The sequence below is a fragment of the Stenella coeruleoalba genome (genome assembly GCF_951394435.1).
Source record: "Stenella coeruleoalba genome assembly, chromosome: 1".
Classification (NCBI taxonomy): Eukaryota; Metazoa; Chordata; class Mammalia; order Artiodactyla; family Delphinidae; genus Stenella; species Stenella coeruleoalba.
The window spans coordinates 125,642,301-125,714,389 of record NC_137169.1 but is presented as its reverse complement, the minus strand read 5'-3'; the positions used below and the strand labels follow the sequence as shown (position 1 = coordinate 125,714,389).

General features: G+C 46.8%; 1 protein-coding gene across 4 annotated transcripts; it reads right to left on the bottom strand.

Moving 5' to 3' along the window:
• Positions 1 to 19,100: 19,100 nt before the first annotated feature.
• On the bottom strand, positions 19,101 to 70,801 carry KIF14 (kinesin family member 14). Of its 4 annotated transcripts, none has more exons than XM_079934677.1 (30): positions 70,633 to 70,801; positions 67,017 to 68,211; positions 64,892 to 65,146; positions 64,285 to 64,372; positions 60,594 to 60,692; positions 59,547 to 59,599; positions 58,233 to 58,263; positions 57,708 to 57,815; positions 56,238 to 56,354; positions 55,394 to 55,509; positions 54,000 to 54,172; positions 52,885 to 53,032; positions 52,536 to 52,599; positions 51,756 to 51,940; positions 48,635 to 48,737; positions 47,652 to 47,812; positions 44,829 to 44,976; positions 44,308 to 44,460; positions 42,691 to 42,817; positions 40,184 to 40,277; positions 39,530 to 39,659; positions 36,550 to 36,650; positions 32,700 to 32,794; positions 29,574 to 29,798; positions 29,225 to 29,406; positions 26,517 to 26,675; positions 25,802 to 25,924; positions 22,111 to 22,185; positions 21,388 to 21,526; positions 19,101 to 21,025 (listed from the first exon to the last, which is right to left on the bottom strand). In XM_079934677.1, the coding sequence occupies exons 2-30, from the start codon at positions 68,096 to 68,098 to the stop codon at positions 20,643 to 20,645; spliced, it is 4,917 nt and encodes a 1,638-aa protein (XP_079790803.1). In that variant the 5' UTR covers positions 68,099 to 68,211; positions 70,633 to 70,801; the 3' UTR covers positions 19,101 to 20,642. The 4 variants fall into 4 exon arrangements, 3 of the variants coding, with proteins under 3 accessions (XP_079790803.1, XP_079790804.1, XP_079790805.1); XM_079934678.1 differs by having other exon boundaries at positions 67,017 to 68,208; XR_013830232.1 differs by lacking the exons at positions 19,101 to 21,025; positions 21,388 to 21,526 and having other exon boundaries at positions 22,116 to 22,185; positions 25,802 to 25,890.
• Between the last annotated feature and the right edge of the window lie 1,288 nt (positions 70,802 to 72,089).

Genomic DNA, 72,089 nt, shown 5'->3' with positions numbered 1-72,089 from the left:
TTTTTCTTACCTCTTCTCGTACAGCAAAATAAATCCCAAATTCATTGAAGAATTTAAAGTGAAAGCATTAACAAGAGCTAGAAAAATATAATAGTGACTATTTATACACTCTGAGGATAGGATAAGATTTTCTAGACATAAAATTTATGGAAAGGGAAAAATGGAATAAAATACTGATCAATTTTGACCTCATAAAATTTTAAGTGACTGTATTTCAAAGATATAATAAGCAAAATTAAAAGGCAAACCAGAAATTGAAAACTATTTGCAATACATATGACAGAAGTTTAATATACTCATAAATCTACTACACAAACTGAAATAAAAACAAACCAAAATGAAACAAATAAAAACCCACTAATGCCTTCACAGAAAAATGAGCAAAAAGTGTAAACAATTTCTTCACAAAAGAAACAATATAGGGCTTCCCTGGTGGCGCAGTGGTTGAGAGTCCGTCTGTCGATGCAGGGGACGCGGGTTCGTGCCCTGGTCCGGGAGGATCCCACATGCCGCGAAGCGGCTGGGCCCGTGAGCCATGGCCGCTGAGCCTGCGCGTCCGGAGCCTGTGCTCCGCAACGGGAGAGGCCACAACAGTGAGAGGCCCGCGTACCGAAAAGAAAAAATTTTTTTACTCCTAAAAAATGCTAACCATCATCTGAGCCTTCAGCGAGTCCTAATACTTTTGCTGATGGAGGGTCTCGCTTTGACGTTGACGGATGCTGACGAATCAGGGTGCTGGTTGCTGAAGGCTGCTCACACATCTTCTGACCCCTCACACCCTCAAGACCTACAATCTTGTCCCCACTCACCTTCCCCTCGTCCGCTCCGTCCCTGCACCGCCTCTGTGCTCTTTGTGGCTGGGGGCAGCCCCTGGCCGCCCCTCCTCCTGGAGGGAACGGTGCCTGCTTTCCCGACCTCCATGCTGCCCTGATCTCCTCTTCACCCTCTCGCCCGCCTCCCTGGGGGCCTCCACTCCCCACCCCCATCCACAGCCATGTCCACCCCTATAGGTGGGAAGAGCCCCGAGGGCAGGGATGCTGGGCCTGACACCGCAGGCACGTGGTTCAGGCTGGCTACTGGGTGCTGACGGGAGAAAAGGAAGAGGGGTCAGGAGGCGGGTGGGGAGAGAGGGAGGAGGGCAAAGAAGGAGCTGGAACAAAAAGGCAGCAGGACGCTCCAGGTTTTCTGTTTGTTTCTTTTTGTCTGTTTCAGGGTTTTTTTGGCTTTTAGGTTTTGGGGTGTTTTGTTTGTTTGTTTGTTTTTGCAGCTAAAGACAGAGGACTGATAGACTCTGACCTCCATGTTTGGATTCTCTGATGCCTAGTCTTGGTTCTTTAAAAATACAAGATGGGGCTACCCTGGTGGCGCAGTCATTGAGTCCGCCTGCCGATGCAGGGGACACGGGTTCGTGCCCCGGTCCGGGAAGATCCCATGCCGCGGAGCGGCTGGGCCCATGAGCCATGGCTGCTGGGCCTGCGCATCCGGAGCCTGTGCTCCACAGTGGGAGAGGCCACAACAGTGAGAGGCCCGTGTACCGCAAAAAAATAAATAAATAAAATAAAATAAAATAAAATAAAAATACAAGATGGACTTCCCTGGCAGTCCAGTGGTTAGGACTCAGTGCTTTCAGTGCGGTGGCCTGGGTTCAGTCCCTGGCCGGGGAACTAAGATGCCGCAAGCCACGGGGCACAGCGCCCCCCAATAAATAAATAAATAATAAATAAATAAAGTAAAAATATGAGAAAATGGGACTGGGTGAGGGGAAGCATGGAAGAGGAAGTCTTGGAGATGCAGGTACTTACAGCCAGCCGCTCTCGACCTGCTGAAGGTGCTCAGCGAGAGAGCAGACAGCACTTAGGTCAGCCTCCCTCCCAGGCAGCAGCTACCTGCCAGACACTCAGCTGGACAGGCCCCTTGTGTTTGCGGTAGAAGGAGGTCTAACCCGCTGGCTTCCTGCTCCCGTCGTCACGAAACTACGTTTGCCTCCATCCAGCTCATTCCTTTCAAGTTTTCTAATCAATTTAGTGAGATTCAAAAGCACGTATGATTCCTTCAGACGTACAAAGTGACGTATTCCACCATTATTCATTGACGATTCGTTTGTGGTAGCAAAACAACCCAAATGTCAATTAATGAGGGATTTGTTAACTAAGTTATGGCTCAAACAAGGGGATGCCGTGCAGCCGTAAAATGGAACCAGGAAGCTCTTTGTGAACTGACTTGAAGATGATTTCGAGATGATGTTCCATGAACAAAGTAGAGTGTCTCTAGAATGCGCTATTCGATTAAAAAAGAGAAAAATTTAAAAATATATGCATATGCTTATAAATGCATAAAATATCTACTGAAGGACCCATAAGAAACTGCGAATCTGGGTGGCTGGGGTACAGGATGGGAAGAAGGCTTTTTAATCAGAGGTTATTGGGCACCTTTTGGATTTCAAACCGGGTGAACGCGTTGCCTCGTCAGGAAATAAATTAGATTAAAACCTTCATTAGTGACAGTGTAAGTGGTTGTGTCCAGGGACTGTGCACAGTGATCACACAGACACAGCCCCCGCCCGCTAGGAGCCTGGGACAGAATCAACTCAGTGCCAGGAGGGGACCCCACAAAAGCCACCCTCCCCAAAAGGAGCCTCCCAGCAGGTCAGGGTGGCGTCCCCAGAGCATGTAGCCTCCGCGACCCAGAATGCTGACCTCTGCCTGCCTTGTGGTCCCTCCGGACTTCTGGGTGTTCACGTGTCGCGAATTATTGCAGGTTTATTTTCTTTCAATTACGACCTGCCCCGTTCTGATTCGTACTTGTAAAAGGAATGCGTGTAGCACGCGGTCTTCAAGCAGGAACTGGATTCGTCTCAGCAGCAGCGGTGAAGGCGGCACCTCGGGGCCGGCTCCCCGTCTGAGTTTTCCCATCTGCTGTCACCAGGCTACAAGGCGCTGAAGCTGGGAGGGTCTGCGGATTTACAGCGGCAGTTAAAGCAACATTGTTGGGGTCTTGCTTCCTTCCCACCCAGGTGCTCTCAAACGACCCTACCATCCTCAAACCTCAGGAAAAATCTAAATTAACTAGGATTTTTATTCTACTCCTGCATCAGGGGGAAAGAAGCTCGTTAGTGTGAGAAATGGTTTATTAAATGATGCATCAAAACACACTCAGCTTTTTGTTTGGGTTCTGCTGACACTTCATCCTCCGCCAACTCACCTGCTCCTGTTACATCACCAGTGAAAATTAATATTCCGGGTGATGCTGAGCCTGCGAGGCCGAAACCGCCGAAGAAAGACCTGCTTGTGTACCTCGTATGAAGACACTGAAGTCGTAGTTTAAAAAATGCTTTAATGCCAGACACAGAAGGACAAATATCACGTGACATCGCTTACATCGCTTATATCTAAAAAAAGGGCGCAAATGAACTCATTCACAAAACAGAAGTAGAGTCATCGATATAGAAAACAACCTTATGGTTACCAGGGGAGGGATAAATTGGGAGATTGGGACTGACATATACACAGGACTATACATGAAATAGATAACTAATAAGGACCTGCTGTACTGCCCAGGGAACTCTACTCAGTACTCTGTAGTGGCCCACGTGGGAAAGGAATCTAAAAAAGAGTAGATATGTATATATATAACAATCACTTTGCTGTACACCTGAAACTAACACAACATTGTAAGTCAACTATATTCCAATAACATTTTTTTAAGTAATAAAATTTAGGTGTGTTTATTACATTAAAAACTTAATAAACAGGAAAGAATTCATGAAATATAAAATATTAAATGAGAAAAGCAAGATGCAGCATGCTAAAACCTTGTGTGTGTGTCTGTGTGCGTGTACCAAAAAAATTAAAATTACTGGTGGCATAGTGGTTGAGAATCTGCCTGCCAATGCAGGGGACACAGGTTCGAGCCCTGGTCCGGGAAGATCCCACATGCCGTGGAGCAAATAAGCCCCTGCGCCACTACTGAGCCTGTGCTCGAGAGCCTGCGAGCCACAACTACTGAAGCCCACACTCCTAGAGCCCGTGCTCTGCAACAAGAGAAGCCACCGCAATGAGAAGCTCACGCTCGGCAACAACGAAGAGTAGCCCTCGCTCACCCCCAACTAGAGAAGAAGCCCGCGCGCAGCAACGAAGACCCAACGCAGCCATTAAAAAAAAAAAAATTAAAACTTTAGAGCAGTTATTATTTCTGTGCAGTAAGGACTATAGATGATATTTATTTTCTTTACTTTCTCAATTTTTCTTCCATTTTTACAAATGAGCTTTATAATATTTTCATAAGCAGATCCAAAAAATCTGAGCTTTAGAGAAATGTACTTCATTCAGCATACTCTACGAAGGCACGACATGGGGGCCATACGTTTAGCAAGACTTCCAGCAGCTCCAGAAGGGTGACTCCGAAATATTCAATTTGCTAGACCCCTGTGTCCCCTGCATCGGCAGGCAGACTCTCAACCACTGCGCCACCAGGGAAGCCCGACCTGATAATTCTTAAGTCGAATAAACTCACTGGCCCAAGATTGCTGTTGGTAGATAAGCTGATCTACCATTTGAACCTCAGCCTCATGTATTTTCAGATTGACTAGAGTTGCACCGAACCCTTTGTATCTCCACCTGAGCCCAATTTGCACTGCAGCTATGACCAGATCTTAGCTAATCAACCTAGACACCCCTACACATTACAAGTCAAAGCAAAGGAGAGATGTTTGCCCTAAACTCTCTCACTTATAGAATTTGGCTAACATTTACGGAATCCAAACATGATATAATTTTGTGCCTGGGGAATTTTGGATAGTATTGTCTCAGAAAATAAAGATGGTGGAAGTCCTTGACTGAAAAAAAAAAAAAAAAAAGCAGACACAGGCCACGTGGGCTCTGCCCCCTGCAAATTCTCACGTGCCTCCGAAGTTCAGTGTAAATACGCAGGGAACTTTGTTTTTAAAACATTCAGTAAAGGTCAGAGAGGAAGACACCTGGAGATTCTCTGACTGCCTGGGGTTACCAGCACTGCACGTGTTTCTTGCTCTGGGTCAGAGCGGGTGGAACCCCCACTTTCCAGAGCAATGTGGCACGGACTATGGAAATCCAGGGAGGATCTTAAAGAAAATTCACATCTCCTCCTGTTTCAACAGGTCTCCGTTAACTAACGAGTAGAAATGGTGAATTCGTGGCTCCTTGGGACAAGAAGAGGATGACCCTAAGCTCTCAGCTCGGGCAGGAAGTCAGATTATTTTCCTATTTATTTTATTTAAGTATAGTTGATTTACAATATCGTGGTAGTTTCAGGTGTACAGCTTCAGATTCTTTTCCATCATAGGTTATTACAAGATATTGAGTACAGTTCCCTGTGCTGTACAGTAGGTCTTTGTTGGTTATCTATTTAATATAGAGTGGTGTGTATCTGCTAATCCCAAACTCCTAATTGATCCCTCCCCTTCCCCCTTTGCCTTTGGGAACCATAAATTTGTTTTCTATGTCTGTGAGTCTGTTTCTGTTTTGTTAATAAGTTCATTTGTATTATTTTTTAATTTTTATTTATTTTTTTAATTTTATTTTTTTGTTGAAATATAGTTGATTTACAGTGTTGTGTTAATTTCTACTGCACAGAAAAGTGATTTGGTTATACATATATATGCATTCTTTTTTTTTTTTTCTTTTTTTTTTGCGGTACACGGGCCTGTCACCGCTGTGGCCTCTCCTGTTGCGGAGCACAGGCTCTGGACGCGCAGGCTCAGCGGCCATGGCTCATGGGCCCAGCCGCTCCGCGGCATGTGGGATCCTCCCGGACCGGGGCACGAACCCGCGTCACCTGCATCGACAGACGGACTCTCAACCACTGCACCACCAGGGAAGCCCTGCATTCTTTTTTTTGAATTCTTTATCACAAGATACTGAATATAGTTCCCTGTGCTATGCAGTAGGACCTTGTTGTTTATCCGTTCTCTATATACTAGTTTGCATCTGCTAACCCCAAACTCCCAGTTCTTCCCTCCCCCTCCCTCCCTCCCCCTTGTCAATCACAAGTCTGTTCTCTATGTCCGTGAGTCTGTTTCTGTTTTGTAGATGAGTTCATTTGTGTCATATTTTAGATTCCACAAATAAGTGATGTCATACGGTATTTGCCTTTGTCTGACTCGCTTCCCTTAGTACGATCATCTCTAGGTTCATTCATGTTGCTGCAAATGGTGTCATTTCATTCCTTTTTACACGCACCCCAGTGTTCACAGCAGCACTCTTCACAATAGCGAAGACACGGAAGCAACCTAAGCGCCCATCGACAGAGGAATGGATAGAGAAGATGCGGCACATACACAATGGAACATCACTCAGAAACTCTGGCTTTAGCAAGACCCCTGGCGATTCGTGCGGCCCTGCAGCTCACTAGCGCTGGTCTCTGCAAGCGGCCTCCACAGCCCCATCTCAGAGGTCCTTGCAATGAGGGTGGAGTTTGCAGAGCCAAGAGGACCACTGATTTGCCCGGGATCACACGGAAAGACGCAGAGCTGGAAGCAAAACTCAGGTTACCGACACCTTCCTTCTCTTACACCATCTTCGATGACTGATGACCCAACCTGCTTTTTCCCTTTGCCCCTGAGGGAGCCTCTGCTGGTTCACAGCCAGGTTCCGGGTCCCTGGAGCAAGCACAACAGACACTAGCGCTCAGAGAAACTTGAAAGCTTGCGGCTCTGGGAGGGGGGGGGAGCGGGGGGGGGGGCGGAGGGGGAGGGGGTCGCCATTAAGAAGCAAAAGGTTTGGGGAGGATAGAGACGGAATAGGACAAAAGTGAAGAAAAGCTTAGACTTTGGATTTTGGTATCTGCTTATTTACCCTTCTCTTCTGTGCAAAACTTGACAACTTAGAAAGCTCTCGGATTCTATCAAATAAGATAAAACAAGATTAAATCCCATCCTGGATGCCTGAGTCTTTTCACTTTAGGGCTTCCCCTAAGTTCTGACCCAAAGGCGGTCACTGATGGTGGAAATGCCAGCACTAGGTGAGGCCACTTAGAGAGAGATTTGCGGAGCCGCCCGCCTCCCGCCACAGTGATCACAGCTCCTGGGGGCACGGTCTCTCTTCAGAAGCCAGCACCAGCCCAGGAGCTGCCGTTTTTGAACTTGGGAAGCTGGAGGGGGCATTTCTTGAAGAACCACTTGAGGAGCCGTGAAGTGTCAGGGAAGAGACGGCCGGGCACTCCAGGCCTCCACCGGAAACAGCACTGGTTACCCTAAAGCTGCCTCATTAACTGGGGCCCTGCCTTTCCTCTACACAAATCTATTCTGAAGTTAGCTTTATAGACCGAAAAGCAAAGGCAAACCTCCGGAGTTCTCCGGTTCCCATTTTGCGCGCTTTCGTGTAAAGGGCTTCTTTTGTGCCAAAAATCCCTGCAAAGATCTCTTCCCCAGACCTCTTCCCCAAATGCTTCCATAAGACCGCGTGCTTACGGCTCAAGGAACATCCAGGAGCCAAGGCTCTTTGCATAAATCACTAGGAACTTTAAAGGAGACCATTCCTGCTGTGAGGATTTAGAAAATACCTAGTGAGTAAAAAACTCTATTACGTCACAGTGTGTTCATTTTCCAACAATTACTACCAGGATTATGTTTGGGGGCTGGCAGATTAAAAAGTGTCAGCCCCAATACTTCAAGTTCTTCTAAAGAGAAAGACAAGAAAACCAGTCACTGAGACGTCAGCCTCCTATCTGTCGAGTCAACTGCATAAGCGCCATTGCGCTTATTCTAAATCCTTCCGTGATGAGATGCAAAGCAAAACCAAAACAAAACAAGAAAGGCAGAAACATGAACCGTTACTGTTACAGAAACCAGCTGAACTTTCTGATAATTGCGTGTATACTTTGGAGGCAAAGAGGCTAAACTAGAAAATTCTAAGCATATGTAAAATAGGGCATGAACCTTTCGGAAGGGCTCGTGTGTTTCTGGACCAAGGTCCAAATGTATCCAGGTGTCACCAGACACATAGTAGCTTCGCTCACTGACAGCGTTTCTTGGAAATGTCACATGAACTTTAATTAGACTTGACATTTTGTATGTATTTCCCAGCAGCGTTTGCTGAGCATCAGGCCATGGGCATAAAACATATGAAAGTTCAACAACTCTTCAATGCCAAAGTAGCAATGCATTTGCAAGAGGCGTGTGGTCAAGGTTTTAGACCCGGATGGGAGTAATTCCTATAAACCTGAAAACGTCCTTATGATGATCTAAAGCAAGTGAGTGGAAAAGCATTCCTCCTAATGATGGGCTGCAGGAGGCCCAGCCCTGTTGTAGGAAAAAGATCAAGGGCCAAGGAGCACGTTTGCATCTCAGCAGACGTCAAGGGGAGGAGTTTAAGGTGTATCTTGCAACAGACAGGGTAATGGAAACTTGCCTCTGTCCTCCCAGAGCCCGGGAGGTCGTCTCGTCCCCACCAGCCGAGTGCCGGTCAGCTGGTCACCTGCCGGAGCTGGTGGAAGCCATACTCGTGCCAATCAGCTTGGGGGGCTCTGGACGCCCTGCACCCCCACGGCTCTGACCAACGGCACCTCCGGGCTGACCTGGACATAGGGAAGCCAGGCCTGGAGAGGTCAAGGCCTGCGTGTGGCCCTGGGTTCCACAGTGGCTGAGGGGGGCGCTAGAGGTCAGAAGGGACCCCCCGGCCCCCCGCAGAGCACTCCCCAACCTAAACCCTTTCCGGAGACGAGATGCGGTCCCCTTCCTGTCCCACGCTGCCCTGGCCGCCGTGCTGACTGTCTCGGACCCGAGGAAGACACTGCTCTGCCCGCAGCCCTCTCCTTCCTGGGATGATGGCTCAGGCATCAGGGGACGGTTCAGAGAGGAGACCCCCAAACTTCCAGAGCCCCACGCCGGAGGCTGACGGAGCCCAGCTGCGGTGCCGTGCGCGGGGGCGGGGCTGGGGGCCGCTCCATTCCGGAGCTGCACGCCTCTCTGCCCGGCCTGATGGCCACGCACGTCCGTCAGGTTGAGCCTCCTCGGCTGCCCACCTGCCCCCCAGAGGTTCGTTAGGGCCCTTTGGGTTATGAGTGACGGAAGCACAATTGCCTCGTGGAACTGAGAAGTCCAGAGGAGCAAACCCTGTTCAGACACAGCTGGATCTGATATCATCAGGCCTCCGCCCTTTCCTTCTCTCTCCAGCCACCCCGGACCCCTTGGGCAGGCACAGGTCACGTGACCACCCCTGTGGTCACTACAACGGGCCACCCATCCGAACCACACGGTCTAGAGCCGGGAGGAAGCAGTTCACCACACGCACCATGGATGCTGGACAGACAGGAAAACAACTAACAAGCTGTTCACTACACGACGGGGGAGGCTGAGACCGACGGCTCCCCTCCCTCGGCCACCTGACCGACCCCCATCAGACTCCGAGGGGAGAAGTCCCCCATGGATGCCAGGTCGTCAACAGATTTGCTGGGAAGGAGCTTGACGGCTATGAAACTCGTTCAGAGGTGCCGTGCGGTTTTAGATTTTTAAAACTTGAAGGGTGACAATCGTTCTTTTTTATTCTGTCCACGTTGGTTCACATCTGACGTTCCAAAGGCTCCTGACAGGTGGACGGGACCCATCATGCCTAGAAAGCGGTCACCGTTTCAACCGCAGCAAAAACAGGCAACAAGCGAATAGTGACTCCCGGGGGTGGAAGTAGCCGGGCGGCGGCTGTGTGTCACTTCCATGCAGTATTTCTTCCGAGTCCTTCTACGTGGCATCTCCACCCCCGAGGCAGGGTTGCACGGGGGCTTCCCACCGGAGCACGGGGTTCAAATCCCGGCCCTGCCCGGTGGCAGCCACGGCGCCTGTCCGCCTTCTCGTGTAGGCGGAGGTGAGGTCGATGGGATCCTCGTGAGGAGGAACGGCCGGGGTCTGCCTGGTTTAAGGGCTGTGGGCCCTCTGTGAGCAGGGCTGTCAGAGGCGGTGAGAGGCTAAGAAGAGGCCCCGTCATTTCCGTGGGCAGCGTCGCCAGGCTCTCAGGCCCCGGGTCCCCCTTCTGTCTCTCCTGGACCCGGTAGAGCGCTGCCCTCTGGGGTTTGCGACAGGAAATTCAGGCTTCTTGACATGATGGGGAAAAGAGCAGGGGCCGAAGGTCACCTGGGTACCCAGCCCCGACAGGTGATTGGTTTAGTGTGAAGGGAGCTGTGCTCTCCAGCCTGTCAGCAAGCCTGTGAATCGAGATGAAGACCCCGCCGTAGCCGAGGGCTCTGCTCTGCCCGGGGTGGTGACCCTGCGGTCTCACCGCCCTGAGCCGGGGGACCAGACGCCTCCGAGTCCACGCCCGGCCTCGGTCACGTCCCCGAGGATGGAGGCCCCGCACATGCCAAGGAGCGGCCCCGCGCTCGGGGGATGGGGGCAGAAAGAGCACAGGAGAAGGACGACTCTGCTCGCCTCCGCCGCCCCGCCCCGCAAGCGCCGGCCACCTCTGCCATGGCCACTCCCGGAGGGAACCGGAGGCCCTGCTCAGCCGAGGGGCCAGGACCCCCTCCACGCGCCCCCTCCCCCCCACCCGGTCTGCTCTGGAACGGGATTCGGAAGCATCCGAGGCTCCACGGGCTGAGGGAGTCCAGAAACTCACAGATGAGACCCTCCCCCGCCCGCGTGCCCGGTCTGCAGATCTAGCTCCTCCGCGAGCCGCAGGGCAGAGGGCTGCTCCGGGAGCTCCCCAGGGGGTGGGCCGGGCAGCCCTGGGCCCCCGCTGCCCCACGGCTCTTGGCGGGGACCCTCCCGGGAGGCAGCCACGTGGTGGAGTACCCGCAGCGGAAGCTGCCCGTGTGTGCACGTGCGCACGCGCGTGTGTGTCTGTGTGCGCATGTCCGTGTGTCTGTGTGTGTCTGCGTGTGCAGGGCAGTGGAAAGCAAGCGCTGGTGGCCGAAGCACACGTCTCCTGGTGCTGACAGCGCCCCGGCGCTGGGCACCGTGACTTTCCCACGGCCTCTCTCCGTCCTGCAAGCAGACCAAAGGGCCTCTCTCCACCCCTCGGGGCTGCGCGGGGACAGGGGGTTCTCTCCCCACGTCCCGTCTCCTTCCTTCCTTCCTTCCTTCCTTCCGTCCTTCCTTCCTTCCTTCCTCCCTCCCTCCCTCCCTCCGCAGACCCTGCCCTTCCCCTAACGGACCACACTCTTCTCTCCCGCCCCGCCTGGGCTCACCCAACGTCGAGTCCCCAGGGCCCCTCACTGCCCCAGGACTTGCTTGGCTTCGGCATGTCCTGGGGTCTCTGCTCACACATCTCCACCCCAGTGAGGCCTTCCTTAACCACCTGGCAGAGAGCACAACCCCTCTCCCACCAGGCCAGCACTTTCCAGCCCCTTTAATCGATTTGATTTTCTCCACTGCCCCGTCATTATCCGATACAATATACACAGATCTGTGATATAAAATGTATAACAAACAGCTCGCTGTTATGAAATTAGGATTCATTTTAGATTTATTCAATCACATTTTTAAAAGCTTATTGCTTTCAGTTTCTAAAATTATACATATAAATCTTATAGTCCCATTCAGCATTTAAATGTTATTAGGGTCAAAAGCTTTGGGCTAAAATCAAGTGTTATTCAGAACCATCTACAACTGTACTAGCACTGAACAGTTTCATGGTCAGTTTCAGACGATTTCACGTGCTTGAACTACATTAGAAACATTAATAGACTCCGAAGGATGTGCAATATTGGGATGTCCATTCGTATTCTCGTTCTGCGCTAAATAGAAAACCCTCAGAGGAATGGATGTTTCCTGATTTTCTTTGCATGAGCTGGCCGTATGCCATCTTGCATTTGGCCCGAGGTGCAGATTTGAGGCCTCAACCAGCAAGAGCCAGGCCCACAGCAGCATCGAGATTCCCCGCATCGGGGCCGAGGGGCGGGGCCCCAGAGGGGAGGGAGCCTCACAGGGGCGGCCCAGCCCGAGAGCCTGTCCCAGCTGCCTGAGATGACAGAGCACAGGATCCCGCCATCAGGACTGGAAGGAATGTGGATGTCATCTCAGTTGCAACAAGATACCCACTGCCTTCGAGATAAGGAGTGATTTTTAAAATCTTTCTGAAAAGATTGGCGTGAGGTTTGTTATTTCTTTTCCAGCGGGCTGTGCACGTGTGGGATCTTAGTTCCCCGACTAGGGATCAAACCTGTGCCCCCAGCCGTGGAAGCCGCGAGTCCTAACCACTGGACCGCCAGGGAGTGCCGGTGTGAGGTTCCAAAGTAAGCCCTTTCTACTTGAGAAGGGGCCGTGAGTTTCAGGGCCTGTTTGGCCACAGGCCTGACGTATCCATGGCGACGGTGGTGCCGAGGTTCCTACAGGAAAACTTCACCCGGGGTGTCATCGGGCCAATGAGGGTCCCGCGGCCCAGGTGGTACCTCCTTAGCCCAGGGCCCTCTAACTGCTTTGCTTCCCTAGAGCTCATTGAAAAGTGAGCTCTGCCCTTTTTTGGTGCAGTTGCATTAAAATATCGTGATGAAAATAAGGACCATTTACTGAAAGAACCACTGAATTAGTGGGTCTTATCTTTACCTGCACAGTAGAAAATATCTATGAAGCTTTAAAAATGTATTCTTGGATGGACTTGGAGGGCATTATGCTAAGGGAAATCAATCAGAGAAGGACAAATACTGTACGATACCACTTACATGTGGAATCTAAAAAATGCAACAAACCAGTGACTATAACAAAAAAGCAGTAGAGTCACAGATACGAGAACAAACTAGTGGTTACTAGTGGGGAGAGGGAAGGTGGGGACAATATAGGGGCAGGGGAGTAAGAGGTACAAACTACTGTGTATAAAATAAATAAGCTACAAGGATACAGTGTACAACACGGGGAATACAGCTGAAGTTTTAGAATAACTGTAAATAGAGTATAACCTTTACAACTGTGAATCACTATACTGTACACCTATAACATATAATATTGTACATCAACTATACCTCAATAAAAATTTTTTTTAAAAAACATTTATAGGGACTTCCCTGGTGGTGCAGTGGTTAAGAATCCGCCTGCCAATGCAGGGAACACGGGTTCGAGCCCTGGTCTGGGAAGATTCCCACATGCCGCAGAGCAACTAAGCCCATACGCCACAACTACTGAGCCCGTGAGCCACAACTACTGAGCCTGCGCTCTAGAGCCCGCGAGCCACAACTACTGAAGCCCGTGCGCCTGGAGTCCATGCTCCGCCACAAGAGAAGCCACTGCAATGAGAAGCCCATGCACCGCAACGAAGACCCAACGCAGACAAAAAAAAAAACAAAACATTTATAGACGTTCCCACTCCATGCCAATTAAATCAAAATCTCTGGTCTGGGAGTCAGGGCTCAGGGGTTAATATTTTTTAAAAGGTCCCCAGGTGATGCTGACGTACAACCACAGCTGAGCCTCTCTCAGTGGTGAAGAGCAGAATGGCTGCATCCAGATCACTTGTGTTCATCATTTACCAGCTGTGTGACCTTGGGCAAGTCACTCAACCTTTCTGTGCTTTCCTTTTCTCAACTTTAAGATGGATATAATAATAATAGCCTAACTCATAAGGCTGTTGTGAGAACTATATGTGAGATAATGGATGAGTATATACTAAGTACTGATCATCGTGGACGACTCTTTTTGAGAGCCACCAGAAAATTCTTTCCGTGTCTAGTCAGAAGCAGTTCGGGGACGTCCACGGGACAGAACAGAGCCTCTTCTCTCCTGAGCAACAAAGGTAGCTACACATCCCCTGATTTGGGTTCCTGATTTATTTGAACCACTTATTGGTTCCTGTCGTTGGACTTCCTGTACCCTATTCCTCTGCCTAAACACGACAGTTCTCCTGAAGTCCAAAGTCTTATAGAAACTGTTAACAATTTATGCATTGCAACTGCTGCTTTGTTATCTAAACATGAGATCAAGAGCAAGGCCCTCTGAGGACGCAGCTCCAGCCACCCAAAACAGATGGTGACGGACGGAGCCTTCCAGAGGCCACGCTTGCCCCACATATATTTACGTGGCGAGCAGCGGAATGAGCCCGTTTTGCTTTATGTGCAAAACTTTCCTCGCAGGCCAATCTTCTGGTGCCCCTGATGACATATTGCAAAATGAAATAAAAGTATCAAGAACAGTAATTTATTCCTGAAATACATCTTCCAAGAGGTATGGATATCTACTGCGGCCATCTCTCAGCCTGAACCTGAGCTGTCAGCCACATTAAATTACTTTCTAAATCAGAGGTAAACTTTGTATCATAAAATACCACTCACAGCCACATCAATCCAGCCTGAAATCTGCGTTACACTCTGAACTCCTGGATCCCACAGTTCACAGAGGGACCAGCTGGGCCCTCTGTGCGCCTCGCCCTGATGGTGTATTACACTAATAGACGACGGGGCCGCAGCTCGCCCTGCCGATCTGTAAGAGCGATGCTTCAGGGAGGCCCCCGCTCCCAGGAGGAGGGAGAGTTGGAGGCTCGTCAGGGGACCGCGCTGGTGCTGGACGGCTCCAACAAGGGCACCCCCCGGAGAGCACAAGTCCAGGTGAGCTTGGTGGAGCCTGTAGGGGGCTAAGAGAAGCCCCACTTGGACTCCAGGGGACCCTGTTCCCACCAGCCTCACCAGGCCTCCCGTCTGCAGCAGAGCGGGCAGCCGCACACACAGGTAAGGAGCCCATGCTTAACCACCTCTGTTGGGATTGTCTGTGTGTCTGCAGTTAACATTCATCTTTCTAGAGGCTTGAATGAAACCAAAGGCATACAGATGCTACTTTTACTTGGGGGAATATAGTATATTTTCATAACAAAATTGTTCAAGGCAATTGCATGAGGACCTTCCTTCTTTTCAATTTTTATTTATATTTATTTATTTTATTTATTTATTTTTAGCTGCCTTGGGTCTTCGCTGCTGCACACGGGCTTTCTCTAGTTGTGGCGAGCGGGGGCTACTCTTTGTGGGAGTGCGCGGGCTTCTCATTGCGATGGCTTCTCTTGTTGCGGAGCACGGGCTCTAGGTGTACGGGCTCAGTAGTTGTGGCTCGCAGGCTCTAGAGCACAGGCCCAGTAGTTGTAGCTCACGGGCTCAGTTGCTCCGCGGCATGTGGGATCTTCCCGGACCAGGATTCAGACCCGTGTCCCCTGCATTGGCAGGTGGATTCTTAACCACTGCGCCACCAGGAAAGTCCTCAATTTTAAAATATTGAGCCATTCAGGAAACTGTAGATGTGTGCACCAAAAGACAGTTCAAGAATGTTCATGTCTGGGACTTCCCTGGTGGCGCAGTGGTTGAGACTCCGTGCTCCCAATGCAGCGGGCCCGGGTTCGATCCCTGGTTAGGAAACTAGATCCCACATGCATGCCACAACTAAGAGTGCACATGCCACAACTAAGAAGCCCTCAAGCCACAACTAAGAACCCAGAGCAACCAAATAAATGAATAAAACAAATTTTTTTAAAAAAATGTCCATGTCACCACTATTGTAATAACCAAAGCCAGGGGATAAGATGTCTATCAACGAGACACAGCATGGGGCACAGAGGAAGTCAATGTCAGCTGAGCACGGCGCCCACACAGGCTCTAAGGCATCAGCACCAGCGCTTGCTTTTAGCTTACGAATCTATGAGCTGGTCTAGGCTGGATTCTGGGGGTCGGAGCCTCGGCACCACGTGCCTCTCATCCTTCTCCTAGGACCAGGCTGCATGTACCTGTCTCGTGGTGACAGCGGCAGTACAAGAGCTACTAAGCCCCAACTTCAAAGCACTTTTCCAAGACTGTGTATCATTCCTGCTGATGTCCTCTTAGCCAAAGCCAGTCAGACGGCCAAAGCCATGGCAGGGGGAAGGCACTGAAAGGTTACAGGCCCAAGGGTATGGCAGACGGGTGGGAGGGGGTGGGTGGGCAGCTTGCAACTTACCCACACATATGTTAAGTTGTGATATGGTCACACAGGGGAATACTATACAGCAGTGAAAATGGATGACCGGCTGCTAGTCACAAACATGACACCGAGCAGAAGTCAGACACTAAGGAACTCACAGGTGTAACGCCACCCGTATGAGGCTCAAACAGGCACAACTAACGATGGTGTTACAAGTAGGGCAGGGGGTCGCCTTTCGGGCAATGACAGGAGCGGGCATGAGGAGGGCCACTGGGTGTCTGTAATATTCTGCTCCTTTGCCTAGGTCGTGGCTACACTGATGTCTTCACATAGTGAAAATTCTTGTAGGACATGTGATTTGTGCATTTTATGTATCTGTCATGCTTCACTTAAAAAGTTGATCTGAAAAAAACTGAGCTTGCCAGGGAGGATGTCACGGCTAGGGCGGATAAAAAATGAGAAGACATTTAAAACGTGAATGCCTTAAAGTTTATGGTCCTCATCATGGTACCCAGAGTGGCAGCAAGACAGCTCTCAGAGGGGCAAAGAAAGGAAAGGGCTTCCCACAGCGAGTAGGTGTCATCCTGCCCACCTACAGTCTTAAAAAAAATGCTTACTAATTATAGACTCAAATGAAACCAGGGAGGATCTGAATGTTGCAGTGGCATCTACACTCTCAGAGAACTGCATTAATTAGCAGAGAGACTAAAAATTCTGAAACAGGCTTGGGTTCTAACCTAGGCTCCACCCACTTCCTAGCCCTATAACCCCAGGAGAATCACCCCCCACCCCAAGCCTCACTTCCTTCATCTTGGCTTGTAAGGATAACAACAGCGTCTCCCTCGTAGAGTTGTCTGATGATTACATGAGCAGCTGCATGTACATTGCTTTAGTTTAGTAACTGCCCACAGTAAATTCTCAACAAATGTGAGCTCTTGTCATCATCCACCCATCCACGCATCCATCCACCCACCCACCCACCCATCCACCCATCCATCCATCCATCCACTTGTCCATCCATCCACCCGTCCATCCATCCATCCACTTGTCCATCCATCCACCCATCCATCCACCCATCCATCCATCCATCCATCCATCCATCCATCCATCCATCCATCCACCCACCCATCCACTTGTCCATCCATCCGTCCATCCATCCATCCATCCATCCACTCGTCCTTCTATTCATCATCCAACCCTCTCTTCCTCCCTCTACCCCTCCATCTACTGAGATTTACAAAGAAGTGTGATATTTGGAGTTTATAAACTTGTATCTGAGGCCTAATTCTAATTATTTCTCACTGTGTGATTTTGGACAAATAGTTCAACTTCTCAAAATTTTTTGTTCATTCTTCTGTAAAATGGAGCTGAGTGCTTATGTTTACATGATAGCCACTGTAAGAATTAAATGATTCACTAAACTCCCATCAGGCAACATACCTACTGATTGGAACGATGAGGTTTATATGAAAAAGGGAAAGACACACCACAGTATGAAAATATAAAAGATCCATAAACCTTCTCACGCTTCAGACTCATACTTCCAACTTCCTATTGGACACCACGCCTTGGATGTGCCCAGAGAACTCAGATCAACAGATCTAAAACTAAGTTCATTACAGCTTCTCTTATGGGTTGAGCTGTGTCCCCCACCCCCGCAAATTTATATGTTGAAATCCTAACCTCCAGCACCTGAGAATGTGACCCTATTTGGAGAGAGGGTCCCTACAGAGATAATCAAGTTAAAATGAGAGGATTAAGGGAGGCCCCAATCCAATATGACTTGTCCTGATAAAAGGGAGAAATTTGGAGACAGACATGCACAAGCCTGCGGAGGGGAGGGGGGCGCAGGGGGCCTGGACCAGATCCTCCCTTTCAGCCTCAGGAGGAAGCAACCCGCTGACACCTGAACTTGGACTCTGGCCGCCAGACTGGGAGACACTCAGTTCCCGCTGTTTCAGCTGCCGGCTGTGGTACCTGTCACAGCAGCTGTGGTGAACGAGCCCACCTCCCCACGCCCCCTCCTCTGGAGTTTCCTACCCCGGTCAGTGGTACCCACCCCACCTGGCTGCTCAGGCCGAACGTCTGGACAGCAGGCTTTTCCCTCCGTTCCCTGCTCCTCCCTTTGCCAGGTCACCAAGTCTGGTCCGTCCCCCCCCCCCCACCGTGAACGTTTCTAGGACCCTCTCACTGTCTCCAGCTGCATCCGTGACCCTGGTCCAGGCATCCTGGAGATCAACTCTCAGCCGTTCCAACCCACGCTCTATCCCCCACACAGAGGGATGCTCCACGAATCCAAATTTGAGATCACTTCCCAGCTTACAACGATTCAAGGGCCTTGCTATGGGGCCAGGCCTCTCCTGATGTCCTTGTGAGGACGCTCCCGGCCTAGCCACCCCCCACTCCGCTCAGCCCCCCGCAGCAGCCCAGCCCCACTGGTCACGCCCCAACCCCGCCGTCCTGCAGGCTTGCACATGCAGTTCCCTCTGCTGCCGCCCTGTCCCAGGTCCGACCTTGCTCGTCTCGGCCTTCGGGTGGGGAGCCTCCCGCCCGTCACGTTGGGGCACCGGCCACACCGTGTCACCGCTGCAGTGACCTGTCGTCCCCCTTCTGAAGGTCCTCTGCCGCTGTCTCCTCAGCATCTCAGGGCCCCAGCGTCACGTCCCCAGCGTTACAGTTAATATGACTGAGACACTTCCAGAATCTGAGAGACGGGCAGGACTAGACAAGGTGGAGAGGAGGAGGGATGCTTTCCGAGTCAGCCAAAGCCCGGAGGCGGGACGCACGGGCCCCCTGGGCGGCCCGGAGCGGGTGGCGCATGGGGAGATGTTTATAGGACTGAACGCCACGCGCTGTATCTGGGCATCGCTTGTTCTTGGGGAGAAGGACTCGAGGAGATAAGCTCAGAGGCTGAAGAGTCTCCTGGACGTGGGCGCTGGCCACAACGGAGCAGGGGGTCCGGGGAGTGACGTGGGCCACGAGCGGCCTCCCAGCCGAGCTTCGCCCTTGGGGATGGAGAGGAAGGTGCCGACGGGGGACTGCACGGAGGAAGGGCAGTGAAGCCGGCGTCCGGCCGGGTGACGGAGGCGTGGGGAAGGCAGGCGAGGAGTGAGGCTGTCTCTGAAACGGTGACCGTCCACACATGGCAAGTGCCCCCCGAGGGCGGCCTTGTGGGCACAATGACAATGGTCTTGTGACTGGTGGTGGGAAAGGACGACAGACACTAACTTTACAAACAGGAGTGAGAACTGAGACCACGAGGCGAGACCTGTTGAAGGCATTTCCTTTATTATAACATGTCTTATTAGCGCACATGATTCTAATAGCAAATATGTTCTCCACCCTTGGTTCAAACATCATGTAACGGTCCAGAGTATAAATATATGTATATACAAAATTTTACAAAGACAATAAAAAAAAAGGTTTCTGACCAATGAAGTCATGAGTTTAGAAAGCAAAAGTAAAGATTAAATACTGAAAATTAAGATAAAACCCACCAAACTAATACTCTAAGATCTTCAGAGAGGATCCTTGTCTGCACACCTACTCTTCGTAAAACTTCAGATCAAAGTGCCACTCGGTAGAGCATCAGCTACGACAAATACACACGGAACCTCAGAAGGAATACAAGCTCAAATGCCAAAAGTAAAAGAAAAAGATAACAAAAGCACGTTTGTTACACTGCACCATTTCAAAGCACCTGAAGACACATGGTTCATTAACACCGTAAATAAATACTGGTCACTGTGTCAGAACAAGCTCTGCCCAATGAGAAAATCATCACACTCAGCCCGGGCACCAACAGCTGGCTCCCAGCAGCCGCGCCGAGCACGCAGTGTGTCTGCGAGGGAAAAGGGCAGAGGGAAAGACCTGGTCAGTTAAAATAATGCTTCTCCAGGAAATGCCTGACATCGCCCAAGCAAGGTCACTGTGTATCTCTTCAGTTTACATACATTTCTGCCGTCAGAAATGTCAAACTATTTCCTCAGTGGAAGACGCCTGAAGTACAATGTCATCTTTATTACCTGACTGTAGATAAAGCTGTGAGACATAGTGAGGCCCTTTAATCGTCATCAAATCACATACAAGCTCTCATTGCTCGCTTATCAAACAAGGATTATCAAGAAACGACCCAGCCTCTGGCCTCCCAACCTCATCTAACCGTCAAGTGGCTTCTGGCAGTATTTAATTGGTTGTAAATGATACTCGCACAGCCCCTAATATGACCCCCAACGGATAACGAAGTAAACTAGTACGCCAGCAAGCCGCACTGTTAATGTAAACTATACCATACTTAGGAAGCGCCTTATAATTTGGAAAGAAACAGGAAACTGTGTCCTGAACACACTACTCAGAACAGCAGCCAGTTAACCCTTCAAGAAAAGAGCTTTGGATTTACCGGGGCAAGCTAAGCTGCTCTGGTTAGACCTGTTTTAGCAGTTTCACCATAAAACTCATCGTTGCTATTTGAGGGGAGCGCAGATACAGGCACAAAAGTTTCCACTCACGGGAAAATAACTCACAATCACCACAATCGCCACAAAAACCCCTTACCGACAGGCTAGTGAGCCAACCAGAGACTGCACGTCAGCGTCAAAGATGAACACTTACAATTCAAGGCGACGGAAAACCAGAGGAAGGGCTGCTCACTTGGCTTTGAACTCCTGATTCCACCCTATTGCCACAAAGTTCCAACATAGTAAATACCTGTTTTAAACCGTCTGCTGGGAAAGCTCTGGGTGCACACACAGGCATCTGAAGTCAGGATCCACTGCGTTTATATGTCCACACCCAACAGGAGGCCACCCACAGACTAGATGTCTGTGAAGTGGTCACTCTGCTCTCCGGCGGTGGGAGACCCCCAACCAGCGCCCTCCTGGGTGGGCAGCGCGCCCTGCTCTGAGCCCCCCGGGGCCGGGCCCAGGAGCTCATACACCCGCTTGGGTACACCTCGGGTCCTCCGGGGGCCAGGCCTGTCTGGCTCAGGCTGCTCTCGTCCTGCTGCTGCGGGATCCCCATCACAAGCTTCCCAGGGTCCCAACAAACCAGGTCTTTCTTCAAATTCAAAACCCAAGAGGAGTGAGGTAGCTCGAGATTCCAGCTCCCTGTGGCGGGCTCGGTCGCCGTGGAGACCCCTGGCCGAGCTGCAGAGACTCTGGACACAGTCCTGGAGGAGTGCTACGTGGCCGCGGTGCCCTGTGCAAGGAGAAGGGAAAGGCCGTCACCCTTGGCGTTCCTCACCAGGTAGTGAGCGCTGTGATGGACTCGAGATGCCCTTTAAGCCAAAGTGACCCCTCAAGGCAATTTGAAACCACTTAAGATTATTCAGTTTATCTGCTAAATAAGCAACCTGCCTCTTAGGATCTAGTCATTGAGGCAGAGGAACTTACAGATGCTAAGTGGGAACTCAATCCCACAAGTTCCTACAGGTAATTAATGTCAGTGAAGGAGCGTTGAGCAGGCCCCAGTGAATGAACCAGACTAGAAACGAGAAGATGTCTGAGATTCCTCAAACTGTCAAATTCTGATTAACCATAAATTCCATTTGCAGTATATACCTCTCAGCGCAGAAATAATAATTTGAATAGTTTGCTCTAAGCAATGTTTTAACTTCAAGAATTCTGGGGCAAAATTAAGCATCTTCTTCAAATCTTGGTATCCAGAATTTTCTTCTTGTACTTGAGTTCTGAAGCTTTTCTGTGTAAATAAAGTTCATAGTTTAAAACAGCAGTACCTACCATTTATTATCCAGCATCATAAAAGATAAACTTATTTAATTTTTAAGGGTTCAACTTTATATCTCCCGTTTATTTTATTTAAACAAACACTTTCAAGCCACAGAAATTTCTCTCCTTTGTAACACATTGATTATATACTTAGCTTATAATATTTTCCTATTTACCTGTGACATGAGAAGAAAATAATTTATCTAATTTGCCTGTATTTTAAAATCTTTGAGCATACTGATTATTAAACACAATTTTTTAGCCTATGCTGACTATTCAAGCAGAAGCTGACAGTTACTAAACCAGTAGCAGGAAGAAACAGATAAAATACACGACTACCGCTCAATTTCTGCACACTGTTTTATCCATCGCTAAACCTAGTAAGCTAGGAAGCCAAGAGGAAGAAGCTTGAGAGCTACTGTACCTGCTTCCACTAAACGTGCACAGAGGAGTCACTGGCTAAAGACAGAAACTGAGATAAACACATCCACGCTGGAGCCAAATGAAGTACACTAAACAAAATTAACCCTAAAAACAATTTAATGCTTTTCTTACTGTTTTCCACTCAGCAAAGAGGCTTTCAAGGGATTCAATCAATCCTACGGCATTAGCTTTCATCTGCTTGGTAACCTATAGAGAAAGTTAAAATATTTTGTTATACAAATAACTATTTAGAAGTATAAAAACCCTGGAACTCCACGGGATCTGCCAGGGAAAAGAGTTCTCGTCTAGTAGTCACGAGACTGGAGTGTCTAAATCACACAAGTGGAATTCCTTTCTAAAGAAATCACACACAGATTCCACATTAAATGTGGATACCCTCTGATGTTTGCTGTAGTAACAGCATTTGCCTACTTAAATATTTATAGAAAAGAAATTTCCAAAACCTCCTTTGGAAGGGGGTGAGATAACTGACGTGTCCAGAAAAAGATCACACCCTCAGAACTTTACATGCATTCACCAGTCTCCCTGAGATAAACCGACAGAGACACTGTATTGGTTCCAGGTGTACAGCATGATTCAATACCTGTATGTACTGTAAAATGATCACCGCAAGTCTAGTTAATATCTGTCGCCTCACAGTTACACGATTTTGTTTCTTGAGAACTTTCAGGATCTGTTCTCTCAGCAGCGTTCAAACATAAACCACAGTACTGTCAACCACCACCGTGCACGTCACACCCCCGGGACTCGTTCATCTTACAGCTGCAAGTCTGCACCCCCTGCCCGCCGGCCCACTCTCCCCCCGCTCCACCCACCTGTTTCAGTGAGCTTGGGTTTTCTAGATTCTACACACACACGAGCTCACACAGCACGTATCTTTGTCTGAGCCAGTTCACTTTCACGTGCTTTACCACTTGATGCTCAGTTGATTCTCCACCACGGCCCCATGCTGCAGAAGCGCCTGTCCTCACTTTACAACATGGAACCAGACCCCGACGCCTAGGTCAGAACCCGGGTGGGACCCCTCCCCTCCCCTCCCCTCCCCTCCCCTCCCCCCCCATTCTAAGCTGTTGCTTGTGCTGCTTGGTTGTGTCCCGCGGCACTTCTGCCACGCGAGCTGCTGAAGCATGTAACTGGCTTTTCCCACAGAGCCCTTCCCGGGGTCTAACTCAAATTTCCTCTCTGTGGTAAAAAAAAAAAAAGAAAAGAGCACCCAAATTCTGTTTTTTCCCTCTTGACTCCAGCTTGAAAATACAACTCCAATGCCTTATGTCTGAGCTGATTTTGTATTTCTTCAGATATTTGTTCTCCTTCTGTGGGTTCTTATGAGTTTAACTTTTAAGAATACGATAAACTAAACCCCCGCCGTGAGCACACTGCTGTGGCCTTCTGCAGAGAGGAAAGGAGAGGATGGGGTGGGAGCAGAGGTCCACATGGAAATGCAGATCCCATCAATTCTGTGATGAGGGGCCTGACCCTTTAGCCATTTACTTCCTCAAAACAAGACCAGCGTCCCCATCAACAGACGAATGGATACAGAAGATGTGGTACATATATACAATGGAATATTACTCAGCCATAAAAAGGAACGAATTTGGGTCATTTGTTGAGACGTGGACGGACCTAAAGACTGTCATACAGAGTGAAGTCAGTCAGAAATAGAAAAACAAATATCGTATATTAACGCATATATGTGGAGCTTAGAAGAATGGTACAGATGAACCAGTTTGCAGGGCAGAAATAGAGACACAGATGTAGAGAGCAAACGTATGGACACCAAGGGGGGAAAGCCGCAGTGGGGGCGGGGGTGGTGGTGGTGGGATGAACTGGGCGATTGGGATTGACATGTAGACACTGATGTGTATAAAACCAATGACTAATAAGAACCTGCTGTATACAAAAATAAATAAAATACAATTCAATAAAAAGACCAGCGCCAACACCTGCACCTGCTTCAGCACCCGCTCAACGCACCCACACGCACTATTCCACCTGCACTGTTCATTAACTTACCCTGCACCCTTCTGCACTCCTTGCCAGTGGAAATGCTACTTTGCAAACAGCGATAAGTAAAGTGTTAGTGATGAATGTCACCGCCACTGCTGCAGGGCACAGCCAGGCTCCGGCGTCAGCTGTGCTGGCGGAGTGCCCTGCCTGCAGAGCCGCATCAAGGAACCCAAATCAGCCTCGTGTCCCCTGGACACAATTAGACCCACAGACCTTGAGGCAGTGACAATGTGAGCTCCTTTGGAATGTGTTTATTTTAAAAACAAAACAAGACACAAAGTGAGATAGGAAAGTGCAAGCAGAGTGTCTACGGTTAGGATTTCCTGCACGCTGTTCTTAATCTCGTAGGATGCTCAGAGCAGCTTAGGAAGTGAGCATGGTCCGTCCTCGCCTTGTAAATGGTACAGCCGAGGCTCAGGCGGCTGCTCAAGGCTACCCGGGACCTGGGGAAGCAACTCAGCGTCTCCCAGCTCTGAGCTGCCCTGGGCAGAGATAAAGCCCCATCATCTGACGGAAGGACGGGGAGCCCCTCTGGCTCACATGAGAAGCTTCCCCTCAGCTAAGGGAGCTAGAAATACACCAACGCAAAGGCTTCCCTAAGAGGAAGAAAGAACTCTCACTTTCCCCGCCTTCCTGTAAACAACGCCCCAGAGGGGTGGGAACCGACAGCCCTCCACGCACCTGCCTTCCCCAGATCACCACCACGTACGTAACTCTTCACCCACGCGGGTGACCTCAGGAACCCGAGTGTCCCCGGGGAGCTCCTTCAGATGTGGTTCTAACAACAGGTGTTACAACAAGACTCTAGAACAGACCAACCTGAAATCCACCGTCACAAGGTTTGAACTTCTACCTTCCGAATCCCCGACTCACTAATACAAACTCTCAACAGAGAAGACTGGTGCGTGGTCAGTGACTTCCACGTGGCAGGCTGACTTTGGGAGTCAAGCAGGTAGAACGTAAGACCCCGACTCAGGGAGACTAGGTGCCCCGGCTCAGTGAAGCCACGGGACCGGCAGTAACCACCGCCCCCCACAAGGTGGTGAGTGAGGGTCACCTCTACTCCGTGTAAACACCTGGTCCAGTACCTGCTACCAGGAGTCACTTAATAAGTAAACGGCTCACAACCTGTGCCACGGGTGTTATCACACATGACAGGTGAAGAAACAGGCTCAGAACACTGAGCGACTCGGTAAACAACTGCTGGAAGGTGACGGAGCCGGGTCACACACACAGGTCCTCCAATGGCAAGATCCAGCCGGTCCCCACAGCCCCCCTGTAAGCCAGCACTGGCTTTGTACTGAGACATGAATTAGCTGGAGGAGGTGGGGACAGGCCTGTCCCAGGAGGCCACCCACATCTCCTTTGGTCCTATATCTTGATACGAGACAACTGATGTGAACTCCCCTTGTTCAAGACAGTGGATCGATAAATGGTAGTTTCCACTCTCAAGTGGAAGAGCAGAGTCCTGAACAAAGACGAGGAAGAAAAAGAGAAGCGGAAAGTGGCCACTAGGGGTCGCTGACACACTCTGTCCGCTCAGTTTATCCCCAGGCAGCCCTGGCAGGACCAGCAAAGCACGAACCACAAAAGGGGCTGCAGTGACTCAGGTGTAACCTGGGAAATGTCACTATGAGTGATGACGTCAACAGCCTTTTCAGTAAAAAACAATCCAACACAAGCTAAAATACATAGATTTATGAAAACCTCAGTCACTGGCTGAGTTAAACTATGTTTAAAAACCAGCTTTACATACCGGCTGGTACTATACAGGACATCCCCTTGTTCGTCTTACCTCATCTTGGGGACTCTGCCTTCGGAGTGCACGCTCAAGCTCTTTTGCTTTTTCTAGTCCAGAATCTAGGAGACTCTCCATTCCCAAGCCTACACCATCACAAATAGCACCCATGAAATCATCCTAGGAAAAGTTTTTAAGCGTTAACTGGCAAATTCAAGTTCTATATTCTTTTTAAATTACCAAATAATTAAGTTATATTTTCTGCTTATTTTAGGACTGTAATACATTCCAAGTTGATTAATTCAACAAAAGCTAGAATAAGAACTAACGGTGCATAAGGAAAAAAAATTAGCCAGTCTGTAATTTTGTATCCCACATATTATATGTTAAAGAATGTTCATCCTCTTAGACAGGACGCCGCGTTGCTAGAACGTTTTAATACAATATTATGTTTTCAGTAGCATGAATAATTAAAGCAAGCAAATACACATCTTCTAGAATGACATGCAAACGTAATTACGTTCTTCACATGTTGGCCGGCTGAGCACCCACCCTCCAGGGCACATGGCAGACCTTCAAGCCAAAGATCTGGAAGGCACGGCGAGGATCCCAGATCATCAGGTACATTTAACCACTTAGACTGGGACAGCTTTCAATCTCCTGCTAAACTAGCAAAGGATGTGCTGCTACTCATCCTGCTTAGCGACACCACTATCAGAACCCCTACTGTTCCCTGAGATGAAGGCTTCCACCACGAACGCTGCCGAGTTACCTGGAGGCTGGCAGCCCCGCAGTCGCTGCTCTCCAGGGAGCGCAGCTGGTCCCCGCTGAGAGCTGCTAACTGCCCCGCGTACTTGATGGCTTGGTGTACAATCTGGATCACTTGCTTCTGAGCCTCTTTCACCATTGATGAAATATCTGAAGAGCAGCCCTGTGAGATAAAAATGGACCAGGGTATCGGATACGTGAGATTACCAGGGGAGGTAAGAACAAGACCGGTGTGAAGAAAATGGATTCTGCATTCATCGATACGGTGACCGTGCTTCATCAAAGTCCGATCGGGACCAGACAACGTGCGATCCCAGAGCTTCTGACGGTGATGACACGACTAGGACACAGGCTGCCCTCAGAGAGCCTCTGCACTAACAGGAGACGGAAGGGGAGCAGGCAGCAGCCAGACGTGAGACGGCGGCCGAGCGCTCCCTGTGCCGGGGCCGTCTGACGGATGGGTAACCAGGACGCTTCCTACTATGGGGGGTGGGGAGGGGCAGGGAAAAGGGAGGGAAGACCTGAAACCCTGCAGATGAAAGGCTCCCCCACGTCTCCCAGAGGAGCGGGGAGGGCGGCTCAGGCACCCCTCCGGGTCTGCCTCCTGGAAAATGCTGCCTGTATCACTGCAAGGTAAGGATGCTCAGGCTACACTTAAGCAGAGCCTAGTTCCTAAATCCAGGTTTGCCGGCTGAACTTCAGCGTCTCCTGAGCTCAGCTGACCTCCCCCTCCAGGTCACCCGTCCTCTCCGCCCTGATTCCTTATGGAAAGCATTTCTCACAGGGCAACAGGCCACAGCCCTAAGTTATGGTCAAAGCGCTTTTCCTCGAGACGGAAGAGACGGGAGAACGCTCCACCCCAGGTCCCCTGCAGTCCTTTCTTGTAACACCAGCCAACTAACTGGCCATCACAGCAGCCTCGCCAGGTTGGCACTGCCGCTTCACTTTCTAGGTGGGCAACAGGAGACTCACAAAGTCTGTGCAAGGACACACGCACACCTAATCCAGCCCCGGTTCACACACTGGACTTCCAAACGCCCGCGGCGGGTTGGGTTGGGTTTTCCCTATCCTGCACCGCCTCCAGGATCTGAGGCTGACCGAGTCACCCAGCCCTCCCGTGACCACGCGGCTGGAGCCCAGGCGGCTGGGGGTGACCCTGCGGCCCGCGCTCTCAGGGCCTGCGCTGTCCGAGCCCTCCTGCCTCTGTCCCCCGTCCTCACCGGTCTGCGGCCCACCCTCCTTGTGACGGTCACTCTGTTTCCTCGTGACCTATATCCAAAGTGACCCTTCGTCCAATGTCAGTTTATAATTAATTCAATTGCAAGGACCCAACCGAGCATCGATCACAAAACGAGCCCTCGTGAGAAAGGACACCACATTCCATCCACCTGCCGGGAGCTCACTGCCCACACCGACACAGTGCATTAAACGGCACAACGGGTAACGCACAGGGTTATTATCAGAGGAGCTAATAGGAGGGATGTGTGGCCAGGTCTCGGGGAGCCCCACAAAGACCTCCTAGGGGAGAATAATGGACAATGGAAACCACACGTCTAGCTTCAACACTGGACCCGTAAGTTCAGTCAGAAAGAGAGCCTCCCAGGAGGCATCTGACGCCAACTGAGCATCCACTAGAGCGGAAGGACCGGGAAGCCTTGGGAGGCTCTACAGGGTCTGTCCAAGCATCTAGAACATTCGCTACAAAGCCTGTCCCTCTGGGTTTCTGCCTTGGCCCCTCGTACGTGCGGAGCCTCTCAGAGGAGGTGCGGGCATCCGCAGATGCGGGGTCTCTCCAGCACCAGCCCCCATGTCCCTCTCCTCCAGTCCGCCCTGGTCACACGGCTGCCAGAGTAAAAATGCACTTCCCAGGGACACCTGCAGCTACGTGTGGTCACGTGAGGAGGTTCTGGCCAAAGATACGTAAATAGGAATGTCACGTGGCGATTTCCAGAAACCTCCTTAGAAGAAGGCCCCTTCTTCCATCCCGTGCACTGACCTTCCCTGGAGCCCTGGACGCGGTAGACACAGAGCCTGGGGCCACGCTCGGGGCCCAGCCGAGAGCTGCACGGAAGGAACCGGGGTCCCGAGGCAGCCGCCAAGCCCGCCTCCAGATTTTATGAGAGGAAGGAAGCTTCCACCTTACCTCTTCCTACAGCCAAGCCTCATCTTATCTGACTTAAGGTAAACAGGGAAACAAGATTACTTTCCTTGCCCCTGTGCCAGCAGGCTTGTGACTAACTCACCCCGCACTGAAGCCCCACCCATAACCAGAGCGAGACCCCAAACCCCTTCCCGGCAGCCCCTGCAGAAGGCAGTACGGCCCAGGGTGGGGGGGGGGGGCGGAGGTAGGAGCACACGCTGGGTCCACGGTGACCTGGGCCCAAGTCTACGACCTACTAGTTGTGAACAGTCGACACACCCTCCTGGCCTCCACTTCCTCACTGATAAAGGGTGACAACACCAGTGCCCACGTCCGGGGCTGCGGTGAGGACTGAAGGAGTTAACATTTGTAGTGCCCGGGGCGCAGAAAGCCCTGGGAAGTCTCGCTGCCATCAATCAATCATCCAACATCCACAGTCTTGGGATTTCAATACAGAAAGCGCTTCTGAAAATCCTAAGGGTCGCATTTTGGGCAAGATGCGAACAGGAGAGCGTCGATAAACACCTGCTGAACAGATGAGTTCTCCTGGCGATAAGCCGAGATCACTTTACCTGCAGAAACAACTGTAAGCAGCCTCCCAGCTTCCTCACTTCCCGTCTCAGCTCGGCCGGCGAAGCCCCCGTGCCGGGCCTGGGGGGGACGCCGCTCAGCCAGTGTCTCGTCAGCACCACGAGCCGCTCGAAGGCGCTCGCCACCTGCACAGCGAGCGACTGGTTTGCTCGATCGGAGAACACTTCGGAAGAAGAAGAAAACTGATAAGTGACCCCTGAGTACGAGAGCTCACGTCTGATCTGCATGAAGACACTGTAACGCCGGGCACCGCATGACAGAGGTGACAGAGCCACGCACAACGGAGCAGGGAACCGCGGTGCTCGTGAGCGGGTGGCAGGGGCTGCTCACCGTTACTCTGACTGTCTTCGTCCTGTTCTTCATGAGCTCTGGACACGGCGAGTATCCCGTCGTGGATTTTAAGGAAATTACTAATCAAGTTGTCCGCGACAGTGTTTTCTTCATCATCACTCTGTCCAAGAAGCTCTAACGACGAGCCAATCAATTCCTTGCAAACTCCGGGAAGAAAGGATTCTGCTGAATCTGGATACACGGGGCTTGATTTCCCTGCTAAGCCTGTGTCGACAGAAAACAGCCACCTCAAGCCTCGTTTCCAGGGACGATACTTGCAAACAAACCCATCAGTGCAAGCGGCCACAGAACACTGGCCACACATTCTAAGTAGGCTACTCCTACTCCAGGACACCTTACTTCCATACACCAAGCGGAAAACACAATTCCACAGAAGAATCAATCAACCTCTCAACAGCATCCATCCATAGCTTAGCAGCTACAGACACAGATGACAGGGAATCCAAACATCCCACGTCCCCACTGGCTTAACCTCCTTCTTTATTTACTTTTTGGTAACACCTAAGGAACTGTGAGTTGGTGAGAACAATGGCAGTTGCATAAAACAATATAAACACACCAAATATAAGTAAAACAAGCTGGAAAAGCAGGCAGTAATAGAGCGAACGACGTTAGAAGGGAGACCTCTCGGCACTCTTCCTGTAACAGCCCCTGCTCTAGGCACCCTACAACCAACAGAGGTGAAAGCCAAACAGCTGTCTACAGTTAATCTATCACATCTTGGGGAGACAGACTCTCAGCATAATTTTCGAAGCACCGTCCAAACCAGAGGTAAACGGAAAAACTTTAAGAGCTCATGTGGCGCCTCTGGAAATAACTTTATCCCGGAATGCTAACACGTGAGTAGGGTTCTCATTTAATATGTACGATTAGTTTTCTGCTCTACTCCATAAGCCATTAGAAACAGCAAGCTAAAAGGCAGAGTGAAATAAAGGCACCAGGTGGGGACTATTAAGAGTCGAGAGCCGAGACAGGAGCTGGATTTGGGAAGAGAAAACAGCTGCCAGCCCAAAGCTCTGTCACTGCAGGGTGACGACGACAGCGACGCTCCTCCCGTCACCACGGACAGTTAACCACGTAACGCCTGCTTAGTGAGATACCGGTGTGAATGCATCCCCAAATCCAGCATCAGCGTGTCAGAAAGACTTGTAAAAATCTAGTTTCGAAATACGGCCCCTAAGGTGAGAGGTTCAGACACTGGCTCGACTTTCCGAAGCTGGCAGGCCTGTCCTCCCACACCTCGCAGCCCCCCGGGCAGGTTCACACTAAATGCACACGTGGGTTTCCAGCTCCCTCTCTGAAAACTGCAAACAAGCAAAGACCTCTTATATGTCTGACTTCCCCTTGTATCTTAACCTTTAAAAAGGGCCCTTAAAAAATGACCCTTGAACACCTGAAACTAACACAATGATGTAAATCAACTATACTTCAATTAAAAAAAACAAAAACGACCCTCAAAACAGGTTTAGTTATCTGGAAAAGGTACCTTTGTAAAACATCTTACTCTCAAATAATACTGAATAAATAAGTTGCTACCACAGATATAGAAACTTTTATTTTGCTGGTAAACATAAAGTCTATATTAAACAAGTAGTAGGATAATAATTATCTTTCTAAAAGATAACTTTATGATTAAAAAAAAAGAAACCCCAGTGTCTTTATTTTATTTATTTATTTATTTTTTTGCGGTACGCGGGTCTCTCACTGTCGTGGCCTCTCCCGTTGCCGAGCACAGGGTCCAGACGCGCAGGCTCAGCGGCCATGGCTCACGGGACCAGCCGCTCCGCGGCACGTGGGATCTTCCCCGACCGGGGCACGAACCCGTGTCCCCTGCATCTGCAGGCGGACTCTCAACCACTGCGCCACCAGGGAAGCCCCCCAGTGTCTTTATTTTAAAGGCAAAGATGAGACACAGTTGCCTTCATGGCTACTCATATTCCACTGACACCTTTATCGAAATAGACTACTACATTACGGAGTAATTTTAAAACTCCATTTACTCAGGCACAAGTGACATTCTGTAAAGTGTAAGCTGTGCACATCTTAAGTGTGCAGCTTGTCTTTACACACGTGTACCCCGTGCAACCCCCGCTCAGATCGGCACGTGCAACAGCCCATCGCCGCTTTCCAGCAGGCTCCCTCGTGACCCACCATTCTACCTGAAGTACTCGGACACACGTGTACCCCGCGCAACCCCCGCTCAGATCGGCACGTGCAACACGCCCATCGCCGCTTTCCAGCAGGCTCCCTCGTGACCCACCATTCTACCTGAAGTACTCGGCTTCTGTCACGATAGATTAGTTTTGCCTATTTTTGAACTTCCTATAAATAGAATCATATGGAATGTACTCGTTATCATCTAGTTTCTTTCACTCAACCTCATGTTTTGGGGTTCATCTGGGTTGTTGTACGAATCAGTGGTTCTTTTCTATTGCTGTGCAGTAGTCTGCTGTTACCAGGCAGTAATTTTAATTATTACAGGTACTTACACATATAAATTACAGTGTATCCCCTCTTCTTATGAAAATTGACATAGTCAATATTGGCATGACATAATTATTCAGTGGAATAATTCCTATAACTTTTTCTTTTAAACTTTTAAAAATTAAAGCAGCTTTAGACAAATCATGCATATTATATAAACTTCAGAAGAAAACGAAGGATATGCTGTGAAAGGACGTCTTCCTTCCTGCCCCGTCCCCTCCCCCAAGTGCCTGGACAAACCAGCGCTTCCAGGGAGAGCATATTCATTCATAAGCATGTTTGTACACATCTTTCTTCTCCTCCTCACACATGCGATATCCTGTCATACGTAATCTGCTACACCTTGCCTTTTTTTCACTTAGAAGAAAACAACATCCTCATACATTTTTGAACAAACACACGTCTTCCACATTTGAACTAGTCACTCAACTAAAGGCTTGGAATACATCACAGAGCACAGAGTTTCAGAAGTGGGAGGGGTCTCCGGTCCACCCTGTTTACAGAGGAGATGGAAGCTTCCGGGAGATGAAACGATTTGCACAAGAACCGGAAACAGGACAGTGGCAGAGACAAGACTTGGAGCTATTCCCAGTAAACGACAAAGTCTGAAGAGAAAAGTACCTGATGAGTGTGAAGAGTGCAAATCCTGGGCCGCGGGGACCGCTATGCCATGCAGGCAGCTGGAAATCCTCCTGTTCTTCATCAGAGTCCTGCTCCTGGAAAAACAGAAACCGTAAGGCTGGCAGCGACACTCCACGTGGGAAAATGCGAAGGACACAGTTTTAAATTCTCCAAAGAGAATGGACATCCACGAGAATGTTTTCCATGGAAATATTTTCATCAAGGGTTAAATTAATTTGGTTTATCGAACAGGAATTTACTCTTGTCAGGTACCAGTCTAACCCTCTAGTTAATGAACTGAATAGAACAAATGCACAGCTGACCCGTGAACGAGGCGGGGGTTAGGGGCGCACAGTCAGCCCTCGGCACACGGGGTTCCTCCACACCCGCGGGCTCAGCCAACCCCAATCCTGTCGTGTTTACTACTGAAAACTGTGCTGTTTGAGGGTCAGCTGTCCTACTATTCACAGGCTCCGGATACTGTGGTTGAGACACAGCAAACAGGGCTTCTGGGCTCACGGAGCTTACGGTCCACAGGAAGTCAGGAGGGCACGGAGGGCTGCGGAGGCGCTCGGATGGAAGGACTCAGCCCCAGAGCCGGGAGGGCCCCCGGAGCGAGCCTGGGGCCGACCTCGGATGCCAGCTAAGGGAGCGTGGATTGATCCCGAGCAAGTTATCCTGGGAAGGGTTTTAAGCAGGGAAATGATCCAGGTCAATAAATTCAAGTAAATATTTGCTGCACAGGGCGAAGAGCACAGCACCGGGAAGCATAGCAGCGGCACAAGGCAGGAGGCGACCCCAAGATTCGACCTTCAGGGCTCTTCCTGCTGCCTCTCCCCTCAGCCGAGGGTAAAAACACTCACGTCTCCCCCTGGGTGTGACGGAAGGAGCGCCTGCTTCCGTATCACCACCCGTGGACCAACTTTCCAAAGCCCAGCTCCAGCCCCTAGACATCAGGCTGTGGCCCCAGACCTCAGTCCAGCGGGACCTTTGAAGTCTTCTCCTTAACAGGACCCTCTCTACTAGTGGCCACTCACAGAAAAACGCTACTTGTTGAAAAGATGGTTAAACAAAAGCATTCTATCTGTAGTCGCCTAAATGTTTCAAATATAAAATCTCCCCATGAATTCCTACGAGAGAAACACAGAATTATGACTGACAACAGGGAGAGAAAATATCAATTCTCACAGGTTACAGTTTTTTTACTTAGTAGCGAAAGAAAAGCGTACATTATCCCATTAAGTCTGAACTAGGAAAACTTATTCTTTCAACACGACTGTAGTTAAACAATGTTTAAACTCAAATTAAAAAATGCTTGTCACATTCCTTTCAAAGAATTTTTACTTAACATCGGGGGAAATTTTACTTTTAACTGTCAACAGCACATATCAAAATTTATATGCCACCAAACCGGTCTATTTCACCGCAGAACAAGCACATCATTGCCTAGAAGCTCCATAATTAAGAGTCCATTACCTTCAGGCATTCTCAGAATCTGCAATTCTGTCATGAACATTCTTACAAGGCTGAAACTTCATACACAAGGCTCCTGACCAAGAGCAATCCATGTTTTTAAAAAAATGATACTTTTAAATTATAGACGTTTTCAAAAACATCTCTGCCAAGTGAAAACACCTGATTTCGAAATCTTAGAAAATGTTGCTTTGATTTTTCAGTGACAATTTAAGTTTCTGTTGATTCCCTAATTATTCCCTTATTATTAAGTCAGCGGGACTTAAGATGTAAATTACTAACCTTCAATAGGATAAAACTTTAATGTTAATTCTTAATGCTTGTATTTGATCCACACGTCTAAGTACACAAAACTTATACCTGTTTATAATAAAATAAGAAATCAGTAATTTTTAAATCTAAAGGAATTTATAAACCACACTCTCAAGAATCTGTAGGTCTGGGTTGAATTCTGGGAGGCTTATGCCACCCACTCTCGGCTGGTGTAAGTGTCCCAGGCCCCATCGGCCCAATTCCACTCCAGGACGAGTTAGCTCATTTCAGTGCCGGAGCCCACCTCGGTTTTGAAGTCCTCGGGACAAATCACCTGAAGACATCACTTGTCTTTTCACTGGAATTGGATCAGAAATCATATCCTCTCTGTATCCCAAGGTTATTCAATACATATTAGGTGCCTGAGAGCAAGAACTGCCATTTACAGAACAGCCACGGACAAGGTTGGATCTAAACCCTCCCAGCAACACCGCATCATCCGCGTCATCGGTCCCGTGTCAGAGACCACGGTGGTCACCGGAGAAGCAGCTGCTCCTCACGGATGACCCTGTCCTGTCTCCAGCTCACAGATGAGAAAACTGAAGCCTCGAGACGTCCTGCCCTGGGCCCCCGGCCACATGCGGCCAGGACGAGGACTCAGGTCTCGGTGGGACCTGTGACTCTGCACAGCACGGGCCTGCAGCGGATGCACTCAAGGAGCCCAGAGTCTGTTTAAAGCACACGCTCTGTGTTTCCTTCAGCCTGAGATTCGAGCTGCCACGTACCTAACATATAACATGAACGCGACGTCCTGGCTATTTCTTACTCTAGCTTAGCAGCTAGAATGCAGGATATAAAGCAAAAGTCACAGGTAATTAAGCAGTTCCACCTCTTTGAGGAGAGTTTATGCAAAGGAGTTTAAAATAAGCATGGTCAAAACCAAGAGAGGCCTAAAAAGGTTTAGAAACCCAAACGGACTCTGAGCTGCGCTGAAGGCGATGAAGTTGAAACTACATTTAACCCGAAACTCGCTGTTCTTCCCTCTGCAACAGAGAGGCTGGTGACTCTGGACAAGATCCTTGTCTCTTTAAATCCTTGGTTACTTCACCTGTAAAATGGGGGTAAGGACAGCAGCAGTTCTGAGGTGAATGAGACTCTGCTCCACATGCATTCAGTACATGTTCTATCTATGGCGATGCTTCTGCTGGATGAAACGCCACTGACCTTTACACCCTGAAAATTCCCGAATCCCTTCTACAAAGTCTTAGACCTCTGTGTACACCTGGATGACCCCCAGGAACCTCAAACTCACCGCGTCCAAAAGAGCCTCCCTACCATCCACCTCAGGGAACCCCACCCTCCCCTAGTCGCTCGGCCAGGACCCGCCTGCAGCCCCGCATCACTGTCACCCCACACCAGCCCCCGAGGCCTGTGATCCTGCCTCACGGATGCCCGTAGACCTACCCTCCTCTGCAGCCCCTGCCCAGCCTCGGGTCAGGTCTTCATCAACCCGCCCCGCCCCAACTTTCCTCCACGCCAGGTCTTGGAGGGCAGGGAATATTCTGTACTTATCCCCGTATCCTCAGGACATGGCAGCCAGCAGTCCTGTTCAAAGATCAAACCAAGGGGCTAACCGAGTCCCAGGACGAAGGCGTTCCTACTACAGCGTTCGCCTCTCTGTAACCCAAGCACGGGGGCGTGTGCAGGGGCAGCGTCCTCTGGCGCTGAGTCTTGTACATTGTAGTTAATAAGCAACATTTGTCACGTACAGAAGTCCTCGTCACCGCGATTTAGCGTTCTGAGGTGCTCATACTAACTTAATGGCATTTCAAACTCGGTAACTTACAATAAAATATCATAGAATATGCCAGGTTTTTGAGAAAGGGTAAAGTAATAAACACTGTTCATCTTTATAGGAAATTAGGTTTATGCCAGTCTAAGTTGCTCTTAAAACTTATATGGTAAAATACTGAGGCTGTTTCTTCATATTCTAACTGAATATAAACGATCTAATGCCCTAAGTGTAATTTGATCAGTGACCTACTGGGTTCCTTCCCAGATATCCACCATGACAACAGATAGTTCTTTTGAGAAGGAGGAAAGCCAGTAACACAAATGTCCTCACCTCCTTCTGGAAAATGAAGACACTGGAACATCTGTAATGTCGGGTTCCCATTCATCTTCAGGGTCGCAAAACACATCTTCACACTTGTTACTACAATGGCTCTAAGAAAATTAAATAGATAGTTTCTAGTAATTATGGGTTAAAAATGTTTAGCAACTAAGGAAAAATGTTTACTTTGTCGCATTTATAAAATTCGCAAAATTATAGATTATCTAGATAATGTTAAAAAAAAATCGCATTCCTGATAAAATTTTTTAAAATCACATGACACTAGGAATTATATTAAAAGAAATCTACTAATAAAAGCAACAGAAATCATTAAATAATTTAGAAAAAATAAACATGATTTAGAAAACATAGAGAAAACAAAAACGATAGCGTCCTCAGGAGAAAAATAGAATAATCTGACAACATCAAGGGGACCTGAACAGACACTCCTCCACAGACGACACACAGACGGCCAGCAAACACAGGAAGGACGCTCCACATAGCCGATAATCAGAGAGATGCAAATCAAAGCTACAGTGAGCTGTCACCTCACAGCGCTCAGAATGGCCATCATCAAAAAGTCTACAAACAATAAATGCTGGAGAGGGTGTGGAGAGAAGGGAACACTCTTGCACTGCTGCTGGGAATGTAAATTGATACAGCCACTGTGGAGAACAGTATGGAGGCTCCTTAAAAAACTAAAAATAGAACTACCATACGACCCAGCAATCCCACTACTGGGCATATACCCTGAGAAAACCATAATTCAAAAAGCGTCATGTACCACAATGTTCACTGCAGCTCTATTTACAATAGCCAGGACATGGAAGCAACCTAAGTGTCCATCAACAGGTGAATGGATAAAGAAGATGTGGCACATGTATACAATGGAATATTACTCACCCAGAAAAAGAAACGAAATTGAGTTATTTGTCGTGAGGTGGATGGACCTAGAGTCTGTCATACAGAGTGAAGTAAGTCAGAAAGAGAAAATACCGTATGCTAACACATATATATGGAATCTTAAAAAAAAAAATGGTCATGAAGAACCGAGGGGCAGGACGGGAATAAAGATGCAGACCTACTAGGGAATGGACTTGAGGACACGGGGAGGGAGAAGGGTAAACTGGGACAAAGTGAGAAAGTGGCATGGACATATATACACTACCAAATGTAAAATCGATAGCTAGTGGGAAGCAGCCACATAGCACAGGGAGATCAGCTTGGTGCTTTGTGACCACCTAGAGGGGTGGGATAGGGAGGGTGGGAGGGAGGGAGACACAAGAGGGAAGAGATATGGGGATATATGTATATGTATAGCTGATTCACTTTGTTATAAAGCAGAAACTAACACACCATTGTAAAGCAATTATACTCCAGTAAAGATGGTAAAAACAAAAACAAAGACAAATTTGAATTAGCTTTGACACAAAATATTAATTTAATGAATCAGCATTTTTGGAAATGAATACATTAACGAATAACTATAAAATGCTTAAAGCAATATCTGGTCAATATTAACTGTGGAATAAATTATTATGAATTATTTCTAATAAAAAAGGTTCAATCACTTCCTGGTTGAATATATTGATCATGATAATAATCTATATTTTAAGTTAAATATTTAAAGCAATACCAATTGAAGTGCTAGCAAAATAAATATAGAGATTGATTCAAGAATAGTATAACTAAATGGAAAAATAAGTAAAGAATATTGCAACAAACGGTTGAAAGTAGGAATGTAAGGTAACTCACCCACCCATCAGATTTTAATGTATATGTCAAGGCAAGAATTATCAAATGACCTCAATACAGTTGTTTTTTTAATTACACAAGCAATTCACATTCATTGTAGAAAATCTGGAAATTATTAATACATATAAACACAAAGAAAAAAATTTTAACCACCTGCAAACCCATCATTTAGAGGTAAACTGTCAGTGCTTTTGTATGATTCCCTTCAGCCTTTCTGTATTTTCTATTGTGAATATACCTTGCATTCCATTCCTGGAATTAACCCTACTTAATCATGGTATAAGTATTCTCTAAATACAACCTTGGGTTTGACTTACTAACATTTCTTTCAGGATTTTTATAGCTGTGTTCATATTAAGATTGGTTTGTAATTCTCTTTTGAATCATCTTTTCAGTTTTTGTGGGGTTTGTTTGTTTTGATTGTAATCAGTTATTCTAGCATCGTAACTGTGACACTTTCTAGAATAGTTTAAATGTTAACAGGATTTGTCTGTTTTTTGGAGGTTCAAAAGTGCTTACCCATGAAATTGACTGGGATCAGCATCTTTTTTTTTTTTTTTTTTTGCAGTACGCGGGCCTCTCACTGCTGTGGCCTCTCCCACTGCGGAGCACAGGCTCAACGGCCATGGCTCACGGGCCCAGCCGCTCCGCGGCACGTGGGATCCTCCCGGACCGGGGCACGAACCCGTGTCCCCTGCATCGGGAGACGGACCCTCAACCACTGCGCCACCAGGGAAGCCCAGCATCTTTTTTTTTTTTTTTTCAGGCTAGTTCATTGACAAACTTTTCAATTTATTGCTTGGTTAGTCACCTATTAAATCAACTTTCATAATTTCTCTTTTTCTAGAAAAATCTTAACTTTCTAGAAAATTATTAAACTTATTAGCTTACTTATTAAACTTATTTACATAAAAATGTAATATAATCTTAAAATGCTTGAGATCTTTATTTAAATGCTATGTCCATTCCTAAAATCACATGTTCACCTTTTCAAAGAGCTGAAGCCTGAGTTTATTAATTCTAATTTGTCAATTATTCCTCTTATTTTTAATGATTCCTTCATCTATTCTCCTTTGGTTTAGGTTTATCCTTTTCTAGATTGAGTTAACTAGTTTATTTTCATTTTTCCATTACACAATTCAAGCATTAAGGCTATAATCTGGCAGAATCCTGTAAGTTTTTACATATAATATTTTGATTTCAAAAAGGTTATAGAGATTTTAATAATATTCCAAACCTCGTAAAGTTCTTTCATTGCCGCAAGCTTAGACTCAAACTTTTCCAGACTCCAGACAGTTGAGACCCCTAGTTGCAGGTTACGAACCTGAATACAAGTGTCAGAACTACTTCCTTTATCTGATACATGTCTGAAAGAAAAACCAAAGAAAAAAAATGCTTCTCCTAAAACATACATAACCTAGAGTTTTCCGAATTAGAATGACTCCCATAAAAATTCAGACCACTGATTAAATCTCTCCATAGTTAAGTATTTTTGTTATACTAATAATCATGTCTAGTATATACTATATTAAAATAACTTCTTATATAATAATTTCTTAGAAGTTCTAATATTGTATATTCCTTTTAAAATGTGGAATACTTATAAATTCTCAACTCAAAAGAAAATTAGTGAATTCCTAAAACATCTAAAATTATTCTGTTTATAAAATATACAAGTATGTTCATTGCTGAAAGCCTTTTTCACTCCAGAGTGAGCTCTGAGAGGGGAATCTGGAAGTGCCCCTGGGGATTATGACACCCACTTGCTCCTGGACAGGCATGTAGGATACCATGTCCTTAGAGAAACTAAAACAGAAAAAAAATCACATGAAGCATGAAGCGTGACTAGTTTAAAACAACAAATTACTTTACAAATAAGATAATCACTCACCTGCCAAAAACATAATTCTTTTTTAACTTGTTGCTGATGGTATTGGCTTCCTGAATCATCACGGAGAGTTTCATGGAGCTCCAACTGGGCTGAACTAGCAGAGAGCACACGGAGAAGATTCAGAACACGTATGTGAGCACTAACACGCCACCAGGCACAACACGTCCTGAAAAACAACTGACTTCAAACGAATGGTTTTAACGATACATCACAGAAGGTGAAGGTGACAACTCAGTAACTTTTCTTCAAGCCTCACTGGTGAAATAAAATATTCTTCATACAAAATGAGGTCTTTCACCCGTGGAGGCGTGGAAGAAAACTGAAGTTCACAGAGAGAGGATACGGGTTTTGCAAACAAGGAAATGCCAAAGATGCTGCTTTTCCTTCTAATATTTTTAAAGATTTTTTTTCTAATTTCTTTTTTCCTAACTCCTAACTTATGTAAAGTATTAGGTAAAGTATACTACAGCCTTAACTTAAATAGAACCACAGTCCTTTTTTAATTTTGCCTGAAATTTTAAAAATAGATAGATAGATAAAGACAGAAACAGAGATATATTAGGACATAAAAACACTTTCAGTACATAATTCCACGTTCCTAATTCAAATTTAAGATTTTGGCATAAACATTTTCTATGTTGTTCAAACTTATAACCAGCATTCCATTAAAAACATTTTTTTGGAAGAGTGAAATTCATTGTTCATGTGGATAAAAAAAATCAAGTATTCATTGCATGGTACTGTTTTAGGACCTAAGAGGAATAAAAACATGTATTAATACAATGTTCTTATCTCTCACAACAGATTTAACAGTTTCAAGGTAATTTAAAAACAGAAGTTATGGAAAGTATACGGCACAACTACTAAGTATTCTTGCTAAAACACTGAACCCGGACGACGGGTTCTTTGCAGGGTATGTAGAGGCATAAGCAACAGCCTGGACATACAGTCAGCAAACCCAGAATCTGCGAAACTCTACAGGTAGAGAACCTGGTTTCTGCAATACATGAATTATAAGGGGACAGAGAGAGAGGAAGGAAGAGCCAGCTGACAGATTAAAAGAGACTTAAAAGGCGCATCTAGGGCTTCCCTGGTGGCGCAGTGGTTGAGAGGCCGCCTGCCGATGCAGGGGACGCGGGTTCGTGCCCCGGTCCGGGAGGATCCCACATGCCGCGGAGCGGCTGGGCCCGTGAGCCGTGGCCGCTGAGCCTGCGCGTCCGGAGCCCGTGCTCCGCGATGGGAGAGGCCGCAGCAGTGAGAGGCCCGCGTACGACAAAAAAAAAAAAAAAAAAGGTACATCTAGCAAACACAGGGTGTGGACGACCACATTTGTATCCTGATTCAAACAAACCGAATGGATTTTATTTTTTATTTTATTTTATTTTTTTTTTTGCGGTACGCGGGCCTCTCACTGCTGTGGCCTCTCCCATCGCGGAGCACGGGCTCCGGACGCGCAGGCTCAGCGGCCACGGCTCACGGGCCCAGCCGCTCCGCGGCATGTGGGATCCTCCCGGACCGGGGCACGAACCCGCGTCCCCTGCATCGGCAGGCGGCCTCTCAACCACTGCGCCACCAGGGAAGCTCCTGGATTTTAAAAATTATGACATAGTCCACAAAATTTGAATAGGGACTAGATATTTGATGTGTAAGAAATTATTATTAATATTTTTAGGTGTAATAATAATATCAGAGTTATGCTTCAAAGAGTGACAGGGAAAGAGAGAAAAGAGAGTTCTTATCTAACTTGGAGATACACAGTGAAGTATTTACAGATCAGGTGACAGGATGTCTGGGATTTGCTTCAGAATAGTCCAGGAGGGCAGGGGGATTGAGCACGGCTGGAACAAAACTGAACATGTGTGGGTAACTGTTGAAGATGGATGATAAGTATGGAAGAGTTTACTGTAGTAATCTCTCTGCTTTCATAGTTTATTTGAAACTTTCTATAATTAAAAAAAGAAAGCTTACATTAAACAGCCTGTGTTTGGGGAATTCCCTGGCGGTCCAGTGGTTAGGACACTGCGCTCTCACTGCAGGGCCTGGGTTTGATCCCTGGTCAGGAACTAAGGTGGCACAAGCCACCCGGCACAGCCAAATAAATACATAAATATTTGAAAAAAATGCTGTGCTCTACACAGGAATGTAGAAACGTACAAAAAAATAACTTTCAAGTGAGAAAGAAAACGAAGTATGCAATGATTAAGCACAACTCAGATTAATAATTCTTATAAAATAAGAATTAAGGATTAGAGTAAGACATTTTAAGAAGCATACTACACATTAAAATAATACTTGGAATTCTGTTTACTATTTGCTTATATAACTAAATATTCTAAAAAGTGAATATCCTAAAAATAATCATTCATACAAATTTATCTAGATCCAGAGAAGTCAGCAAGATCTAGAAAAAAAATTTTAAATACACAAAGTTAATTAACATTTTACTAACTGTATGAAATAACATACATAACTTTAGAAAATACCTGCTAAAATCGTCCTATACTCACTTGTGAAAGTTCTATCCCTATTACTCTGATTTTGCTGTAGAATTTGTACTTCCTTAGCAATTCTTTGTTTCTCGGTTTCTAAAGCTTCCAGAATTCTTGCATGGCGGATCCTGTGGTCTTCTAAAGCCTAATTGATATTCATTCATGTGGAGCCGTACACGAGACCGTGCAAAGAGAGAAATTAGAAAACCAGACTGACAATGGTAATGCACTACATAATTCTCATTTCACAGTGCGTGTTTTATTAAGCATAAAGGCTTTTAAAAAATGATTTATAAAGTATCCTCATAAAATGATTTTTTCCCCCACAACAAAATCATTAGGAATTTTTGATAACATAGATTAATCTTTTTCTCCCCATTGATAGGAGCATAAAAACCTTCAGAAAAAAAACAAAAAAAGGAAAAAACTACTCAAGAATTTGTTGACTAAATTAAAAAGTTAAATTAAAAATACACCTAAAAACCTCACTTGAGGGCTTCCCTGGTGGCGCAGTGGTTGAGAGTCCGCCTGACGATGCAGGGGACACGGGTTCGTGCCCTGGTCCGGGAAGATCCCACATGCCGCGGAGCGGCTGGGCCCGTGAGCCATGGCCGCTGAGCCTGCGCGTCCGGAGCCTGTGCTCCGCAACGGGAGAGGCCACAACAGTGAGAGGCCCGCGTACCACAAAAAAAAAAAAAAACCAAAACACCTCACTTGATACAAATAAGCCTTATAACAGCCCACTAATGATAATTGTTTTCAAGATTTAAACACATCTGTTTTTCTCTTAAAACTTTCCAGGGTGGTTCACTAGCCCCTCCGTGCTCTAGAATCGGCTAATATATGTATTCTCACCATTTTATAGTACCGGTACTCTGGGGTTACTGCGAGTATCTTCCTCTACCCCCAACCCCACCATAAACTTAAGAAGGAAAGAAGGAAAACTGCCATTTGAGAGTAAAACTTGAAGATGTAAGAAGTCGCAGCAGAGACGAAAGCAGGGGCTCTCCCTTCCGGATTCAGGGCCCCCCTCCAGGGCTGGTTAGAAGGGATTCCGGCCCCACCCCAGAGGATGTGATTCGGCAGTTCTGGTCGGACCGAGATCTGCACGTCTACCAGGCGATGCTGAGGCTGCTGGTCCAGCACCTGGAGAGCCACCGTGAGCTGCCCTTGAAAGATGCCTCTGTGCTCAGAGAGATGAGGCAAGTCAGCGCCTGAGCTCCCAAGGCTGAGGTAGTTCCCTGAGGACTCACGCGGGCACACGGCCTGCTCGCTGCTCTTTCCACCCTGGCACTGGGATGTAACCCGTCCAGGAGCTGAGCCGTCCCCCCTTCTGTGTACCACGCCCTAGTATCACCTCACTCCTTACATCGTTCGGCATGACTGACCACAGGGTCGCTGTGCACGCAGGGAAAGAGAACACTCGACTGAAACTCGCTGGAAACAACAGCTCTGTCCCTTTGAAAAGATCTGTGTGAGCACATCGTGAGGACAGAGGCTTTCAGGCAGGAAGCCCCTTCTCACCTGCAGACCTGGATTTGGCCATCGCCCATCAAGAGACCATAAGCTCTTTAAAAAAAAGAAAAATCCAGCCTCTCCTCAAGATAGCTCAGACTAGCTATAAAATGAAATTACCTGTTTCGTAGCCAAAGTCTCCATTTCTAACCGCTTTTTGTTGACATATATTTCCTGTTCAAAACGCTGCTTTGCCTTTTCTAGTTCCTCAATTTTGTAATTAGCCTTTTGGTTATTTATTTCCTGTATCTTCTTCCTTTGACATTCTTCTTTCTTTGACATACAATAATAAAAAATAAATAGGGCAAAGATACAGAGCAATTCTTCAAAAATGATACCAAATAGGTACAAAAGTCCCTTTGTAAAAATCAGTGCACAGGAAATTGACTCACAGATAGAAAAGGTGCCCCAATGCTTCTCCACCCCATCCAGGTTGACTAACCCAACCGAAAATAACCATCACTAGTCAAACCTTTCAGAGCGCTGCCCTCCAGATGGGCTTCTGGGAGGCAGGGCTGCCCAAGGGCTGGGGGACAGAGCCTGTCTGCTTCTCCTCCCCCAGCCCAGCAGCCGTGATCTCCCCTCTGACGCTCCCCTGGGGCCCTGCACCGGCAGAGAAAGGAAACAGTTCTGCCTCTTACCAGTTCTGCTTCCAGGACTTTTATTTTGCTTTCGTACGCAGCTTTTTGAGAGGAAAGCTCTTGCTGAGCCATTTCTTTCACGATCTGGATCCCCTGCATCATTTCTTCCTTTGCTTTCAACTGCGCCTCCTTTATTTCTGCTTCAAGTCTACAAGTAGCAAAATATTCAATAGTGACAGGGTACTCTGTCAAGAATTCTTCATATGCTATAATAGTTCTTAATCATATTAAGATGTTAAATTAAACAAAAGTTCAAATCTCAAAACTTCATTTCTGACATTCTGTCAGCAGCATTCTGAAATGTTTATTAGCTCTAGAACTCTTTATACAAACAAAACATAAAAGGTTGAAAATGTGCTCATTTCTAACTTAATTACCATTGCAGATGCTCGATATTTAAGCAAATGTTTTTCTAATGCTTCAGCTATATAAAAATGTTTTAACTTACATAAAAATATAAAATATATATTTATAACATAATTATGTTACAGTGAACACTGCAGTAAATATTACAGTTAACATTGTAGTAAACACAAAATATGGGCATTTTATGTTAAACTAACAATGGTTAGGGCAAAAATTATTTCATATCATTATCTTTCAATTCATGTTTAGGTCACAGATTAGGAATATATTGAAATGCCTCTAAAAGCATGATACATGAGCTGATAAAGCAGAGATTGTACCATATTTTTCCAATCATCTATAATAACTTTGTAAGCAGACAGGGTGGGGGGTCCCCCAGAGAGAGAACCAGGCAGGGCTTTCTTGACAGAAGAGAAGCCATGTTTGGCCTGAGCCGTTTTGCGATCTGAGCCTGGACACAGCGCTTGCCCTTGAACAAGCCTCAGAAACCAATGATCTCGAGGGAAAAAAAGAACAACTGTTATCAGGCAAGAGAAACAACAGCAAAGATAAGACACCCGTTGTGAAGACTCGCAGCTCTGAGTCAATGGTGAAGGTTAGCCTGAAGCTCAGCCACCAGGTCAACGGGAACCTCAGGGATGGAGATGCTGACCATCTGTGATCCCCGTGACTTCAGTCAACTGAAGCCTGGACTCTGTCGATCCCTGCCCTGATTCTATGCTGACTTCTCCCCTGCTCGGGCCCCTTCACGAACACGCATGTACCCTTAGCTTAAAACCTCCCCAGTCTTACTGTTGGGGAAGCACGGCTTTGGGAAAGTTCCCACGTTCTCCTTACTTGATGCAAGCAATGCATCCTTCCTTCTCCTGATCTTTGGCCTGGCTGTGTCTTTTGGCTCGACGCCCACCAAGAGGTGAACCCAGTTTTCAGGTAACACTTAGACATTTTGAGAAGTCAAAATATTAAATTACCTTTCACTGTATGGGGGGAAAAGGATTGGTGATTACAGAAAACTAAAAGCTTTTTTCTTCTCAACAAAACCCGACGCTTTAACAACTGTACTGCATAAAATTTCCGTACCCAATTTTACTGAATTAGAATAAGAATGTCAGGGCTTCCCTGGTGGTGCAATGGTTGAGAATCTGCCTGCCAAGGCAGGGGACACGGGTTCGAGCCCTGGTCCGGGAGGATCCCACATGCCGCGGAGCCACTAAGTCCGTGCGCCACAACTGCTGAGCCTGCACTCTGGAGACCACAAGCCACAACGACTGAGCCCGCGAGCCACAACTACTGAAGACCATGCGCCTAGAGCCCGTGCTCCACAACAGGAGAGGCCACCGCAGTGAGAAGCCCGCACACCGCAGCGAAGAGTGGCCCCTGCTCCCCGCTCACCGCGGCTAGAGAAAGCCTGCGCACAGCAATGAAGACCCAAGGCAGCCAAAAAAAAAAAAAGAATAAGAATGTCAAAAGAAAGAGGACCTAATGGCTACCGGGGCCTGGGGGGAGGGGGCAGCCGTTGCTTAGTAGGTACAGAGGCCCAGCTGGGTGATGAGAAAGTTCTGGAGACAGAATATGGTTGAGGCTGCACAACACTGTGAATGTGCGTAACACCACTGAACTGCACACTTAAAAACGGCTAAAAAGGTGAATTTTACGCTACGTATGTTGTACCACAACTTTAAAAAAAAAAAGAGGGCAAAGCAAGCTCAGACTTTTGACAAGGTGACAAAGCAGGGTTCGTGTGGCCCACCCCGGTCATCCTTCCCACCCCCCGCCTCCATCCTCTGTGCGGATACTTCTCTCCCCGTGACCCCGCGATGCCCGTCTCACCCCCCAGCCCCCACTGCACTGCAGCCCGGGACCCGGCTCCACCGCCCTCCACCCTCCAGACCTGGGCCACAGCCACCCTTCTGCAATGTGATCCCCATCATGTCTGTCTCGTGTCTCCTTAAAATTCTCTCATGACCCTATAACCTTTAAGATAAAGTCCAAATGCTTTAGCATTTTATTTCTGTGTTACTTGCCATTTATTTTACAGGGATCCTGATGAAATCAGAACTCCTACAATATTGCCTCAGCTAAAACTGGGGCAAAAGAAGAAAAGTAAATAAGGGTCCACTCCCCAGGCTTCCCCTGGCCGACTCCCTCCCAGGGGACATCTTCTCACGAGACCTTCGCTGACCCCTGGTCGGGGCAGGAGTCACCCCAGGAGCTCCACACGGTGCAGGGCTCTGTCAGGGCACTCTGTCTGTCTGTCCGTCAGCCCCATAAGAAGACAAATTCCTCCAGCGTAGGAGCTAAGTTTGTTTGTTGAGTGAGTGCACACAGAAGAGGAAAGATCACGTCGCTAGAAATCGGCACCCCAAGAGTTAACGAGTGCAGTCAGGACAACCTGATTAAGGCTCTCCATAGCCCTCTCCCGTATACTTACGGTTTCATACCAACAAAAATACTTACTGTAATCTCTGTGCCAAGAGCAAGTCATTTTTTGCAGATTCAAAGTCTCTTGGACCCTCACTCACAAGAGCATCTCTACTGGGCGGTCTTTCCCCTTTCTGGACTTCTACTGGATGATTAAATCTAAAATAATGGTCGCCACCAAGAATCACCCGGTCACCCTAAAGCACACAAGAAATTTACTCCTTGAGGTGAGTCTGAACCAAAAAATTCCGTGGGACAAACCTTATGTTCAACAATTCAATAGTCTAGTATCACTAATGATAAACATAAAAATCACGGCAGCTAACATTTATGAAATGCTTCCTACAGGCCAAGAACTGCATCTGACACTCTACACATACATCGTCTCACTGATGTCTCACAACTATGCATGTTCTTATCCCGATTTTAGGAATGAGGAAACTAACAGAGCACAGAGCTTGACAGTAACAGTGGTAAGCGCACACTGAGCTCACTGTCTGCAGACACTGTATTAAGAACTATGCGTGAATTCTTTCACCTACTCCTCCCTTATCCCTCCTGAAAGACAGGATATATACCAAGTGGCCATACGTCTTGCTTTGCCTTCAACAGAATAGTTCATGCCTGTTCTCCTAATATGATTATTGAAATGCTCTCAAAAGTGTCCTGACATGGGTGACATGCAATCACCCCGAGCTTAATAACTTTTCAAAGGTCATATGGCAAGTGGCAGGGCCAGGGCTTCGACCCTGTCTGGCCTGATTCCAAAGCCCAGCTCTTCCCGGAACACATAATGCTGCTGCTGGTGGACAGCTCCTTGGGGGCTGGTTCACCCACCATAACAGAACTGCGGTCTCTGCGCAAAGGCAGGCAATGCGTGAAATAAGAGAACGTTAGAACCAGAAAGTCCTTCATCCCGTTCACTACTGATCTTACAGAGGACAGAATCGGGCTCAGAAAAACTAGATCACTTGCCCGAAGTCAAACAATTTCTCACATCTTAGCAGCAGCCAACTTACATGATGTAATACCGTGGGTTCCAAAATAAGTCTTCCATTTACATATGTCTTTGCTTCCCCAGCTGGGATGATACTCACGGTCCCATCGAAATTGTTGATGGTGCTGTGAAGACAGGATGCACATTGTTACAACTACAGGACAGACTAACAAGTAAGAAAAAGGCAATACAGATAATCCTCCTTGAGTTATTCCCTTAGTGTCAAGGTTCATATCAATTTGTGACCATAATGACTTAGAACTCTCTTATTTTCCTTCAATTAGATTTTGAAGGTTTGGTGAAAAAGCCTGGCTTCTCTAGCAATTCTATCCACCAGTGGTGGGAAAAATTTTCATCGTATGTATTTTGATTAAAACTACTTAAAAAAAATACCAACCCCTCTTCCCCAGAAATGGAAAAAAAAAAAATACACAAACATTAAAGGAAAATACACTAAAATACTGACAGTGGTTTCTTTATGAATGGAAGAGTTTTAAGTATTTTTATGTTTTACTTTTCTAACTTTCTGGTTTCATTTATGAGTTTTAATAATGGAACAAACAACATTTTCCTCCCATGAAAAGAGAGGTAATACAGAGGAAGGAGAAGCATGGCGATAAAAGCACACTCCTTGGACGTCTAATTAACTGAACTCTGACGATAACATGATACTGTTGAAAATCAACTATAAATGCTACATATCCTTTTGAGTCTTTTTATACAGAAAATAGGAAAGAAACTCCAAAATCCAACTATCTTTGGATTAACTGGACAGAAAGAAAGAGAAAACTGTAGCAAAAGCTGAGCCCCGAACAAACCCTCCAGCTCCAGACAAGGCTCCGAGATCTCCAGTTAAACTTGAACTTGAGCACCTAGAGGAGAGGACTTGGGAAGAACAGCCCACCCTCCCGCCAGCCTAGTGTCCTAACCCCATAAAGGTTTAAACAAGGTCTGCTTGTTCTGACGCCTCCTCTCTCCCAGCTCTATCTGCTCTGCCATCAAAAGCCCTTGGCCTTAGCATTCTGCCCCCTCCCACCCCCATCCAGCTTCAACCACCAACCCCCTGATCCACCACTCTTTTCCATAAGAACCCCACCTGGATTTGCCTTAACATCAGCTTCTCTCCTTTACCTGAATCGCTCCGTCGACATAAGACATCCTCTCCCTTATCTCCATCACTCGTCAAGGCCAGAGCCCTCTCAGCAGCTTCTCTTTAGGGCTCAAAGCTAGAGGTGAACTTTCCTTCTCTTTCTTTACTTTTAAGCACTAAGTAGCTAAGACCCACCTAATGTTAATATAAACTGATGGGTACTGGCGCTCCTTTGTCCACTGAGCCCCACGTGCCAGGTATGTCATCAGTGAAGACAGACACGAAACCTGCTCTCGTGAAGTTCAGGGTCCAGAGAGTGAGACAAACACCTATCCGTGTACTAAAAGGGGAAACACCAAGTGCCAGGCGAGTGGGGGACTCCCTGGTCCCCCTGGACTCTCAACTCTTCGGGGCATGTTCTGTATCTTTGCTACAAGCATAAATAATTCTGGGTTTATTTGTTATAGAAAACGGTTAATTAACGGAAGAGAAAGAGGATCTGAGGATCAAGAAGCCGTGCCACGCCGGGTACAAAGACAACGCGGGCTCGAGGACCTAAGGCCGTGCAATATTGGTGAGAAAATACACTCTGTATTTTTGGAAATTTTTTGTACTGCAGATCACAAAAAAAGTCATATGTTATTTAATATATGGTACTGATAGAGTTGGTTATTCACGTGGAAAATAAATGAATTTAGATCCCTACTTCACACCAAACAAAAAATTCCATACGACTTAAGGACTTAAATGTGAAGGCAAAACTTCAAAACATGTAGAAGATAATTTAGGTGACTGTCTCTATGACCTCAGTGGAGAAATGATTTCTTAAACAAGACGCAAACACTGACAACCGTAAAGGAAAAGACTGACTTATGTACTACACGAACTAAGACTCTGATCCATCCGAAGGCACCATGAGAGAGTGAAACGATGAGCCACACGCTGGAGAAAACACATTTACAACACGCGAAACTCACAAAAGCTGGGCCACCAAAATATATTAAAAAACTCCTAAAAATTATGGAAAAAACCCAACACAATCGAAAAATGGACAAAAGCCATGAACAGGCAGGTTACAGAAGAGCAAACAAAAATGGCCCAAGAACAGGTGAACAGGATTAGTCAAGGGAATGCAACACGCATCCCCCACGAGACGCCATCTCACATCCACCTGACAGCTAAGGGTCAGCAAGGATGCGGGGCCACAGGGACCTCAGCGCCAAGGGCGGCAGGAGTGCCGGCCATTCTGGAAAACAATCCGAAATTACCTCATAAAGGTGGCTACGCACATATGCTGCAGCCTGGCATCTCTGCTGCTAGACACACCACTTAGGAGCAATTTTCCCAAACTTCACAATGATCACCATACAGGGAGGGTAACAGGAAGATCATCAGAGACGCAGCGCAGCGGGGCGGACAGGAGGGCCTGGCCGCCCGGGTTCCCAGCGGCTGCCCCGAGGGCCCTAACTCAGGGTATGAAACTCGCCCCACAGAAGCTCTGCCCGTCTGTACCAGGAGACGCATCCAAGAGCGCCCACAGCAGTACTGGGGGAGCAAAACATGAGACACCACCCAAGCGCCCACCAACCAAGTAGACAGGTAGACTCATACAACAGGGTACTTCACAGCGGAAAAATGAGAGAGCATCAACATGGACAAATCATGAAAACACACTGCGGAGCTACAACAGTTTACACATACTATCACCCTAACGACACAGTATCATTCAATTCATATGAATGAATTTTAAAATGTGTTCAATTCATGTGAACAAATTTTAAAATTTGTCAACCCGATCAAAAATCCTGCCATAGATGATGGATAGAAGTTTAGATCTATTGGCTGAGGGATAACTCCTGATAGAGCGATACTACCTCGTATCTCATATTGAGAGTAACTGACCTGACATCCTCACAAAACACTCAGACTGCCTGTTTTTCCTGGCTAAGAGATGCGTTCGAAGACTTATACCAAAGAATCAGTGTGAGTGAATGCCTCATGTGAAGGAAGCCACAGTCATCAAGATCTGGAAAAGTACTTGGCAGGAACGCACCAGTGCTCGTCGGCGATCAGCACCCCCGACAACTGGATGTCACGGCTCGAGTTTGGTTTATACTTTCCGACTGTAGTTGTTCCCTCTTTTATCATATATAACAGTATCTCCGACAGCTGAGGGTCTTCATTGAGATTGACCAGGTTTGGCAAATGGTTGTCCATTTGAAATGTAATTCCTGCTTTCTAGTAGAAGTCAGAAAAAAAATTAACTTTAATCACAAGCATGAAACTGTTAGATCCACCTAAAACATTAAACATTTAAGTCGCGGTATGTGGGACTCAGTTAATTAACGGTCTCTTAGACCCTCTCCTCACGACTTCCCCGTAAGCGTGACCACCATACTTCTTAGACTCCCAGGAAGACGCTGACCCCCTGTCCTGGCACCATCCTCAGCCCACTCACGGCTCAACCCAGCATCACCAGATGTGCCTGATCTCACCCACCGACGTCTACAGCAGGTCAGGTCCTGCCGCCGCGTCTCCACTGCCATCACCTTGGTTCAGACCCGTAGCACCTCCTGCCTGAACCACTGAGGCAGCCTTCTGCCTGCCCTGCCAACAGTCCCTCTTGGCTTCAGTCCTGCTTACACCCTACACCAAAGTAATTCTGAACTAATTCTCAAAATGTCGATTCCCTGGTCAAACACTTTCAATGATTTCCCACTTCCCACAGGATAAAACAAATTCCTTGGCCTGGAATTTGAGAAAGTACATCTGTATATTTACTGTCATATTTCTTTGCAAATTTTCAAATCAGTTTAGAGAGTTGAAATGATACCTGTAACTCCTTTGTTACTTGAAGTTTCCTGTTTTCAGCTTGTTCAAGTTTTTCTTTCCACATTCTTACCAAAGACAAACGAGAGTTTAAAAGAGTTAAAAATATCCAGGTTTACAAGACTGATCAAGAGATTCTGAGATGAGGAAGCCACTTGGGAATACTTAAAACGTAATGGTCTGGGGATAAGCTGCTCTGTTCACAGGGAAGGCAGGGATAAAGGCAGACTCTGGTACCTCCTCAGCCTCCCATCCCCACCTCCACCCCCGCCCCCTCTCCCGACCCTTGCCCCAAGCCAGTCCAGCGATTCCAGGCAACACCCACAGCATCGAAGGCAGTGACCAGAGCCCACCTTTGCATTTCTGCCATGTCTCTCTCCTGCTGATACAGCTTCATTCTCAAGGATGTTATTTCTTGCCGACAGAGCCTATATCGCTCAGGGTCAATGTTCTGACTGTTTCTTTGAGCAGCTTTTAACTTTTCAATTTCTGCTTTCAAGTCTAAATATTTGTAGAAAGATGCATGATCAATAACATTTGATATATAGTAATTCCCACACTAGACATAACCCTCCAATCTTCTATTTTATTTGACGTTTTAAATACTAAGTAAAACAGAATACTTGCAGAAATTTTACTTTACCTACAAATCTCTACCTAACCTTTACCTGAAAAACTGCTCCCCTCTTAATGAATTTCCCTCCCTCATAAGCAGTATGGCCACGTAATGTATCGTCCAAAGAGGGACACGCCTGGGAAGGACCGGGGGCACCATTCATCACACTGGGATGACAGCCATGAACCAGGACTGCCCCAGGCAAACCATACTCCTAAAGACATGTTGGATAAAGATGACAGATTTGCCAAGCTGGAATTCAGAATACTTATTTTTAATGAAAATGGTCCCATTTGTAAACGCGAGGGGATCCAAACAGGAAAAGATGGAGCACGAGATGGCAAATCCATCCTCCTCTGGCCCACACCTCTGAGGGACCTATTCGCCTTCTGCAAGATCCCCGAGCAGGTGAGCAAGAGAAGCACACTCGGCGCTGGCGAAGGGAGGCCCGTGCTGGAAACCCAGGACCAAGCAGCCTTTGGGTCAATGAACCAAGAGGAAGCAGAGGTGAGAGACAGACAACGGCGGAAAGGCTACAGGAGGAAAAGTAAAGGACATTTTCGTCCCTGTGCTGCACAGGCGCACGACTCAGTCCATAGAGGGTTTCCTACACTGGCTCCTTCCCCTTCACCCACCCCATTTCCCAGCTTTTTCTGACTTTCCCCGTCACTCTCCTTCCCGCCGTCCTTCCATCCGCCCTCCTCATCAGTGTGGAACAATGGCTAGCAGCTATTACACAGATACGAGAGAAAAATCTTTAACTTCCTTAAACTGCATATTTTCATCACTGAAATGAATATTTGAGACTAAACTCTTGCAAGATAATCTTTAAGTCTGTAGGGAACTGCTGACCTCTGATCAACTTGGCGCTCACGTCCTCGTTGACCCTGGCGGCGTTGACTATCATCCGGGCCTGGGTGGCGTATCTCAGCGTGCTCAGGGTCTCCTCCACGCTGCTGGCCGCCGGGCTGACCGTGGCGATCATCGACGTTTTGGAATTTCCGCTCAGACTTTCCTTCAGCAGCCTTCAAGGAAAACAGTCACGATTAGACTTTGCTTCTGCAACGACCTCGTGACAACTACCTAGAGAGCACAAGGCAGACCACCGGGACACGTGACGCAGTGCTACGCTCCTCACTCAGACACCGGTTAGAATCGTTTGATATTTGTAGCTATTTTTAGATCTCTGCGCACTTTATTTCACCTCACACTTCTCATTTATTTATTTTGGCCGCGCAGCTTGTGGAATTCTAGTTCTCCGACCAGGGATTGAACCCAGGCCCTCGGCAGTGAGAGCGCAGAGTCCTAACCACTGGATTGCCAGGGAAAGTCCCTCGTCTCACACTTTTATGTTGTTCTGTGAAGCGATAGTCTGTGCAAAGATTTTAAAATACGGTTAACTCTCTAATATTTAGTAAAATCCCTCTCCCCACACTAGACCGCGAGCTACTTTAGGGGCGGGACCGTGTGTCTGGTCACCCTTGCATTTCCAGGGTCACCAGAGCCCTTCAAAGCAGCTGCTCGAAAGTGCAGAAAATGACGGATGAACATATAAACACAAATTTTGTTTTCTATTATATGCAAAAGCCTTATTTTAGAAGGAAAAAGATCATGAGACTAAAAGCTCTGTATTTCTGAATGCAGAGTGAATTATTCCTAACTTTCAAAAGTTATTCTTAATTTTCAAAAGGCATTAAAAAAATCACACTGTTCCCTTACAGGTTTTGAGGTGGCAATTATAATATAATAAGTCAAATGTAACGATACACTGCTGTCAACAGTGATGCAGTCCGTATCAGAATTGGATATTAAATCAATACAGATGTACTCTGAATGTAATATATCTGAAGTTACATACATGTTCATTAATGAAAATACTTTTTGAACACTTACATACCAGCCAGCGTGTGCTAAACTTCACCTCACACACATAGCAATGCTCAAACATCAGGCACTAATAATAGTTCATTCATCATTTAACCCTCATTACAACCCTAAAAGACAGATATTGATATTATCCCCATTTTACAGATGAGGACACAGGCTGGAGGACTATTAACTGATTTGCCCAAAGTCACACAGTTTGTAGGAAGCACAGCTGAGATCAAGTCCAGGTAGCCTGGCTCTGGAATCCGTACCGCTCACCACTGCTCTGTCCCAGAGTCACATGAAGTCAGTCTATGCCCTTTTCCCCCGCAGTACTCACTCTATTTTGTACAATTCCTTATACTCCAAAAGCTACTTGCCATGTGAGGACAGACTCGCGGTAAGGAATGAATGTTCTCTTCCCGCTGGCCTGCTCGGAGAGCGCGGATATGACCTTTCCCAGGGTCAGCAGGGACTTGTTAATACTCACGCCTTCCTGGGGACAAGATCAAACATTTTAACTGAAAGGAACTGCCCAGCAATAAATGTATTTCACAAAATATATTTCTTCCTTCATATAATTACTGAGGAAATACTTTCTTCCATAAACTACCAACTTTCTTCAAACTCAAAATTTACTAATTGACTCTGAGAAGCAATCATAACCAGGAACTACGGGTTCCTCTTTAAGTCTCAGCAACACAGTCTATAAAGTGCAGGGACAGAGAGGCTATTCTTGGTTAAGATAACATACTTAGGGACATCCCTGGTGGCGCAGTGGTTAGGAATACCGCCTGCCAGTGCAGGGAACATGGGTCCAAGCCCTGGTCCGGGAAGATCCCACATGCTGCAGAACAACTGAATCCGTGTGCCACAACTACTGAGCCTGCACTCTAGAGCCCACGAGCCACAACTACTGAGCCTGCACTCTAGAGCCCACGAGCCACAACTACTGAGGCTGTGTGCCCCAACTACTGAGCCTGTGCTCTAGAGCCTGTGCTCCGCAACAAGAGAAGCCACCGCAATGAGAAGCCCGCGCACCGCAACGAAGAGTGGCCCCCGCTCGCCGCAACTAGAGAAAGCCCGCGTGCAGCAACAAAGACCCAACGCAGCCATAAATAAATAAATAAATTTATAAAAAAAAAAAAGATTATGTGCTTAGCCAGTAATCTCCTAAAAAAAGTGGCCAGGACTGAGCTCCCCAGCGTGAGGGCTCACCCTTACCTTCAGCCGCTCCCCGCTCGTTTGGGTCTCGGAACAGCGCTCACTGCCCGCCAGGTCCACCAGGTTTATGCGGCTCCGAATTCTGTGATCCAGCTCTTCCCCTTCCACAAATTCTGTCTGGGACAAAAGGACATTAAAATAACACATCATGGGCTTCCCTGGTGGCGCAGTGGTTAAGAGTCCGCCTGCCGATGCAGGGGACACGGGTTCGTGCCCCAGTCTGGGAAGATCCCACATGCTGTGGAGCGGCTGCACCTGTGAGCCATAGCTGCTGAGCCTGCGCGTCCGGAGCCTGTTGCTCCGCAACGGGAGAGGCCACCACAGTGAGAGGCCCGCGTACAGCAAAAAAACCCAAAAATGGTAAAATAACAAATCATAAGTTCTTTTACGATTTGCCATCAATATAAGTCTGCAAAACGGAAAGTTTGACAAGATTACAAACCACTCACTTATTTTTGAAGCTATCCCTTCTTGAATCTGTGACGATTTATAAGAACATATTGAGCAGTGCTCAGACTATGCAAAATAAAAGGAATGACTTTAAAGGGCTAAACCCATAACTACGCAATTATATTAAGGAAACGGCCACAGATAGAAAAAAGGCTTAATGTACAAAGGTGCTGTTCATCCCAGCCCTGAAGTAGCAAAGCATTTAAAAGCAACATAAATGTCCAACAGCAGAGAAAAATTTGAGGAATTTTAACAGTCAAAGGAAAATTATGTAGCTGTGAATAATAATGTTTTGCAAGTAATTTTAATAGTATAAAATTGTTGCAGATTTTGTAAATTTGTTTACATGTGATTGTAAAACAACTGAAAGATTATATACCAAACTCTTTAGAGGGGTTTCATTTGAGCAGTGGAACCCTACGGCTGAATTATTTAAAAATCTTTTACTTTCTGATATGTTTTTTCAAATACTGTACAATTATCATGTATTGTTGATAATATATTATCACGTATTGATATGACAATATCAATATCATGATAAGTTAATAATCATGTTACTGATTTTTAAAACAGTGAGAAAAACATACTCCTGTATATGCCACTCAGCGTTACTGTGTATATGTCCTAAAATCCAATTATGTTATATATTTATATGATTGGACTTTTACCTTTGATTTAAAGAAGAGAGAGGCATGGACATATATACACTACCAAACGTAAAATAGATAGCTAATGGGAGGCAGCCGCATAGCACAGGGAGATCAGCTCAGTGCTTTGTGACCACCTAGAGGGGTGGGGTAGGGAGGGTGGGAGGGAGATGCAAGAGGGAGGGGATATAGGGATATATGTATGCATATGGTTGATTCACTTTGTTATAAAGCAGAAACTAACACACCACTGTAAAGCAATTATACTCCAATAAAGATGATAAAAATAAAAAAATAAAGGAGAAAATAAGGAAAACATGAAACTTGAATATAGTGACTATCTTACCTAAGAAATGAATCAACAACACAGTACCTTGGTCTGGGTCATCACCAGGGTGAACACTGAGTGCGAGCGGGAGCTTTTGTCATTCATGCCAGTGGCCGCAGTTGCCTTCCTCTTATTTCCCAGTTCCAGCCAAATCTAGTGAGAAAGGAGAGAAGGAGGTCAGGCCTGCAGACAGGGGCTCACCGGAGCAAAGTAACGAACAGCAAAGTAGAGTGAGCACGTATATACACACATTTATGATCAGCTTATAAAATAAAAATATTAATACATGCTTATTTAAGAATTTGCATTCCCATTGTCTATTTTTTTTCTGTCATAGAAATTTGAATGAGGAAATAATACCTTTAACAGGCTATTTCTATAACTCTAAACTGACATGATGATCGATTTAAATTTTTCGTTTATAAGAGTAATTCTTTTGCTTAAAGTTTACACAAACAAAATCAGTTCCTTATAAATTAACCTTTTATTTATGCAAACAGCAATATTTATGAATATTTATGACTGATCTTTCTATCTAGTGGAGAGAAGATCAATTACAATGGACCTTACCTGGATATCAGAGTAAGAGCTGACAACATTCCTATGTCACAAAAGCAAAGGACAAAGTCAGTTTTACTCATGATCACACTCCTGTCCTTATAAAACATCAGCCACCTTTCAACCACATAATTACTCCACGAATACCACGGTGGAATAATCCATAGGTATTACTATACTGATTCTTACAGAATCTTTCATTTTCTCCATTGTAAAAGGGAGGTAATAAAATAATGTTTTCATTTTAACAAATTTTAAGAAGTATGATTTTTCTTAATATAATGAAGCACCTTATAGCATCTTAACATTGTACTATCCAAGTCTAAATCATGAGACCAAAAGATAAACTTTAACCCATATGTATAGGGAAAGGCATAGGTATAGGTACCTGTATATGTGGGTGTGGTTAGGCATAGGTAGAGGTACAGGTATATGTATAGGTACACATATATATGGGTGTGGTAGTGCGGGTGTGTATGGGTCTCAGCACTGTCCCAGATTTACTAAATGGAGCTGAATTTTTTCTAGCCACTTTTCCTTTCCTTTAAGAAAGCATTTGGGACTTCCCTGGTGGCGCAATGGTTAAGAATCCACCTGCCAATGCAGGGGACACGGGTTCGAGCCCTGGTCCGGGAAGAGCCCACATGCCGCGGAGCAACTAAGCCCATGCGCCGCAACTACTGCGCCCACATGCCGCAACTTCTGAAGCCCACGTGCCGCAACTACTGAAGCCTGCTGCTCCTAGGGCCCGTGCTCCGCAACAAGAGAGGCCACCGCAATGAGAAGCCCGCGCACCGCAACGAAGAGTAGCCCCCGCTTGCCGCAACTAGAGAAAGCCCGCGCTCAGCAACGAAGACCCAACGCAGCCAAAAACAAGTAAAATAAACAAATTTATAAAAATATATATATATATATATATATATACACATATAAAAAGAGAGCATTTGGAGTTGAAAACCAAATAAATGACTCTCAGCATATTTCTAACTCTAAACATTGAGCTCAGCACCTTCTCGCCTCCACAGCTTAAAGTAACATAAAAAAAGTGGCTCGAGAGGGAAGGCTTAACTTAATGGGTTAGCAGGGGAAAGGGAGGAAAGACAAATATTTCCTACACAGTATAATTAATGCTCTACGCAAGGCACTTCACAGGTGCCGTGAGAGATATAAACAAATATAACAACAAGCAGCTAACACTCTATTTGGAAAGACGAACATTTAACTGGATAATATTAAGGGGAGAAGACTAAGTAGTGACGCAGCGTTTCGCGGCTGGGGAGGCCGCCAGGAGCACAGCGGTCACGGGCCCTGGCTGCACACACTCACGTGGACAGGCCCTCGACGTAGGGGCCGGAGGCCGGGTGCTCCCGCACTCTCAGCTGTGGGCAAACATGAGGCACGTTAACAGCAAGGCAAATACTTCATATAAAAGAGAATTTCAAATGACCTTCTTTTTCTATATTTCGAGTCTACGGTAAAGAGATTTGTCTCTACCCGGAAATAAATATAAAGGTCCTCACAGAAACACATCTGTAATGCACTAGGAAACTGCCTCAAGACCACAAACTGTTCACATCTGCACAGTATCTGACAACATACCATAACATCAAATATCTTACTAGTTTTTTATTCCTAAGTCCTGCCGTAGCTATTGTTTATATGCTTTCAAATAGCTTTCTAAAATACGTGCAATAAATTTCAGACAGTTAACATTTTTTTCCGTTTTCCATTATACATTTTAAACTTTGTGAGCAGAAATTTAAGAACACGTAGAAGTCAGAGAAGGAAACGCCAAGTTTTGTGTGAGTCTCTTGATGCTGCCAAAAGCAGACTGCACGACCTTGAGCGAGTCAAGTGACCTCTTCAGATGTTAGCTTCTCGCTCTCCACAGCCCTTTCCAAAGTCAGAAGTTTTTAATTCTAATAGCGGTTGTTTAAAAAGTTTACGCCTTTGTGAAACTTTCTACTTCACAGAAAATGTGAGCTATAAGATATCAATTTGCTAAATAATCGAGTGAAATACATACTCTACAATAACAATACAGTTTTTTAGACTTTTATTCTTTTTTGGCTTTGCAGACTTTTAGGAATTTGGTATTTGACATAAGTGGTCCAACTAAATCTTAGAATGTTTTATCTTTAACTTCTACACAATACTTGCTTAAGTAAAATGAGGTTACAGTTCATAACTAGTTTAATGTCCACTAACAATAATGTTCAGCTTATTTAGTAAATAGCAACATAGTTAGACTAGATCTCAAGCATTTGCTATCATATGCATTTTAGTAATTAAGCTATATATCATCTTGAGAACCAATATAATTATATGCATCAATAAAAACAAATTAAAAACAAGTAAGTTTTTAAATCTTACTGTTTGCTTTCTCTGCCCATTTTCACCTTTACAAACCAGAAGGTCGTGAATTTTTTCATTATATACTTCAAAGAAGCTCATTTCAAGGTGATAGCTGACCTAGCAGGAACAGAAACACAGCATACAATTTATTTGAAAAGTTCTCGCACTTTTTACAAATCATATCTGATAACAGTCTAGTAACCAGAATATATAAAGAACTCTTACAATTCAACAACAGAAAGACAAACAACCAATTAAAAAATAGGCAAAGGACTGAACAGACATTTCTGCAAAAAAGATACACAAATAGTCAACAAGCACATGGAAAGGTGTCCAACATCACAAGTCAGTAGGGAAATGCAAATCAAAGCCATGGTAAGAAACCACTTCACACCCACTAGGATGGCTGTAATGAAGGAAACGGAAAACAACGAATGCTGATGAGCATGTGGAGAAATCAGAACCCTCCAGTGTTGCTGGTGGGAGTGTTAAATGGTGCAAATGTCGTGGAAAACAGTGGGCAGTTCCTCAAAAGGTTAAGCACAGAATTACTGTATAACCCAGCAATTTCACTCCTATCTACCCAAAAGAATTACAAATAAATTCAAATTAAAAATTACTCAAATAGGGACTTCCCTGGTGGTCCAGTGGTTAAAAATCCGCCTTCCAATGCAGGGGACATGGGTTCGATCCCTGATCGGGGAACTAAGATCCCACTTAGTTGCCACGGGGCAACTAAGCAAACGCCGCAACTACTGAGCCTGCGCGCTCTGCAGCCCACACGCCACACCGAGAGAGAAGCCCGTGCGCACAACAGAGAGTCCACGCACCGCAAGGAAAGATCCTGCGTTCCGCAACTAAGACCCGACATAGCCAAATAAATCAGTATTTTTTAAAATTACTCAAATAAAAATTGTACACAACTGTACAACTGTGTATTGTAATAGCAACAGTATTACAAAAGCCAAAAGATGGAAACAGCCTAAATGCCCATCAACTGATAAGGAAGACGTGGCGCATATATGCAACGGCATATTACTCAGCCATAAAAAGGAATGAAGTGTCAATACATGCTGTAACACTGATGAACCTCATGCTGCATGATATTCCACTTACAGGAAACGTCCAGAATAGGTAAAGCCACAGAGACAGAAAGTAGGGGCTGAGGGGAGGGAAATGGGTTATAACTACTTAATGGTACATGGATGGTCTCTGAGGGTGATGAAAATTTTTTTAGACCCAGATAGAGGTGGTGGTTGCACGACATTATAAATGTACTAAATGCCACTGAGTTTTATATTTTAAGATGGTCAATTTTATGTTAGGTGAATTTTATCTTAATATAGGAAAATTTCAACAACAAAAGTCCTTGCATTTCTTACTAACTTCTAGGAAATTCACCTAATTCAATTCACCTTAGTATGTGCATGGCTTTGGACTATATGAGAAGGATATACAGAAGTATATGGCAAGGTTCTCGCCCACGAGTTTCCATCTCAGAGAAACATAACATACCCTCCAACAGATAAGACAGAGCAATAGAAAATTAAGAACCAAAATGAGAAATCATGACCATAGATAAAACGGCCAATCAGAAAGGGGAGATGCCGGTGCCAGAGAGGCTGGGGAAGGAGGAGAAAAGGATGTGAGGCATGAGAGACGCAGCGAGCTGGACCCGTGGGCGAACACGGGATCTGCTAAGTGCGGATCTTAAATCAGATTGTGATTCCAGATTGCGGCAAAAAACAATCACCAGACTCAGTAGAGCTGAGCTTCTCCTCCTTTTGACTCTGAAAGACAAGGTATAAAAGCCAAAAAGGGAAAATTTGCTTCCATGTAGCTTTTCTGAGTTAGGGCATGTTTCCTTGTTAGCGAAATAAATTTCATCTACAGGCCCAAAGTGAGTCAGCAAACACCCAGCGCTAACGAAACTAGAAGCTTCAAGGGAGATCAAAGAGATGTAGGTTCAATTCGCCAAATATTTATTAGGCCTATCAGGCACACAGCACTCTTCTAGGTGCCGTGGGAGAACCTGAGGCGAACTGGACAGGCTTCATCCTCAGAGAACTCACAGTCTAATTGGAGATGCAACACAGCACTTGAGTAACACAGACAGAACGATACAGTTAGCGTCCCGGGAGAGGAACAAAGCACTTCCGGGTAGAGATCAGGTACAGGTGAACCCATGCAATTACAGGTTATTTACAAGGGCTGTGGATACAGGTATTGGGGCTCAGAATTCAACAAACATGCATTAATGTCTATTATATATAAAACAGTGTACTGTGTTATGGGGCTTCCATGCTGTGGGAGGGGAGCTGCGAAAGGTGCAGAGGTCACGTCGCAGAGGATCGTGCTTTGTCTGCTCCTTCGAGGCGCCTGGCATCTGTGGCTATACCCACCTCCGAGACCCCCACCCGCGTGCTGTTATCTTCTACCATCCTGAATGATCCCAAATTGAGAAAACCACAGTCACTTCGCTGGGCTCTCTATGTGGCGGGCACTGTTCAAAACCTTTCACACAGAGCACATTTCACACAGCAAACCTAGGAGAACGTCCTCCTCGTCCCCAGGCTCTGTGCTGAGGCACTCAGAGAAGTTAAGCACATTGCTCGAGGTCACACTTCCAGCATGGAAGTGTGGAACCTGGATTCCAGCTCAAGCCATCTCCAAAGTCCACGCTCTGAACCGTTTCATGTGTTCCGCTCACTGACAAAGTCGCTCCCCACAACTGGAGGCCCCCAGACCCGTGATCACTCCAGAGACCCCTCGCCTTCGCCTGCTCTCCCTCCCTGGCTTCCACCACCTCTAAACAAAACAGATGCTAAACAGAGGGGCCTAACCCACGGGCCACGCCTCCTCTAAGGACCCCGTGCCCCCAGCTTACCTGTTCCCATAGCCGCCGCCCTCATCCTAACCTAGTATTTACTTCACTTTATTTAGCATCTCAGTGACCGTACCCGACTGTGTACTGGCCCGTTTCTCCATCACACTCTCTTCACTACGGGCACCGGGTCTTTCCACTCCGTGCTCCCAAGTACAGCACAACATTTTCCCAAGTCCCCTTATCATAAGAACCACTAGAGGAAAAGTATGAAAATTAGAAATTCCCAGGCTGCCCTCTACACCAGCTGAGCCAGAATCTCCAGAAGCTCTTCAGCAAGTACACCCACACACACTCCTAGGCGCTCTTACCCTCAAGCGAGTTTCGGAAAAACTGGTCTAACGGGCTGCCCGGCAAACAGCTGGCCGCACTAGGACCAGGTGAGGGGGCGTGGGCACCCGGCACGGGGGCAGTGCGGGGCACGAGCGAGGCTGTGACCTCCACTCCGGGCTGAATCTGCACGTCACTCCCCTCTCGCCTACTGTCGCCGTCCTAATGCTGATGCCTGCCGTCCTTAGGGAAGGCCGGGCTGCCGCCCCACTGCAGACACGCACGACGGGGCGTAACTACCGCCACGTGCACCCCACACCCATGGAGGTGATTGGGCAGAGAAGGCGGAAGAGAGGACCCTGCATCCCTGTCCAGCAGGAGGAACCGCCTCTGAGTCTGGAGCCCCCATCCCCCAAACCACTGTCCGAAAGGAGAGCGACCAGAAGTTACAACATCTTCTGCTGAGCAGTTCCTCAGTGGCCACGATTCCGACTTTAACTGGTTTGACCGTTTTCTAGTCTAATAAGAAGGCTTACGGATAGTATGAGAACATACCTCCTGGGTTTGTTTTTTGGCTATTTCGGCAAAAAGACCTTCACAGAATCTTGGAATTATTCCTGGTTCTTCACTAAATCCCATCATCCTGGAAAATACATTATGAATAGGGAGGAAGTAAAACTAATTAGGTTTTTAAGTTCTTTGGGGAGAAATTAAACCTCAATTTCCTCTTCTGTAAAATGGGAATAAATAAGAACTATCTAATTCAGAGCCTTTAGCACAGGGCCTGGAACACAGTAAAAACTTAATAAGTGCTAGCTACTATTAAAATTTGAGTATTTCCTTCTAGGACAGGTATTATTACCATACCGTTGATCAGATGACTTGCTTGTAATTCTCACAACAATACTTCCAATTAACCTCTCTGGGCTTCAGTTTACACAAGAAAGAGTTTATAGTAAAATGGGGCCAACGAAACAATATCTCACACATAAACAGAAACCCAGAGACAAAGTAACTTGCCCAGGTTTGCAGAACTAGTATGTAAAACAGTGAGATTTGCACCCAGGCCTGGGTGCAAAACTATATTCTTTCTATTAAACTATGCTGCTTCGCACAAAAAATGTAAACATTTCTGGATAATCGGACTTATGATACAACTTACGTATAGGACTTTCCAGAGCCAGTCTGACCATAAGCAAAGAGACAGGTGTTGAAGCCTTCGAAGGCCTGTTCCAGGAGCGGGGCTGCCAGTGCCTCGTACACGGCCGTCTGGCTCGCGAAGCGGGGATGACACTCATCAACGGACCAGAAGGAAAGGTCGTAAACAAAACTGTACACCTGTCTCATGCTGGGATGTTCCACAGCTATTTCTTCCCCGTTCAGGAAGACCACCTGGGATGTTTCTTCACTCTTCTCTCTTTAAAAAGAAGCACAGAGAAAAATATCGTTACTATAATTATTCTGAGTATTATTCCCACAGAATGTAATAAGGACCTCAAACTAGTTAAATAACAACATTACTCCAGACCAGCACACGTAATGATAGTGAGTTTCCAAAATCTATTTCCTGCAGCTCCAGTGCCACTGCTCAAAGGGAAAACGGAGTTCCAGATTGCTTGTCTGGAAAAATGCCCCCTACTTTTACAGGATTTTCCATCTTTTTCCTTTTTCTCTTAAGCTCTCCCTTTTCTCATCCTGCCTACTATAATCTACCTGTCTCAGCAGTTCAAACCTGGAAACTTGTTTGAATATATTATAAAGAAATTTTGGAGGTACAAATCTATATAAAGCTGGTAAGAAACACAATTTCAACAAACTCAGTTAGATACAAGTCTGAACCATAAGCGTCTTTGGGCTACCAGTTACGTTTCTATGAATCCAAAGGTCCCTCATCCTTTAAATTATCTCTTTGGGTCCATCCTTCTTCCACCTAAGACTTAGTAGGAAATCTTTCACTGGCTCCAGAGCTGCAGAAAAACAATATCAGTCCTTGTCTGGCCCCAGGTCTCTCCTTCTGCCCCCAACTCTGCTTTCGATCAGAAACTACTGCGGAAACCACCTCCCTCATCCTCCCCCGCGGGCCTGCTACAGGTGCGCCTGCTGGGTCTGGAATCAGCACGTGGTCCCTCGCTCCATCCTCTCCAGGGCAGCCACCCATCCCGGGCTTGTCCCTTCTGCCCCTCTTCCCCGCACAGTCTTGAGGCTCTTTGGTACTGAGTTCTCTCCCCTTATCACTGACCCCACATTTTCAGCTAAAAGGCCCACAGTCCTCTGAAACTTGCCTTAACTGCTGGCCATTTAGGTTCAAACCAGAGGTCCGTCTGCACTGCCGGGTCACCATACCCTCCTCTAGCTCACTTAGGTCCACAACAGAGTTAAAAACTACTGACTCTGTGAAGTCTTCACAGTCATCTCTCCAAGAATGTAAAGATAACCAGATGCCACATTCACACTGGGCGGGTCGTCTTTTTCAGCACAACCTGCAATCTTTGAGTGTCTCACCCACAAGCACTTTTGGGGAGAGATTTTTTTTTGCCATCAAAATCAAATCTAGGGCTTCCCTGGTGGCGCAGTGGTTGAGAATCTGCCTGCCAATGTAGGGGACACGGCTTCGAGTCCTGGTCTGGGAAGATCCCACATGCCGCGGAGCAACTAAGCCCGTGAGGCACAACTACTGAGCCTGCATGTCTAGAGCCTGTGCTCCACAACAAGAGAAGCCACTACAATGAGAAGCCCGCACACCGCGATGAAGAGTAGCCCCCGCTCGCCACAACTAGAGAAAGCCCGCGCACAGAAACGAAAACCCAACACAGCCAAAAATAAATAAATAAATTTATTTTTTTAAAAAATCTAATCTAATAAATGAGCGTATAACCACCACATAGCAGAGATGATGAGGGGGTGACCACCACTCTGGAAAGGGTTTTGGAAGGACCTCTTTGGGGAACGAGTACCTGCTGTAGCTCTTTTCAAGGGAAAGGTAGAGATCCCACCGTACATTACAGATCTGAAAGCAGACTGCGTTAGACTGAAGTCATTCAGACTTTTAAAAAGCAGCATAGCCAGAGAAACTTACGTCTGCAAAATACGGTGATTTCGATTCTTTAATTTCACAGCCAATCATCAAAAATAATCCACATACTACAACTGAACCGAGAAGTTCTATCTATATAAAAGAATCACCAGCCAGTTTGAAAATGCACGAACACACTGACTTCCCAAAGGCAGAGAGGAACTGGACACGCCCCACGCCACCAGCCTGGCCTTAGACAGAAAGGGGAACGTACCGCGTGCTGAAAGGCCTGACTCTGACTGCCACCGTCACTTGACTGTTTTCCACTTTTAGGGGGTCTGTTTCTGTAGAGGTTCTCCGAAGTGCAGTTTCTTCTTCAAGAAGGAATATATTTTCTCGTGACCGTTCCCTTTTATTTGCGAGAAGAGAACTTTTCGGCCTTTGTTTAACTTGAAGGGTAAGCATCCTGTTTTTCAGAACTGACGCAGCTGGGCTCTTAAACTGAGGAATGCCACGCTTTGGTGTCGATCTGTGCTCTGTAACACACTTCGAAGGTGTTCTTTTCTCTAAGCTTTCAGATTTAGGTGCAAGTTTCGCACCATCCTTCCCAGCACTTCTGTGATGTAAGCTTCCTGTTCCTGACACTCTGATGTCCAACTTGCTCTGAATAGGTTTTGTTGCCAAGCGTCCTGATCTAACAGCTTCAGTCTGACTCTGGGAACCAGCGGGTGGTCTATCACTTAGGGACTTAAGGGCAACATTTTCGTCTGCCCCACCAACAGTGGAAAGCGTTTCTTTGTATTTCCCACCAGCCTTCACTTCAGGGTCTTTTGGGTCTGCAGCTAAAGGTACAGAAGGTGTGGCAAGAAAGTTTCTATCATTATTTACAGCCTTTGCATTTATACTAGTTTCTGGTGAAGCACAATCGTCCTCTCCTTTACCTCCCACATTCTGCGCTGCTTTCCACTTTTCCACAGCATCTGGCTTAGCCCGACGTTGTAACGCAAGACATGTGTCTGCTGTTTTCACAGTTGTGTCTCCCAACTCACCAAGCAGAGAGGGTTCTTTGCTCCTTGCCACTCTCCTCTGAAGTGTTAACCTACCCACAGGGTTAGGGGGAAGGGGTGTATCTTCCGTTTTTTTACAGGCAGAGATAACATAAGTGCTATTTATGTCTCTGGTTTTACTTGCGGATATCAATAACGGATCATCATTTTCACGTTCCGACATATCCGACTTTGAATGCTGCTTCAGCCTGCTACCGTGGGGGAGAACAGGCAGCGATGAACTCTTTGGGGCAGAAGGGATACCAAGGATATTGCTGTCATTTCTACTCTGTGCAGTGTAAACTGACATTGTGGCAACAAGTTATTTTTAGAAAGGATGTTACTGAAGAAACTTTAAGCTCTTCTTCGGACGTTCATTTAACTTCCGGCCATTCCTTCTGCATCAGTTTCCAAAACTATCTGCTAAAATTAAATAAATAAAATTTAGATGGCACAGACTACGAATAGGCCGTAAAAACATGAGAACCTTCCATGGTGAAAGTAACTGCTCAGAGCAATACATCAGAGTGGGTCATGATCTCCAGCTCAGATATTGTTCCCATGCAGCTTCAGACAAACCTCCGACCTCAAAGAGCTTACAGTCATTACCTACAATCATTACTCAGCTGAGCTCCCATGAGGTGCCAGGCCCTCTGATGGATACTATGGATTTTCAAAGGCAAGACCCCTGCTTTCATTTCCTTAGTCTAGAAGTAATGCACAGATAACACTGCTATCAGGTCAAATGTACCAGGTGACTTTAAAGATGTAAAAAGCACATGTCGGGGGCTTCCCTGGTGGTCCAGTGGTTAAGACTTCGCACTTCCACTGCAGGGGGCACAGGTTCGATCCCTGGTCAGGGAACGAAGATCCCGCATGCTGTGTGGCACAGCCAAAAAAAGAAAAAAAAAGCACATGTCAAAGACATAAGAATGGCCAACAAGCACATAAAAAGATGCTCAACATCACTAATCACTAGGGAAAAGCAAATCAAAACTATAATGAGATGCCACATCACTAGCTCATTAGAATGGCTACTATCAAAAAAAACAAGTGTTGACAAGGATGTGAAGAAACTGGTACCCTTGTGTACTGCTGATGCAAAATGGTACAGCCACTATGGAAAACAGTATGGACAGTCCTCAAAAAATTGAAATTACCACATGACCTAGCAATTCCACTTCTGGATATAGACCCAAAAGAAATGAAAGCAGGGTCTCGAAGAGATATCCTTATGCTCATGTTCATAGCGGCATTATCCACAATAGCTAAAATGGGGAAGCAACCCAAGTGTCCACTGACCAATGAACGGCTTACCAAAATGTGGTATATTCATACGATGAAATATTATTCATCTTTTAAAAGTAAGGACATTCTGCAATATGCTACAATATGGATGAACCTCGAGGATGTTATGCTAAGTGAAATAAGCCAGTCACAAAAAGACAAAGAACACATGACATCACTCATATCAAGTACATACAGTAGTTAAAACCATAGACAGAAAGCTGCCTGGGGGATCTGCGGGAGGGGAGAACAGAGAGTTAGTGTTTAACAGGTATAGAGCTTCAGATTTACGATGGTAGTGACGACCACACAACAATATGAATATATCTAAGGATGTACACTTAAAAACGGTTAAGATGGTAAATGTTAGAAAAGAGAACATGTCAGCAAAGGTTTTTTTTTTAAGTACCCCCAGCTTGGGGAGCAGGGAGGGGGACTAACGGGGACACTCCAGCACCAAAGTTAAAGACTGGAGTGAAGCACTTCTACATCAGCTGAATGCACGTTACATGCAAGAATGCCTCAGAGAGATGAGTTTGAGAGGTGTCACAGACAGATTATTCCCAAATAAGTAGCAGAGACAATAAAAATAAGTGCTGTAAATTAATTGCTTGTGCTGAGAAAAATTATGCAAGATTAGTTAAGTAGACAGCCTGCCCTCTAGCAGTTAGACAACAAAGTAGACAGGAATGTATTTAACTATGTGTCAACAGTAGCGATCCAGCATTCATGTTTAAGAGAAAAGAGAACTGCAGTAACAGCTAAGAGGTCTGGGTTCTAGTCAACGCTGAATCAAACTGGTTATATTGATGTAAACAAGTCTTTACATTTGCATGCCTGATTCGAACTTGTAAAATGACACCTGATCATTGACACATATTTCATTGTGAAAGTAAATAAAGGAAACCTCATTTAAAATAGAACTGGGGGATCTAAAGAGCAGCTCGCACGCTTTATCCCTTGCCATGTTTTACAGACTCTACAGGAAGAAGCTACTTCACGTCCCAGAGCAAAGAGGAAGAAAGGTTTCCTCGTCGCCTATAGCAACCGCCCAGCCAATGAGAAGATGCGCAGCTCAGCCACTAGGAGGTGACCACCACCCCGACTGTCGTTCAATTCCCTCCTTTTCTTCACACAGGCAGACCTGTCTTAGGCGCTTTGCTGCCCCATACAGATACTGAGCTTTTTACAAACTAAAGGTTTGTGGCAACCCTGCATCAGCAAGTCAGAGCCATTTTCCCAGCTGCATCGGCTCACCTCATGTCTGCGTCACGTTTTGGTAATTCTCACAATATCTCAAACTTTTTCATTAGCCCCCTACTTGTTATGGTGATGTGTGATCAGCGGTCTTTGATGTTACTACTAGGACGCACTGAAGGCTCTGATGATGGTTAGCATTTTTACCATTAAAGTGTTTTAAATGAAGGTATATACATTGTTTTTTTAGACACAATACTATTGCACACTTCATAGGCTACAGTATAGCACAAACATAACTTTTATATGAAACAAGACAACCCTGTGACTCCATGGGTGGTCTCACGGAGCCCACACTACCTGGGAGGTGCCGGGACAGACAAGCCCCTCTCCTCTGCTCTGGACTGGTCCACCCTTTCTGCTCCAGCGAGCTCGCCCTGAGCTGCAGTTCTCTGCTGCTCCCACACGGACTCTTCCTGCTAATCCAGCAACTGGCTGCTGTATTTTTAAAGTCGACCCCAGAGATTACGGCTCTGAAGGAACAAAATAACAGAGGTTCACTTTCAAGTAAGTCTTTGAAAGTTCTAAATCACTAACAATCATTACCGGAAACTTCACCAGGACCTAAGCATCTCCCATCACCTTTTAACTAAAAGCAGGGAATCTTCCTGTTACGGAAGCAAATACAAAGGCAAGAAGAGATTGCGGACCTTCAACCGCAGCTGAAAACCCGCTGCTACTTACACGGAACGAGATGGCTCTTTGTTTTTTTTTTGGGGGGGGGGGGTGGTCGCTGTGAGACCGGAGGGAAGAGGGGCCCAGACCCCGGGACCGGTTCTCAGCGGTCACGCCGGGACCGAGACAGCGACGCGCCCCGAAGGCGGCCCCGGCGGGGGCAGCGGCGCGAAGGACGAGGCCCGGTCCCGCCCCTGTCCCTCCTGGGGACCCCCCGCCCCGTACCCCTGGAGGACCCCTGCCCCGCCCCGCCCGGACTCCCGAGCCGCTCGGCCGCCCCCCGCCGCCGCCCGCACCGACGCGCCGCCCCCAGGCCGCAACACCTACCTCGCGTACCCCACCTAGCAGGCCCCAGGCCTTCCCGCGCCGCTCACGCCTCCGCCGCCGGCCAGCGGTTTGAACGCGCGCCCCGCCCTCTGATTGGCTGCCGGGCGCCGCGCAAGCACGTCCTCCCGGAAGCGCGCGCCCGTAGCGCGGATCCGAGCTCGCATCTCCTAGGCAACGGGCCCGCCCTCCGGGCTGCGCGCACTGAGCTGGGCGCGGCCATAGCAGCGCAGGGGGCGCGGAATCTGGGCGGCCGGGGCGCCCGCCCTCGGGTGGGCTAGGACTAGGAAGCGGGCGGCAGCGCGCTTGTCCAACCTCGGTGCACAGTGAGTACGGTCCGTCCGCCTCACAGCAGGACTTCTCGGTGCAGAAATGGCTGTTTGCCCCCAAGTGAACCAGAATCATTCACACTTTTCTAGGATTTCCTGTGCAAAGACTGGTGATGGGAAGTGCGCTAAATGTCTTACATGGAATTTTTTCAGTTAATCCTGTATATCTTACGAGGTAAATATTAATATGATTCCCCAGTTTACAGATGAGGGACTGAGGTTTAGAGTTAAACTTGTGAAAAATCAGACAAGTAGCAGGCGGTGTAACTAGAATTCCAAAGCCCACGTCGTGAGATATAACTTACTTTCTATAAATATTACAATAAGATTTTTTTTTTTTTTTTTTTTTTTTTTTGCGGTACGTGGGCCTCTCACTGTTGTGGCCTCTCCCGTTGCGGAGCACAGGCTCCGGACGCGCAGGCTCAGCGG

What these genes read in the sequence shown, in the direction of transcription:
- KIF14 (XM_079934677.1), bottom strand. Translation starts at nt 68,098, where the DNA reads ATGTCAGTTTACACTGCACAGAGTAGAAATGACAGCAATATCCTTGGT. An exon ending in TCTTCATTTTCCAGAAGGAG is followed by an intron (nt 32,795 to 36,549) that starts GTGAGGACATTT and finishes CTGTTTTTCCAG; the next exon opens with GAGCAGGACTCTGATGAAGA. An exon ending in TCTTTGCTGAGTGGAAAACA is followed by an intron (nt 21,527 to 22,110) that starts GTAAGAAAAGCA and finishes TTATTTACACAG; the next exon opens with AAAAGCTTCAGAACTCAAGT.